Raw genomic sequence first — 72,089 nt, 5'->3', positions numbered from 1 at the left:
TCTTTCAATCAGTATAACTTCCTCTCATGAATAAAACAACATCTGTAGTGTTATGTATTGGTGGCTTTGTCCTCTCCTTCCAATAAAGAATAAAATATTTCCTGCCTTAAAGAAACTTGCTGGATAAGATGTCATAATATTTAATGAAAGTGAACAGTATTATGTCTTGATCCCTAACATGAAATATATCCCACTCAGTTTTCTTAGTTGTGCTGAGGATCATCATGGTCAGTGATTGAATGTTCACCATTGAACAGAATGAACTGCATACCATATAACTTTTTTTTTCCTGCAACTGGCTTAAGAACTGAGGATATAAGCATTGTCATTTAAGCCATGCCAGATTGAGCATGCAATAGTACTTTCACTATTTTAATTATAACAAAGACTTTTTTTCCAGATTGATTAATTTTAAAACAAACATCACAAAACATTTAACACGCTAAAAATCTCTCAGTCTTAGCAAGAAATAACGAAATGCAGCAGAAAATTGTAAGGAGAATATTTAAAGAAAATCCAAAACATCTTCCTGAAATTTTGTTACCCAGGTAAAGTGCTCATACTTGTATAGGAATTGTGCCACTGCAACTGACATTGTGGACAAGGATCACTTAAGAGGCAGCTCCTCCTATTTAAATAGCAACCTTCTGATTTAACTGTGAATAGGATGAAGTCCTTGATAGGTGGTCAGTCTAGATGTTTAGCAATCTCACTTTTATGCAAAAAACTTTTCTAGTTCAAAGATACTGTTTTTACATTTTTCCTATAGTACTTTGTTGCCTTTTTTTCAGTCAAGAAGAATGGTCTGTGATTAATAAAGTGATGGTTTTATGCTAATCATTCATCATTTGTTCATAAACCTTCAGATGTTAGATATCTAGAAGTATTTTCATTCTTCCTGAACAGTTGTAAAACTGCTACACATATTCCGTGAATATTACAAGGACATGTTCTTACTGATGCTTTGTTTAAAAGTCATACTGTTTTATCAGTAGCTGCCATTTGATGAGGTTATTTTCTTATATCATTCCTCTGGCACTAGTTTTATATTTTTTCTAATTTCATCCTGTGATGATGTATGACCTAATTATCCCTTATTTGTCTATTTCCATGTACTATCTCTTAAATGGCATTATGTGATACAAAAAAATCAGTCAAGCTATTTTTTCTTTGTATATAAGAAACCTCCAAGGCTAAAAGAAAACAATTCAGAGAAAACAAATAACTTAAATTCACATAAGTCAGTAGAAGCTCAAAACCATTTGCACCAGCTTTTGCAATATGCTTAATGGGTATTTTACTTCGATAAAACTTGCCAGCTCAGCAGCCAGGCATAGGGTCTCCAATGTCCCATCAGTCACAGTAAGAAAAGCAGGCCACGTCAGGACAAGAACCAGCCCACTGGAAAAAGGCTGGCAGGTGCAATTATTGGCAGGAGCTCCTGGAAACTTCCAGAGCTGGCAGCTGGCACCAGAGGTCCAGATTTAACAAACACAAACCCAAAACAAGTGAGAAAATTAATAAGCCCACAAAACAAACAACCAAACAAACAAACAAACCCACCCAACAACAAAAAAACACAAAAAAAAAACCCCTCATGTGAGAACTGTTAACTTCTCTTTCCTCCTCCCCCCAAATTCACCAATTATCCCTGTGTGAATACGTAAAATGAACCCACAGACTCATTCCCCAAAAACTTTCCCTATTTAAATTCTATGAAATTAAGAAAAACATATGGGTTTTTTGGTGCCTAAAACTATCATTACTCTTACAATGTGATGAAAGACAGCCTAGACCAAGCCTACAATGCGTTATTTATTAGTTATGTATTAATACATTGGAGTATTGGTGAGTTTAAAAGAACTGAATACTTGTATTTGTAACACTGGTGATACCTTTTGAAACATAACATGTTCAACATTTTTTATTAAGTTACTTTTTATTAAAGATGTACCAAATAGCTGAGGTACCTAGCTTGGAACTTCTGGAAGCTTTTCTGCCTGAAGAGAGGGAAAGGAAACTAAAAGTATTTTTGCTTTTCTTGTGTCATCATTCAAATGCATGCGGATTGGTTATTGTTATTTAAAATATGGTATACTGAAACAATATGAGTAAAGTAAAGAATATAGCATTAATGCACAGTAAGAATGCATTATGTCAACCTTGTGAAGGCAAACAAGAAACAAAAATAAAACCTTGAAGGCAGCTAGATATTGTCATAAAATTTACAGGAGTTTCCTCCTCTAGATTCAGCAGATTGCTTTGAGTTCTAGCACTGCTGTAAGGCTTTTTGCTCCACTGTTTATTTTAGATATGAACTGTAGTTTCACAGAAACAAGTCAGAGAATGCAAATTAAAAATATTACCCAGCTCACTTAATAACACTTTACACTGATGGTGTATCCTAAATGGGCTATAACCCTTACTCAATGTGAATGTATTTGTACTGGTATGTCATAATTACAGTATAGAAACTTCTTCCTTGAATTTCAAATTAATGCAATGAAAACATTTTAAAGAAACCTGAAGGTAAGAGGGGGAGAAAAAAAAAAAAAAAAAAGGCAATTTAATGAAGTGCTTTTTTTGGAAAATGACCAGTTTCATTCTAGGGGACACAAATTAGTGTTCACAAAGTCCTGTGATTGAAAGGTGTTTGTGTAACATCTTCAGGATTCACATGTACTTTATGTGCATATATTCATATATAGTGTATACACATGTAAGTTGTAGCCATGCGTATGAATCCAAAACATTCAGTGCAAATATTATCATTTTGTTCTCTTGAAAAAGTCACTGTCGTATGCTGAAATTTTCACTCTTGCTTTAAAATCTCAGTATTCTAAAGACTAAAATACTGAGAAAAATTCTCTAGAAAAAAAAAATTCCTCTTCAGAAATACTCTTAAGAAAGATATTCTTCAGTTGTTACAGCAATATATCTTAGAACTTGTGTTCCTATATGAGAATTTGTACAAACTGTGAAACATATATTAGTAACACCTGAAATGTTTCTACATCAATGCATACAGCATGAAGAACGAACAAGGGGAGCTTGAAGCTTTGGGCCAGTCCCAGAGATTTGAAATCACTAGCATAAGTGAAACCTGGTGGGATGAGTCCTGTGATTGGACTGCCCTTTAGGACTGTTACAGGCTCTTCAGGAGGGATAGACAGGGAAGAAGAAGCAAAGGGGTGGCTCTGTACATAGTAGAAGGGTTAGAATGTATGGAGCTCACAGTTGGCAATGGCACAGTTAATTAAGAGCCTCTGGATAAAAATAATCTCTGTTGACAGGAGGAAAAGTGCCAGCAAAATGTCAACTCTGGACATGAGGAGAGCAGACTTCAGGCTGCTCAGAGAATGAGTAAGTAAGGTTCCCTGGGAAGATGTTTTTGCAGGTGCTGGAGTCCGTCAGTGCTGGTCACTTTTCAAACATCACCTCCTAAGGACACAGGGGCAGGTAATTCCCAAATGCTGGAAGTCAAGCAGGCAAGGCAGAGGGCTGGCTTGGCTGAGCAGGGTTAGGCCCTTTGCAGATAATACAGGAGCTGTTGACTCGTTTGAAGGCAGCGCAATCACCAACCATATGAAGTTCAACAAGGGAAAGTGCTAAATTCTGCAACTGAGATGGGGCAACTCTGGATGTACGTACAGACTGGGGACTGAGATGCTGGAAAGCAGAGCCATGGAAAGGGACCTGGGGGTCCTGGTTGATGGCAAGTGGAATATGAGTCAGCAGTGCCCTGGCAGCCAGGAGAGCCAACTATGTCATGAGGGGCATCAGGCAAAGCATCAGCAGCTGGTCCAGGGAGGAGATTGTCCCAGTCTGCTCTGCACTGGTGTGGCCTCACCTCGAATATTAAGGGCAGTTTTGGGCACTGCAATATAAGAAAGATATTAAGCTGCAAGAGAACATCCAAAGGAGGACAATGAAGATGGTGAAGGACCTTGAGGGGAAGCCATATGAGGAGCAGCTGAGGTCACTTGGAGGGGCAGGCACTGATCTCTTCTCTGTGGTGACCAGTGACAGGACGTGAGAGAATGGCCTGAAGCTGTGTCAGAGGAGGTTTAGGTTGGGTATTAGAAAAAGGTTCTTCACCCATAGGGTGGTTGTACACTGGAACAGGCTCCTCAGGGCAGTGGTCACAGCACCAAGCCTGATAAAGTTCAAGAAGTGTTTGGACAACTCTCTCATGCACATGGTGTAACTCCTGGGGATGCTCCTGTTGGCCAGGAGTTGGACTCGATGATCCTTTTGGGTCCCTTCCAATTCAACATATTCTGTAATTCTGTGAATTTTTATTTTGACAAAGTTATTTCAAGGTTTAACAAAAAGCTTTTCCTCATTATTACTTTTATTTATAAATTCTTTCTAGTTTTTTTTTAATTGAGATGAATCTTAAAATTATGTCCTGCCTCAATGAACATTTAATTATACTATAAATTTAGAAAAACCTCAATGGAAGAGATGAATGAACTGCTTCCCTTTACCTTGCAGTTGAGTCTTATTTTTAAGAAATATCTGAGTTTGAATCTTACCTGGGAGATCCCAGATAGAGACTATGTTGTAACTAGTTTAGAAGAACAGTAATGCAAAGAGAACTTGTTAATTTTGATAGCACTAGGTAAAGCTTAGTAGGAATGAAATAGAGTCTGCCATTTATCAATGCCAAGTTCTATACAATAAATAAAATAGATAACTGCATAATTCATGTCAGTCTAACCAATATTCTGTGGTTTTAACATTTAAAAGTGAAATGATTTTTTCAAGCAGTCTTCTAGACATAAATGGAGCAGGGAGTATCATTATAAGTGAGTTTCCCAAATACCTACTATCTTGCTATTGGTTTGGTATGGCTAAGGATATCCCTCTATTCTCTGGTGAAATGCTTTCTTATTAAAACTACACAAGTGTTCCCTAAAAAAAAAAAAAAAAAAAACTCTTATTTTTCATTACTTACTTTAGTGAATTGTGTGCTACTTGCTATTCAAAGAAAAATAGCTTTCTATCCTCTATTTCTTAACACAGAACCACAAATGGATTAATCTGTTTCTCTTTTACTGGTTTGCCTAGTTTATTTGTTTGCCTATTCTACTGAAAAGAAATTGATCTGAAGACAGAATGTTTATACGTAGTCATCCTGTCCTTAAAAAAGATGACTTATACCACTACAGGACAATTCAGGACTTAACTAAATTTAGATTTCTATAATGTACACCCCTATATTCAGGCTAGGTCCCCTAGGCTCCTGTTGTCCTGACTGAAAAGAAATAGGCTCTTTTAAAATAAAATTCACCTCAACCTAAAAGTAGGTCAGATATATTGTTCCTTAGAAGTGCTCGTTTCCCTTCATTAATTATAAAGGAAGCCTTGGTGATTAATTCAGATGAAGACATTTAGGCTATAGATATCTGATGGCTGGTTCAGTTACCTAAACATAGATGTCTGGCAACATTTAAGATGCCCTAGGTTATCCAAGGGCACATGCACAAGATTGGAAATTATAACACAAGGCTCATGGGAGAAGCCAGATGTTCTAAAGATGGAGCTGGAAGCATGGCCAGGTTTGATAAAAAACCTCACATGAGCTACTTCAGAAAATTCATGAAGTCCTATGGGTGTTTTCAGCTCCAGATCAGTTGCCTCCATTTGAGTATCTATTGTATATTTTGAATAACTACTGCACTAAAACTGATCTGTTTAAGTATACTTTATCAGTTCTACAGTTTCCCAGTTTTCACAGACTGTATAAAACACGCAAATATTAACAGAGGTTTAAAATTCTGACTACTTACATTTAAACACGTAAATTCACATGTTGGCAATCCAGAAGTAAGTCTAGCCTCTGAAGTATGATAAAATTAATCAAACTTGCAAGACTGTTGATTGCAAATATCATAGAATTATACAATGGTTTGGGTTGGAAAAAGCCTTATAGATTATTTAGTTCCCACCTGTCTGCCTTAAGCAGTGACACCTTCCTCTAGACTGGGTTACCCAGAGCCCTATCCAGCCTGGTCTTGAACCCTTCCAGGGATGGGGCATCCACAACTTTTCTGGGCAACCTTTGCAGTGCTTCACTACCCTCCCAGCAAATAATTTATTCCTGGTAATACCTGATTTAAACCCACTTTCTTTTAGTTTAAAGCCATTCCCCCTCATCCTATCACTATATGCCCTTGTCATGAGACCCTCTCCAAATTTCTCTGAATATATCAAGTCTATTTAAATCCTTGTACACATTTCAAATTGAGATAAATAAACATTTTCCAAAATATCTCTGGAAAATTACAGGAAGTTTTAAGTAGATAGTTCATTATTCACACATTTTTGTGCTGGAACAGTAGACAAAAATTCTTACATTCCAATTCTGAATTAGAATCTCTGTAAAGAAAGTAGTGAAGATATGGCCCAATTGAGACATGAACTCTGAAAATCACCTGTATTAACCAGTGACAGCCAGGCAATTAAGAAAGGACAAATACAGGTGATGAGAAGAAGTAGGTAACTTGAGCGAGCACTGGAAACTATATCAAGAATTATTTAATTAACTAGGTAAACATACTTACCTAATCAGGCTATCCTTGCACAGTTTAAATCTTCCTACAACCTTCTGCCTTCTTTTCAGTCCTTGTACCAGTTCCTCCTTTGCTTTTGTAAATTAATTTTCTTCCTTTCCTCACTGTTTCTCCTTACTTTACTATTATTTTCTCTTCCCTTACCTTGCTGTTGGAAGCTCCCATATACCTCCACAAATCAGTTTTCACCTAGTTTATTTTTGCACTATGTTGCATTTCAGCCTCATCCTCATATGTCCTAATTTTCTTTTCATTCTAGCTTTACAATGAGGGCTTTCATTGTTCTTTCTCCTTTGCTTGTTGCTACTCCGACAAATTCACTTCCTTATTTCTTTCCAATGCTTTTCCTTTTATTCTTGAAATCTTCCTGAGTTAATTTCATTCTTTATTAACACTTCATTTTTAATAATCTGCACTTGATAATCCGACTTTTAAAATCTGATTTAAATTATCTGATTTTTACAGATTGTACTGTTTCATGTGACTAAGAAAGACCTTCTCAGAAAACCAAAGTGCCTAAGAATCTGCATCCAAATTATAATTCTATTATCAGAATTCATTACTTTCTTTGTTATACTGCTTTTGTCAAATTCTCTCTCTATTGATAAATGATAACACAGCTATATATACCTTTCTGGGGTTTCTTTTTGTAGGATTAAAATAGTTAGTCTTCAGTTGTCCTAATAAGGCAAGTTATAGTTTCTTTATTTGGTTTGTAATAAAGCAATATTTATTGTTTTTTTCCTTTTTGTTACACAGAGATATACATTTGAGTGAAAGAATTCATCCATTTAACTAAAATCATTTGTCAGTAGTAGGATAGAAGCCTAAAACAAATGAATTAGCATGTGATTTAAATATAAGCAGCATCTTCCCTGATGACAATACCATTCTTTATAACGTCTCTGAAATATTTTTTATATATACGAAGACAATAGTCTCAGAAGAATACTAAATGCTGGGGAAATGTTACAGTATGAAATAAATCTACTTTCACTGATAACAATGCAAGGAAAAAAACAGAAGAAAAAGCTTCTTAAATTACAATGAAATTCATAGACTTAAATTAATACCTAGACAACTTTGTTATCTTTTGTGGGCCAAATTGTGTTCAGACCTACTGCAACATCAATTTAAGTTAACCCCAAATGAGTTCAACAGAGGAACTGCATTAAAAAAATTGAACAAAACAAAATAAAAACATCATACTTCTTTGGATTGTTAATGCGTTTCTTTTTACCATAATATATTGTAATGAGTTTCTCCCCAAACTTCTCACAAATAACTTTGCTTTATTTTGTGGGGTTTTTTTGTGAAATACTAGGGAAGACTGGATTCCATGTTCTGACTTAAAATTTAAGACTCTTAGGAGTTCAGATATTGTCTCCATTGCAGACTTTTTGTTCTATTTCAGCTTCCCCCCAAAAAAACCCAAGTAGAGGTTTCATACATATAGAACAGTAGCTTATCAGGTTTTAAAAAGTGTCTTAAAATAAGCCAAATATTCATCATTAAAAACTAATTCTAAAGTATTTTTGTTCTTACCTTTTTCAGCCATTGTGTTGTTACTAAAAGTATATGACCAGGAATTATTAATTATAGAAAGTTTCATAGCAAATGCATTCTCTACAAAGAGTAGAGAGAGACCAAAGGAGGAATGACCCATTCATTGTCCAGTCTCAAGCACAGATCAGTTGACTTGAGTGTGCCTTAAGTCTTACAAAATATGTATCACAGTACTTCCCAGGAATAACTTCCCAATTTCAGTGGTATCTCAAGGACTTCCCTGAGTGGTAGTGATATATGTAAATATAATAGTCTCAGATAATTTTAGTTTTCTACATTACTAATATCTAAATCTAATCTAGTCACCCTAAGATTCCTTTAAAATCAGAGACAATTAAGAACTTTTTAATGTGATGCCTCCTAAGAATAATGCCCTAGGAAGAAGTGAATTCCACTCTAAAACTAGACACATGCAGTTGGCCAGATGAATCCCACATAAGAACATCTGATGAATTTCTTTTCAGTTAATATGTCTAAACCTTTTTATAATTGAAGTTTTTTCGGATTTTAGCATCCATGTTTCTGATATCTGAAAGTCCAGTAAATAGTATTCTTTGGATTATCTTTGGATCCATTTAGCAGATGTGTTTTAAAGACGAAGGATGAAAAATTACTGAGTTGAAGGATTATATATTATGGAGTTGCCTTGTGAGGAACATTTACACAGAAAATAATGAACCTTTAGAAAAATTTCTAAATATAACTGAGATCCCAGCATTGAACACAGAGATGGGGCATTATCAGTATAGGAATTCCAGTGTAAATCTTATTTGTCCTGTATATTAAAAAATGTTGAGCAAATACTTGCTTGGCATATTGTCAGATATCAGACTATTTCAATTACTCTGTGTCAGAGTCTAAACTCATAAGATTTAAAAAAAAAAATGAGTTTGTATTGGTAAACATATTTATTTAAGAATAAACTTTCCTGCAAACCAGTGATTAATAAAATTTGCAGACAATATGCTTACTGTAAGTCTGATACATAAATATGTATCTTAGAACTTCTTATTTGCAGTCTTCTTTGTATAAAAAAAAGTCTTTTATGCCTCTACTTCTCTCGATAACTTCTCCAATGCACATAGAATTTTATTTTTTAAATCTTTACAGTGTAGGTTTTTAATTATTAGCTTTTGGAGGTCTAGAGTGATCACAAATATGAACAGCATCTAACAGAAGAATATATTTCCACTTACACTTTATGCGTTTTACCCCAACCACTGTTGTGTTTGATACACTTGAGTTAGATGGAAAGTTGGTTGTTTCTATAGCTACAGTGATTTCTGAGTGATACTCTGTAAGAAATACTGTGTTCTTATTTTAAACCAAAAGTATTGTTTTAATGAAAATGTAGTCATGTAGGATAGTGTATTAGCATGAAATGCATTACAATGCATTACATAGGATCAATTTTACAAACAAACAAACAAAACAACCGAAAACCAAAGAGAAAAAAAAACCCCAAGCAATAAACTAAAAAAAAACCACATTGGCATTTATTTTTTTAATGAAGATGAGCATCCAGGATAGCAAATACCAATATATGAAACTGATTGGAAAAATAATCCAATGCATTGAAAAGAAGAATTATTAATTACAATATGTGTACAGTGAAAGGTCATTTTCAGTCTGCATACCAGGTTCTTCAGATATTCATTCATCATTTATTTGAAGAATTTTTAACAATATTAGAAAAGAAGTTTGTTTCCCCTGAAAAAAAAATCATTCAAAATGGAAAACAAGGATAAATCTTGGTACTTCATCTTATTTATGGTGCAAATTATTTTCATTTTACAAGTAAAAATTGAAATATGCAATCTGTCTATGGTGAATATGGGCACTGAAAGAAATAAGGCTGCTGCCACCACACAAAGTTTGATTTTGGGATTTTTCCACCGATCTTTCCAGCATTCCCCTTTTATTAGGGTTCCTTTGTAAACAGCACCTGGAGTTTGTCTTTTTGTTAACCAAAATACCCAGGATTGTCTTAAACAAATGCTTTGATCCCACACACTCACACTCGCATCATGTTTGACTGTTTTCAGCCACTGGAAAAACATGCAGACCACACAGACTGCTAAGTGGTGTCCTGCTTTGAGAACACAGCACTCTCTTTGTCAAAAACATCAGTCAAGGCCAAAACATCCCTTTTTGATCCTAATTAACTGAATGCAGGTGCTGCTGGCTCAACTTGTTCCCATATCTGTCTATCTATCTATTATCTATCTATCTATCTGCTTATCTATCTATCTACATATGTATATAAACTCAAAAATCCCAGGGAAACGTTTTGCTTGTTAATAAATGCCCATCTATCTCAGGTTTCTATAAATAAACGATATTATTGAAAATGTAAACTCTCCATTATAAATTGTAATATGACCTTTACAAGAAAAGGAGCCCTTTCAAATATTCCTGTACTGGTGCAGTTTTAGATAATGTGTCCAGTCATTGCTTTTTAGTCACAAGCTTAATTTTCATAGCTCTGCAGTAGAGTTAGTTTAAAGAAACAATGATTCTGACTTTAACCTTTGTACACAACTGCAATATAAATGCTAAGGATAGTAGCAGACATGAAGGAGAACAGGAAAAAATGGGATATCTACTTCCTTCCGATATCCAGAGGTTATGTACTTCAAAATTCACAGTGCACAGGTGAGTGAAAAACTCTGGTGCAAAGATATTCTTCTTTGAAGAAGAGTGAGGAAGTGGATTTGTATTGCTTGCAAAAGAAGAAAAGTTCTCTCCTTTGCAGGCTTGCAGAGAAAAGGAAAATTTTGCATGAAGATAGAGCTGCTATTACAGATAATTCTGAGATTATTCCTTTCTGCATGTGGGAAGCACACTGAAAGCACTTTGCTTCCAAAGTCTGACATTTGCTGATGTAACTCAGTATTCTGAGGACAAATCTCTCCATGATTTTGGCTGATCATGAAAGCACAACTTAGCCCTATACAGAAAGCTGAGTATCATTTTCATATATTATATTTTCTCTCCCTTTCCTCTTTCAGAACATCTTTTTTTAATATAAACAAAAATCACTGAGAGATCAAAAAATGTTGCCTCTTGTTTTCACATTCCCAAGCCTATTTTACTTTCACTCTATTTTTCTGCAAAAGTCCAAGTTAATGTTTACTGAAAAAAAAGTACTAGTATTTCAAATGTTTGAATTTGTGGTAGAAAAGTAAAAAATGTTGAGTTTGAGTGACTTGATTTTTCAAAGAAACAAGAGGTCATTACTTATTTCTTACTGTATACCTGAATAAGGACATTTTGTATGCAAATATACATATGAATAACAACAAAAATGATCCTCTATTTCTGAGAGAGGAAGAAAGAGATATTTATGCTATTAACCTGTTTCATTTTGATATTCTCTTTACCCTTGGTTAAAATAAATATGCAATAAATAATTTCTGTGAGTATGTTTGCCTTAAGTTATTTTTATCAAGTAGTCCTTGGAAAAAATTGTAGTGTAAAGAATGGATTTAAAAATCTCTGCACCTTGAGAATATACTTAAGCTGTCTGCTATGTTGACAGTTTATAAATGCAAAGGACTTTCAGATCCAGTAAAACTACTGCATTACTACTGTGCATAGTAATCTATACAGCATGATGTTACCATTTTTATCTGATGAGAAAATATATTCTATTGAATAACCAAGTGGTTTTACCTCTTGCTGCTCCTGATTTCTCTGAAGACATACATGGAAAAACCTCAGCAGATTAAGATGGAAAACAACACAGAGGTACCACTTTCCTAAATATCTCTTTACCCAGTTTTTATTTTACTTCCTGACATTTACTCTTGACTGCCAGGTAGAGCTGATTCAAATTTTGTAAGTGAACAAACTTTTCTTCACACATATTTCTTCTTTGGTATCATTGCCAATCAAAAGCAAATAAACAAATTCCAGGACATCAAAAATATTTGTGCGGTTATCCAAAATGTTTTGATGTTCAATTGATAAGAAATACTTTTTTAAATGGGTGTTTTGCTATTGACTTCTAGTAGGCATACTTTTATAATACCTTTTTTAAAGTTCTGCTGAGATGTAGAGTTTTTTCTTGTAATCATTTTTTAGATAAGACTCATTATTTCTTGGACTTACTGTCAGAATGTCATCTTCTTTAACATAAAAGAATTGCTTACCTCCAGGAATATATTTCTACGGTTTAGCCTCAATTCATCTCTCATGATTAAATAACTGATCTTATAGGGGTTTTGCAGATAGGGAATGTTAGGATTCAGATGCATCATCCCCATATGGAAGGAGACAGTATTCACCATATAAAAGTCTGTACTACTTTTAAGGATAATCCTAGAATCAACTTAATTTTACCATTATAAAGAGTTAGTAAAGGCTGTTGGTTTGAGGGGAAAGCTTTTGCATATTTGATATGATTGCATATTAATTAGAGGAATGTATTAATTCAGTCTGTACTACAGCTTAGCATCCAAAAAACACTGTTGTATGCAAATGAATTCTGGAAGCATGACTTTTTTTCTTTATTACCTTTCTCAGGAAATAGCTGAACTTCTTCTTATGTCTCTTGCCTATTGACAAGGTTTCTTTGACAAAAAGAAAAACATGGAAAAGGTCAGTTGAATTTAACATTCTCCCATTAAGGCTATTTTCCCCCTGATTTTACAAGCTGTAACAAAGAACTTTAACAAAGAGTTTGAATCCTTTGTGTCTGATGCTGTTCTTGAACTTAGACACACAGCAGCTTTCCCTTTTCTGATTCAGAAAGGAGTTGTCATTATCTTATTCAAGTACTGAAGAAAAGTTTCTTTTAGAAAACTGCTTCAAAAGTACATACATTTGTAGGACAAATAATACTGTCTTAATTAGGAGCTGCTGTTACCATAGCAACCCCTTACTACTTTTTGCACACACACATGCATACACACACACACACACACACACACACACATATTGTATCTCTCTCAATGCATATTTAATTACAAATAAAATCAGGAATTTTTACTCCTGCTTCCACATGGAAATTTGTCTTCTTGACACAAGAAATTTAGTTCTGAAATATTTTATAATATACCTTATCTTCTCAAGGAAAAAACCTTCTGTTTGAGAGGGTTTAAGGATAATAAAGGTAGTTTAGATGTCAATAAAGTAAAAATACTAGAATTTCACTCAGTTTTAGTTTTATTTACAATTCCAAAAGTGAAAAAAGATGTTGTTGCAACAGAGAATCAAACATTAAACATTGAGCAAAATAAGGTGAAATGTGTTGGTCTTGTTTTGTAACTGACTAATATTAAGATGATCATTCTTCTGTGGTTGAAAGCCAAACAAGGGAAATTAAGGATACACATAACCTGAAAGAAAAGAAAAAAAAAAAAAGGAAAAAGAAAAAAACCCCAAACACACACAGACCCACAAATTTTAGACTCATTAAAGATCATGCAAAAAAAGTTGTCATAACCTATTTTCCACCATGCAAAGAAACTCAGCAAAGAGATGCTTGAATGAATCTATGATTTCACCCAGTGAAGTACTAGAAGATATGTACTCCCTGCCTGTGTTCTGGCAGCCAGCCAAGGGCATTCTGAAATTCATCCTACAATCTAAGTACATTGTACCTCCCTTCTCTACATTTATACCAATCCTCAAAGAGGAGAGTGTACCTTGTGTAAATCCAACCTGATATTTTTTCAATAAAGTCAGTGAAATGTTAAGAAAAATGTCACGCCACTGTTGTTGAAACAAAATATACAATGTTTTTGTTCTTTTTTTTAAGAGATGATATATGACATATAAAGAACAAAATATAAATCAGTGTTCCTGTGATAAGGGAGACTAATTATTACTGAAGACACTTCACTGTGTATATATATATATATATTCCTATGAGGAAACAGGAAAATAAGTTGTGCATTTTACATTTAAAAATGTATATGAAAATCAGATTTGGTAAATCTTTTCAGTGAGTTTTGAATACAGAAATTTAGAACAAGAGCTGAGTTACTTTGGGTTCTCCAGTTTAGCTGTGGTTTAGTAAACTGGAGAGAAAGCTTGAAATGTATCAATGTAAACTTGATATTACTCTGTAATGGTTGCTTTTTTGCTTTTCACTCAGATATGTCAATTGCTACTTTTTTATTTTAATTATTTCTGTAGTATCACCTTGTACTGAGGAGAAACATTTTTCAATGTTGTTTTTCATTTAAGAAATACTCAAAGGTTAAAAAGTAGTTATCAAGTGGCCTGCAGAACTTAGAATTCAGAAAGAAAATATGTGACACTATATATTTATATATCTCAACCCAATGTTGTGATATCTCATCTGTTATCTCTTTTTGTTTTACTGACTTATCAGAACAAATGGCACAGATAAACTTCCAAATGGGTAACTCATCTAAATTTGGAAGCAATAGAAAGCACTATTTTGTGCAAGGATGTTGTTTCTTTACACAGACTCTAATGAACTAACTGTTAATGCATTTTGGACTTGGCTGGATGCCAAGGTCAAAGTATCATTATCAGCAGCAGCTGGAGAATGTATTAGGAGGGCTGTGTCAGTTTGACATTAAAGGAACATTTTCTTAAAGAGAAGTTCCTCAACTGGTAAAATACTCTCAAATTAGCACTTACTTAAATAGTGCCTTTTAAAGAAAAAAATAAGTCCAAAATAATAGGTCTGAGAACCATCCCTTCAACTCAATTGCCAGAAACCTAGGAAAGTGAAAGTACAGTCAATGGTACTAACAGAACTAAATAACTTTTCAAAGAAAGATGATTACGTATAAAATCCTGCATGTAGGGGCAACCACACTTGGATCAGGCAGGCAGTGTCATTCTTAGAAAAACTGAAGTTGCTGAGCCAAAAAAATTACAATTAAAAAAAAAGATAAAAAAATCACCTGTTTGTTATGTTCTACAAAAAGTAGAGAGTCTCCTAATCCAGTCCCTGTTCTCCCTCCACCCTGGTTACAGAGAAACCACCACCTCTCTGTGTTGCTTGAATTCCATTAATATATTCTGCTGCCAGATGCCCCAGAAAGCATAGAGGAGAACCTGGACATGAGTCTAGTTAGATAATACTGGGTCATAAAAGAAATGTAACTGCATACCTGTTTTCCTGTATTCAATAATAATTTTGGCAGTGTTTTCAGCGATGATATATTAGTTATTATTTGGTGCATGGGAGAGTGCAGAAAGGATTTTACAATCACTTTTTGTTTCTTCTCTACTTTATGAGGAGTGTACATGAGCCTATTTATCATTGTGTACATGATCCTGTTTCTACCTCTGACTGAGGAGTGCACTTTAGTCTCCAGGTTGAATAGTTAGCCACTTGAATACTGACAGATCTTCAGATGTCATGGCGATGAAGAAAACATAAAAGATGAATTGCTGTTACAAACCAAATACATTGATTAACAATTGTGATTGGTGCAGGAAATCAACACACCACTGTATATTCCCTTTTATTGAACTTTTTATTTTATGCTTGCATATACATATGCATATATATATATATACAATACATTATTTAGCCTTTTCAAAAGGTTTGCATTTGATCTCATGTAATTTCAGGAAGAACAGGTTTCTATTAATTTTTCAGGCGTTATTAGACAACAGATTTCTTCTGACTGTAGTGGCAGCTTAGTCATATTACTCAGGTAGGCACTCTTACCTAAACACAAAGTACACTCCCATCTGAAGCCCCCAGTTCAGTTTTAAATGTTAATATCTTCAGTCCATACCTGCAGTGACTCTAACATTATAGACATTCTCAGAACAGCGTGATAACTATAGATTGACTGAGACATTTGTCTGTGCTGTTAGCTGCCACTTGCTCACCAGAGTAATAGCATAATATGTAAAGGAAGCACCTGGTCCTCCTGGAGTTATAGATCAGTATTTCTTCTTTTATGTTCCCATACTTAATTCCTCTCCACCTTCCACCCTACTTCAGCCAGAGTGCTAAGTTCAGCTCCCTAACAATGTCTTGTTCAAGTTCTCCCTGCTCCTCCTCCGAAAACAGGAGGACTGACTGCCCCTTAGGTTCTCGTCAGGTCAGGAGTTTCACATGCACTTTTGTCTGCATGGCTGAAAAGTCAGAGACTTGTCTTGCAACTGAATAGTTGCTGTAACAAAATTGAATCTGAATAACATGGCAGAGAAACTGAGCTTTTTATAATGACTTCTGAAAGGCAAATTTTAGAGTTCACTTATTTCTTCTATAGCATATTGGTTCGAAAATTTATACTTTCATAAAGTTTGTCAAGTGCCATTTAAAAACAAAATCTCTTGAAATTAAAATTTAATTGATTTAAGGTCATGTGGTTAACCTCTCAAGAAGAATCAATTCCTTTTGTTTCTTTGGCAAAGTACAATAAGATATATTAGCAATAATTAATGAAAAGCAATGGTGCTTTACTGCATTTGTATAAGATATCCCAAATTAAAGGCATATTTTTAAATAAAAAGACAAAGAAAAGTTCAAGGTTTAAAGTTACAGTATAACTCTCTGTAGTTAAATATTTCTTAAGAAAAACAAACGGGCTTTTTATTTTTGTTTGTGTGTGTGCTTGTGTAAAAATTACTTAGTTTCCTGATCAGAGGAATAATTTCCTTTAATTATATTCACAGTAAATAGAATGACATTTTTACTCAGTCCAACAGAACAAAGTGTTCGTTTGAGATGTAAGTACTGCTCAGTGTTAATAAGACCCTGACCTTTAGTTTATACTTCACATATATGCAACAATAGTTTTGATGGAAAAAAAAAATCTGCATAGTAAAAGAACAGAATAAAATACCAAAGTTATAAAATTTCCTTTTATTTCATCATAATTACTGTGCAAAAATATGTTCTTTATAACAGAGACAAGTAGTATGCATTCTTTTATGTAATTAACCTTTTCTTAAAATACTATGTGTTAGATGTTGGTATTAATGAATTACATGTCTTCGGCAGTGATATTTAAAATGTTTAAATATTCAAATTGCACAATGGTAATAATATTGAGAATGTTCAAAAACAAAAATAGCCAAAGCTCATTTGTTGTTGTTGTTGTTGTTGTTGTTATTTTTGTTACTTTTAAGGGAGAAAATTAAGTATTCAGTTGTTTTAAAACTAAAATTATTATTTACTACTTTGAATTTATTTTGTAAAAAAATAGCAAGTGTCAAAAGCAAGTACAAAGATGATCAAATTTTTTGTCTTTTACTGTCATCATCCCTCTACAGTTTAGGGTAATTTCTGTTTGCATTGCTGTGAAACGAAAACAAAGGATTTGTGTGAAAAGATATCTGATGTCAACTTAAATCCCATGGAAAGACCATTTTATATCTTACAGTTAATGATAGCATGCAAAACACTGTGAATGAAAGGCAATTTTAGAAATATATTTCCACTCATGCTTTGAAAAACATCCCCATTTTGATTCTGAAAGAATTACAAGTGAATTCTCAAAGTGTAGAAGCATACTGCAAGCTAAACAGACTATGTTATCTGAAAAGGATTAATAGACCTGTCTTTCACTGCAGCATATTCTCTCATACTCTGTTGCAGAAAGGTAAATTTCACAATATTTGCCTCTGGCTCAGGGATATTGTTTTTTAGTTTGATTCAGCTTGATTATTTCTCTGAAGAATTTCACTGCAGTTACTGAAAATTAGGTTCTCTTGAAGTCTTTCATAGTTGTGTTCTCAAGAAAGAAAGCTGGAACATATAGGTATCCTGATAAAGTAATTATTTGAATAGTTGATGTAATAGTTGATATGTATCATTGGCATTATATTATTTACACTTCTAAATAGGTAATGATATTTAATTTGCAAATATGACACACAAACCTTCCTTATCTATATAAATTATACCTGGAAGTAAAGCAGAGCATATTGTAAAGAATTTATTGTAGTCTAAAGCCTTCAGATATTAGTATTCATTGGACAGATGAACACAAAGTCCTTGACTGTGAAATATTCAGAAAGCTTTATTACCATCCCCCGTTGAATACAGTAACTACCATCATGTCAACAGTATGAATCAAGACGTTAATAGCTCTTTTGTTTACCCTTCAACCATCTGGAATATATAGCTGATTCAGATACTCCATACAAGAAAGTAACATACTCAGGTGCTATATACTCAGGTCCCTTTCAGCTGGACAGCTTCACCGTGGAGACCCGTGTTCGATTCCCGGTCAGGGCCACTCCCGGGCAGGTGGGGCTCATTAGCCCTTAAAGGCAACCCACCTACGTCCTAAGGACCTCGCTGCCACCGTCCAAGCTCGCTTGGCCACAGCAGATGAACCTTAGGATTAAAGGGTGGGCTCAGTTCCACGCACACTGTGTCTCACCTAAAAAATCCAATGCGCAGGCTGGAAGGTGGAAAGATCTTCCCCGGATCTTCGCTCGCGAAGACTGGCCATTATTATTATTATTGGCATGGTCCACTTAGAACATATGAATTATTTAGAAAATGCATCCTTTTTTACTAGTTTTACATTAAAAAGTAGTTCATTTAGACAATTAAATTACACATGACATTAATGTTGTGAAGTATGTTGAAGATGACTGTATTAAATTAATCAGTCTAGTTTACCTGGAAGACCAAAAGGTAACACTAATAGCACATGCCCTTCTGTAGATATTGTAGCAAATTGTAAGTTGGAAATGAGGCAAATATTCAGGAAATAGAAGAAACATTTATGTAAGTCTTTGAGAACATCTTGGACATAATTTGTAATAATATTTGGGTTGATTTGTAGAAACACATATTAATATTAACTTCTTTGGACCAGTTGCAAAATTTAAAGGATTTTTTTTAATCCTAGATCAAAACACAAATGGAAATACAACTCTCTTACAACTGCTAAAACAAGTTTATAAGCAATATTCATTGAAGAAACCTAAATATAAAAGTCATATATCACTAGTAGTCATTTAGAACAAGCATTTTTTTAACTTCCTTAGTGTAATCTGGATGAGAACAAGTTTGGAAAGTGCAACTGTTGATTAATTAACACTATAGGGAAAATATTTCTATTGAATGTGTAACTATTTTTGTTATTACCCTTCTTCAAACAGGTTAATGAAAATGAACATATTATGGCACAAATGCAATGAATTAATTGATGACATCACTTGGACATTGCAATGTTAAGAAAACAGAAGGACAAATAGCAAAGTTTAATTAAATTGATTTAGGTAAGCATTATTTCTCTTTGACTTGACCAAAACAAGACAAAAATTGCAAGTCAATTCCATCTGCATATGTGCTGGGTAAATATGGGATGTCATTATTGTTTCCAACTCTTCTTTGCTTTTCATACTCTGAAAATTCTCTGTCAAATTGGTCTGTTCAAGGCTAAAAGTGCTCTTCAGCAAGGCTCATAGGACATTACAGTGTGGTAGAAAGAAAAAAAAGGAAAAAAAAAGGTTTGCATCAAATAACTGAGACTTCTTTAGGTAAACTAAAGAAAGATCAAGAGTTGAATGAATTTTTTAAAAAATCAGCTGCTTAGGTAACAGAACCACACCAAGGGCAAGATAAGCTGAGGTCTTGCTTAAAACAGAAGGCTGGGACAGAAGGTTCCTAGAGGTACCTTCTAAACTAGACTTTTCTCTAATTTTCTGAAAGCAAAATTTTGTTTTGTTTTGTTTTAAAATTATCTACAAATTTCCTACTATATTTATGCATAGGAACCAAAGCATTACCAGCTCTCCATGTATTGTTTTTTTCCTAGAGATTTTTGTTTCTAATACTACTTTGGATGTTATTTCTGAAAACTAAGAATGGCTCCCACTTCCATTTTTAATTTTGACTCATAGAGGAATGGTATATGAGTCTTCAAAAGATTTTGTGAGGAAGTCACCCTTTCCATCTAGTCCAAAAGGACAGCAAGGGCAGAACTGTGTTGCAATCCATTCTGTAATTTCTTTATGCAGATAGCCTACAATAATTTAGCCATCCCTGTTACATTTTTTATTTTTCAGTTATATTTTGTGGGGTTTTTTAGGGTTTTGAAAGCACGCAGAAAACCTAAAATACTATTTTAGGTAAAGAGCAAACTAAATTTGTACAGAATATACTATTTTTTCACTGTAGATGATTGAATTTGGAATATATTTTATTAAAATTTAAAACCAAAATGGACATATTTTGCTTACTGAAAGTAAAAAAAAAAAACAAAACCAAAACTATTTATTAAGTGATGGTGTATTTTACTCCATAATTAAGAAATTATTCCATAATTAAGAAATTTTTTCAAGACTTTGCAAAACTTTACAAAACTGTAATCAATAGAAAGATGAAGACAGTAATAGGTAATAGATAAATATATATTGCTGTTTTTGTAAAACATATATAACTTGCTCTGGAGTAAATGTTTGGGTTTTAGTCAGTCTTTGTCAAATAAAGCAGCAAGTTAACTGAATTTTTGCTTTCAAATTTATCTCTTCACAAATAAAATTTTCCAGTTCTGTTGCTGTACAGTAATCTCCAACACAACTCATGTCCTCATATATTCGCCATACAGAGTCCATATAAAATTAGGATAGATGCAGAGATTACTACATTTTCTTGCATCTCAGACAAGAGATATACAGCAAGCAGGAAGTTTAGGGATAAGGCCATTTTTTCTTCTTTTCATGTGGTACAAAAGCCACTGGTTGTTTCTGTTTTGCATTTTCTAATTCTTAAAAGACAAATTCTTTAAGTTTACATCAACATCTGAAAAGTTTCATTTATGAAGGTAGCTCTGTTTTTTTTAATTCTGATTCCCCCTCCTCCCCTTTATGTATGAATGAAGGAGGTGATTCTGGTATTTCAGCAAACAATGCATACTTTTCAGGAATAAGCAATATGCAACAGATGTTTACAGATACTCTCCTTTGAACTTTTGTTATATTTAAATAGATGCTTTAAGGGGGTTATTGTGTGTGTCTTGGTTTAAAGAGAAATATTGGAACAGGAGCCGCCTTTTTATGCCCTCCCCCACCACCTGGCTCCTCCCAATACAGAGGGACAAAAAAATGCAGGGAGGTTATAAGCAAAAAAAAAAACAGTTTACTAACAAGGAAAAATAATAACACCACAAAGATACAAGGGAAATGGCTTACCCACAAAAAAGAAGTTCACTGCATCTCGTGGTCCCTCAGGAACAAAGGGGAAAGATAATGGTGGAGGGTCCTTCCAGCCAACCACCCCCATCAGCCCAACCAAACAAAAGAAAACAGTGGGAGAACAGGGGCAAAAGCAAAAAAAAAAAAAAAAGACCAAGGAGAACAGCACTGCTCACAAGGAACCACATTTCCAAACTGGCCACTCCACGCCACCCAGTCAGGTTCTGGTCTTAACTGCAGTGCTGTTACCCATTTGGAGTCTCTGTTCCCTGCCACATGTTAGCCCTGGCATGGTGCATTGGCCTGCTTGGCTTGGCTGGGCTGTGGAGGGGTGGCAGGGGCTCCAACACAGGCAGTTGTTCCATGCAGCGATGTTCCCCACGTTCCCCAAACTCCCCTGCACTTGATAGATGATGTGCCCCCTTCAGATGATGCAATGGCATGGATATTCATCACTATAGCTCCTTTCCCTGTCTTATAGCCATAATATTATGTCAATTTCTTAGATCTTTCAGCAACTGTATCTGAAGTAAACAATTGCTTTCTGACTTATAATTTCTTGGTATGTATTATGCCAAACAAACCAGAATAATTATTCTGTCATAATGATTCCTAGAGGAGTATGGAAAATTTTAGTAATGCTATTCCCTCTATACACATCTAAGTAGCATTTGTTTTGTTTTGCAACAGGTTGAAATATAGCTGAGAAGCGAGTGATATTTTTATACCAATAATAATCTGGCACAATGTTCCTGTTCAAAATCTACTATCTTGATCAATAAAGCATAGATTCATTGTGCAAAACATGAAGATGCACTGAAAATATATTTTACCGTTCTATTTATGCTGCCAAATCAGAATCAAAACTTATTGTTTTTACTGGGTAGGTTATATTCTGTCAGCAGAATATTTAATAAACATAATCTCTACACAAATAAACATTCCTGATTTCCAGGCTTAGAGAGGGATTCATCTGATACTGTAGATATTTACATAATGATTTATTCCCTGGGTCACATCTATAATTCCTTGTCAGAAGAAAAAGTAATTTTCACTTGATAAAAAGTAAATGTATACTGTGCTAGTCAATCCACTTAATCCACTGACAGGAAAGTTTAGATAACAAAGGCAGCTGTTCATGCACATAATGAAAATCTCAAATTAAATGAATTGTCAGTTTTTGTTCCTATACTACTGAAACCATTTTTTAACCTTTTAAATCTTTACATAGTTTGCATATCCTAATGGAACCAATTAAACAGAGTAGAGAAATCTTACATTAACTAAGAACTGTATGGACGTGCATCCTTTATACATATTATTGGGACACTGATGTGTGTCTTTGCCAAAGTATAACTTTTTTTTCAGCATAATGTAGGGTATGACAAGGTAGTTCAGCCTTCAACCAGAAGTACTTAATAGGAAGAGACAACTGAACGTATGATATACTTTGCTGGCATACTCTGAAACTTACTGAATTTGAAATGATTCAAGACCCAAAAGAAGAAAAGTTGTCATGGGGAAGAGACAGTGTAAGAAAAGTTTGTGTGAATGTCTGTATATATCCACGTATGGAGAACATTCTGTAGGAAAACTAGACTGCATTTATATAACCATTTCTTACAGATGCTGTCTCATTTTATCTTTCTTTCTTTTTTTTTTTACTCCCTGGATGGTGATGCAATTTTTTATTTTCTAACACTAGTTTATCTCCCTTTTCACTGTTTTAAACTCTCCCTCATCTATTTTGACTTAATCAAGTTGCTAGTTTATGGATGATTGGGTTTTATGCTTTTTCTAAAGTATTGTTTATGTAAGACAGCTCTCTAAAAATTTTTTACCTTACGCTTAATTCCCATGTAATTTCTGTTGTTATTTCCTGAGTTTAGATATGACAGTGTCTTTAAGCTAAGTCTCAGTTGCTCTTATTGAATTTGCCTTCTGTTGTCAAATTCTGTATTAACTCATTCCTGTTAGCAAAAAAAAAGAGGATAGTTTATTTCTGTTGTGTTTTTATCCACCCCTATGTTTGTGTAAACTTTGCAACTCACAAGAGGTGCTCCTTACTATATCCTTAGTTCATGTTTGAAATATCTAGGTCAATTTACTTATATTTTCCTGCTGTTAAAACTGATAGAACTTCAAGTTCCTTGACCTCACTGTTTTAATTATCTTGAATATAAACCATTGTGACAACTAAATTGTTATTACCATGAAAAAGATCCAGCATTAGCAGTGATCTTGAACTTTGTACAGATATGTCCTCCTTGCTATGACTGGACAAAGCCTTAACTTTGTAATGTTTTTGGTCATTCATTTTGATATGTTTAGGTACGTTCAACTAACTTAATAAGAAACTTGAAAAACTCTCAGGATTCCATTCTGGAAATGAATGAATCTTGTCTGTAAGAGGTGTAACACCTCCGTGAAAACTACACATTTTGGGCAAGTTTGTATATTCTTCAGAACTGGGACTATGAAACTCAAGGGCTTATAGAAATGAAGCTTGTACAAAGAAGTAAATACCAGCCACGTGCAACACTTACGCAGGAACTGTATTTTTTCAATATGCATCCATGCATGTATCATTTATGAAGTCTAAACAACAATAACAACTCTTGTTTGACAATCATAACTGTTGTGGTGTAAGAGTCAGTTGTTAAATTTTGTTCCAGATTCAAGCATGTACTAAATGTCCAAGTTGTCTGTGCAGACTGAAAGTTCTTTGAAGTTAGCACTTTAAATGTTACATTCATTATAAACATAAATTAGGGATAATATTTCTATCTCACATAAGGAAAACTAATGCGCTATTTGCAGTCAGTTCCTTATTGTTTAGTCTTGTGTTATATTCCCTTGCATACTCCAATATTCATTTGTTTTACTTCACAGGCTTCCTTTCGCTTGTAACTTTGTGACCTTTCATTTACCTACTCCAAGGCTGTGGTGTAAACACTACTATCCTTGACTTTTCAAATGCTCTTATCCTCACTGCCTTGCAACTGCAATCAGCAACTCAGCTGGATCACTGCTGCATCTGTTTTGTCGGGTTTCTCTAGGGATACAATCATCACTGATGTGTGAATCACCCTTCCTTCCTTCCTCTTTCACATCTTGCTCTGCAGCTTTTAATTTATTAATTTATGTGGAGCTTAGTTGAAAACATTAGTAGATAATAGTTTATAAGACATCCAATAAATATTACCCAATGATGTACATGCAAAAATTTCACATTCAATTACTATGTTAAACAACGGCACCTGATCAAGTGTGCACCAGCCATTATCATAATGATGAGTGAAAGCATAATATTGAATGATACCAGAGTGGGCAAGGCCTGAAGAAATTATGAACTTACTGTGAACTGAGTATTTTGAGGAAAAACTCAAAAGATTCAAAAGATTATCAGGTAAATTTCCTAGGCATGGTGTGGAAACTATTATGTGCCAGAAACTGTTCCCAATAAGTACTCCAAATTTTTCTGAAAACTGAGAAAGAAGCCTTGTGCTCACGTAGCAATGACTGAAAATCTGAGAAAGATTCGAGGTGCCAGTCCTGCATTCCATCACTGTGTTATTTTGGTTTTCACTTCAAATCTATTTATAAAGTAACATAAAATGCTCCTCTGGAATATGGCCCATGTCCATCTATAATATTAGATGTAGGCTTCTCCCAGCGTTAGTACAATATGTGAACTTTTCTATTTATGTTAAGATGTCAGGTAAAACAAAAAGGAAAACAAAATAATTGCCAAAATTAACTGGATAAGCATCTGGAGGAAGTATGAATACATAAATTTTCCAAACAGATGTTTCCACTTCAAGTCTTGACTGGAGCTAAGAATCTCCATTGTCTGCATAGTTCCCCACTTGGATGGTTCAAGTCACCTGGACTATATTTCCACTCCCACTCTTCCCACCTATTTTAAGAATTTATATTTGATAGGTTATAGTCCACTAATTGACTTTATTTATTCTGTCCTTTATAAATTGATTCACCCCTAAAGCTCTTGTCCTAGTTTTCTCCCTTGAAAATTTCACTGTAATCAGTCCCTTGTATATTGTATTGAGTAAAATGTGAAACAATCTAAAGGCTTACTTTAATAAAAGTGTCTAGGATAGTTATGATTTTAAATTTGTCTATCCGTTTATCTATTTTTCCTAAAAAGGAAATAAACTTCCTTTTATGTACTTCAAATTTTAGAATTCAGTTGCTGGGTTTCTGTGGTCTGGTTTTGGTACCAGGCAGAGTTACAGGAGTGGCTTCTGTGAGCAGCTACCAGAAACTTCTCCAGTATCTGGTTGAGCCAGTGCCAGTTGGCTCTGGGATGGACCTGCTGCTGACCAAGGCTGAGGCCATCAGGAATCATAGCATCACCTCTGTGATAACATATTTAAGAAAAAAAAAAAAGTTATTGTTCAGCCAGAGAAGAGCAGAATGAGACCATGTGAACAACTCTGCCGCCACCAAGGTCAGTGGAGAAGAAGGGGCAGGAGGTGCTTCAGGTAACGGAGATGAGGTTCCACTGCAGCCCGTGGTGCAGACAATGGTGAGGTAGGATGTGCCTCCACAGCCCATGGAGGACCACAGAAGTGCAGAGATCCATCTGCAGCCTGGGCAGGGGACCCATGCCAAGATAGGTGGATGCCTGAAGGAGGCCGTGATCCCATGGGAGGCCCATGCTGGAGCAGGGTCCTGACAGGAACCTGTGGACATGCGGAGAAAGGACCCCACAATGGAGCATGTTTCCCTGCTAGGACTTATTACCCTGTGGGGGACCCATGCTGGAGCAGCTTGTTCCTGAAGGACTGAACCCCATGGAAAAGTGACCTATGTTGCAGCAGTTTGTGAAGAGCTGGTGCCATGTGATGGAATCACATTGGAGGAGTTCGTGAAGAACTGTCTCCTGTGGGAGGGACCCCATGGGAAGCAGGGGAAGGACTCCTCTCTCTGAGCAGCAGCAGAAACAACAACTGACAGGAATCCCCATTCTGCGTCCCCCTGCTCTGTTGGCAGAGAGGAGGAGATAGAACTCGGGAAGGAGGGAGGAGTCAGGGGAAGCTGTTTTTTTAAGATTTATTTTACTTCTCAGTCTCCTACTCTGATTCTGTTAGTAATAAATTCAATTAATATCCCCACTTTGAGTCTGTTTTGCCCGTGATGGTAAGTGATCTCTCCTAGTTCTTACCTCAACCTATGGACCCTTTGTTATATTTTCTTTCCACTCTCCAGTCGAACAGGTGAGTGATAGAGCACCTTTGGTGGGTACCTGGCATCTGCTACTACTTCTATCATTACATAGAACCACTTACTCTCCAGGTGATCCTTCCTTTATTTATTTATTTTTCTACCCAAATAATAAAATATGTAGGACTTAACTTCAATCAAAGGGCATATCCATCAATGTTTACCAGGACACTTATCCCTGCAAACATCTTTTTTTCTTTGCAACAGTCTAAACAAGATACTCCATGTACCTCCTTACAGAAAGTACACTCTGCTCCACCTCTGAGATCTGAGAATGCAGCTTATGACATTTGACCTTTTATTTTTGGCACAGCCTGATAATGTGAAACAAGTCAGAGGATTCTCAGATATGATGCGTATCTCAAGTGCATCTGCACATGTGTGCAAGGAAAAGAAAGTTTCTCTCTGTCTGCCTTGCATGTCTGTAAGCTGAAAAAAAATGCTAAACAAACAAAAAGTGCATGTGCTGTGTCTTTAAATTGCTGAAGGATTAATTCCGAGGGGTCAGCCACAAATAACTGAGGTTTTCAGCGTAGCAAGGAACTGACATCTTAAATCTCTTCTTATGTAAAGACAGTTATGAGAAAAACATATTAAATTGCTGAGGTGTCCTTCCTCTTACCATGTCTTAATTTTGTGGTTATTTTGGGGTTTATACCTCTTTTATTCTTTTTCATTGAGACATTCACATCTTTAAATTATCACTATGCCCATCTATTTATTTCTGGAAAAAAATCAATTAAAGTCATACACATTTTGGTCAAACAAGTGAATAGAGTTATATTAAGTTGAATCAATAACATAACCAAATATCTTCATGGTTTCCCATATTGAAACCTGTAGTATAATCTATTTTTATTAAGATCTGAATCAATTTATTTTGGTAAAACCTGCTTAAATATAACAATCTGCACATAAAGAAGTCTAATATTCCTGTTCCTGACATCTGGTACTTACACCTTGTCTTTTAAACTCTTTTGCCTGTAGTTATAAAAGTGCCTCTGAGAAAAAAATAAACAATCCTAAATTAGACATCTAAATAGACATGTAAGGTTGATATAGTCACAAGAGGCTTCATTTATAATTGATAAAGACACATGAGTTTTTATTAGAAGTTGGTATCTAAGATAGGTCAGATGAATCATTCCTTACCACTGAAATGGGACATGACTTTGGTATGAAGTCATCATCATCATCATGGCTAGTATCAATACTAAATAGTTCACATAAAGTAACTCCAATGTCTATTGAAATTTTCAGTCTCACTAGCATGAAACCTCACTGCTGGACTTAATTAAAAATATACAAGATGATAAGCCAAACTCACATATTTCTATGTGACTACATGCTACATATATTACCTGTAGAGAATTTAGATTGCAAAGAGTTTTCACCTGAGTTGGGCAGAGAGTAAAGTTTTCTATATATAAAAAATAAAAGTAGAATTAAGTCCCTGTTATTGCATTCCTTGTTACTTACTGCATTGTGGAAAGACATAATAAAGTACAGAAAATTCTTGTTATTTCCAGGTATTTTTATATAACATAGATTTCAAGTGTGTAACAGAAAAAAGAGGAAAGAAGAGATAAGGAGAGGACAGGATAGGACAGGAAGTGAAAGGGGGAAGGAGGAAGGAGAAGGGAGGCAAAGCAAAGCAAGACAAGGCAAAAATGGTGTATATAAACACATTTACCTCTATGTGTATGAGAAAATGGGTATGTACTTAAACTTTCTATTATATTCCCTTTCAAATTAATGTTAGGAGTAGAATATTGTAATTAAATAATAATAGACTAATTTTTCTCTGTTTGACAGAAATATTCACTGAGAACTTCAAATTGATGGAATTACAGCTACTCTAGAAGAAAGATAGTCCTATATATACATTTAGAGTTTATTACTTGCATTTCACCGTGAAAGTAAAGTACAGCGCTAATAAGATCCATGGAGAATCATGTCAATAACTGTCTGCTTGTGCTGGACATTTGTAATGCTCTAAGAATCATAGTTGTCCTTTACTTGTAATATGCTGATCAAACTAATTGCCATTCTTTAAAGTATAGAGTTGTGTACTGACTGTTTAACCCAGAAATACAATATATCTTCATAGTTGTGAAACCCTACAGAATACGTTGATTTCCTCAAATAGCAAACAAATCTACAAGTGGCAAATCCTTTTCAAAGAAAATAAACTTGAAAAATCTTATTTTACATTCTGGATCTTAATTGCATGTTCATCAGTTTATTATTCACGTGGATATTTCATTGAGCAAGAACATGAACAACTAGTCTAAAAAAGCAGTGAAAGACATCATAAACCCTGAGAGAATTACTATATTACTGTCATCAGGAAATGGTGATCAAGCTACTTCAGATATAGTAGTATTAAATCCTGAATTATTTAGAATATTACCATTACCAACAAGTAAATGATATGTCAATTAATTTGGGAAACATATGGCAATATGTGAAGAATTTTTTTTTTTTTAAGTAAAGTAAAAGAAAATATAAAAATACCCTCAGTAGGAATATATAATATTACATTTTAGTGAATTAGAGAGTTTTGACAAAGGGACATTCTGGAATGATTTAACAGAAATTGTGACTTATATAATTAATCTCTAAATTATATAACCTATATCATCATTATAGAAAGATGGATAAAGATATACTATTGCATTTTTTGAGTAATACTTGCTATATAGAGTTAGAAAATGCCTTTCATTTAAATAATTTACATGTAGACCAAAACTCTTTGACACCATCCAATCTAAGCAACTATTTACATTGATTTCTAAGTGGATCTTATTCCTTTCAAAGTAGCATGAAATCTATACAAACTGAGAAGATAACACCTACATTCATTTTTGAAGGAGAAAAGTCAACACCAAAAGGATCTGGAAGTTGTGATTTAGCCTTTGCTTCTACTTTTCTGTGATTGGGAAAAAAGGGAGCTGGTTACCACAGTAAGCTCTAGGATACTTTCTGGCACCATGTGGAACTGGCTAAAAGACTCTCAATAGAGAAACCTTCCTTTTGAGAAGTGAGTTTTAAAAATGTAGGCATATCTCAGAAGAACTCATTTAGCTTCAAAATTGACAGAGAACAATACCCACAAGCTCACCTTGTTAATGGATTATTTTAAATTTTACATAATATTGTTGCTACTATTCTACATGTGGTTTTTTGCCCTAGCAGTAAAATATTTGTAACATGGAACAAAAATTTGTAATCCTTTATCTTTTTTTTTTCTGCAGAAAATGGTTTCTGGGTGCTTCTCAGCACAGAATTAAACTACCAGCATTGTCCATGTAACAAAAATTACCTTTTAACTCTATGTGACACATGGACCCTCCTGTAATTACTGGTAAAACAGTTTTTTGTCTCTCAATGGGGAAAATTTCAGTATCCTGAAATGCTAATTGACTATATCTACAGAAAGAAGAGTCATGCATTTTAACATTCATATCACAACATTAGGAAATTGTGATATGCAGAAATTTCTGGTATCTTTTTAGCATAGCTAATTTACAGTCAGGTTTAAGTTTTTGCTTTACCTTTAGTTTAGTTTATTGCTTTATTAAAAAAAAAGTGTATGTGGATCAAACGGTACATGCTTTTTTTGTCTTTTCAATAATTGACCAAAGCAAAAAATGGCCTATGTGTAAATATTGTTATTATTAATGAATGCAAAATATCCAGGAAATGTCTGACTGTCTTAAATTAGAAGGGATTAAATTAATAGGATGCAACAGATTAGGCTAAAAGTATTCTGGAGACCTGTCAGTGTACTGAAAAACTCATTTTTATTAGTACAGTTCAAGACTAGTATTCTACTAAGCATTTAAACAGGGTGAAGTCTATTTCCAAAATGAAGGAAGTGTGTTGGGCAAAATGCTAGAGTTGCTATGATACCAACTCTTCTGCATACTTTTAATTTGAAGACATGTTGAAGACAGTTTCATTTCAGAAGGAAAAAAAAAGTTTAGATAGGTGAAATATTTTCTAAGAATCGTGACAAAAAAACCCACTTGAATTTGCCATCTGTTTTTTGTTTTATTCTGTTTACTTTTCTTTCTTCATATAAACTTGTCGGCTCTGCAGATCACTGCTCACAGGTAATCAGCAGAGAGACAGCTTCATGTGTCACAACATAACTGTTATCCTAATGATTCCTGCAAAGCCCAGCTGCAAGACATCTGGAGACACAAAAATTTGAATTGATACAAAGTTTTGAAAATTTTGAACTTCAGTTTTTGGCAATTTTAACAAAAAATAAATAAAGGTTATTCTTTATATACATATCCATCTGGAGCTAATTATGGTAATTGCTATTGATTGCCTGACAAACTTACAAACTTTACAATTTTTCTCTTTCTTCCAGTCAGAGATAAAACACAAGTGAAAAATACTCTACTGGTATAAAGGGATGTAATTCTCTACAGCAGTTACTAAGTTGTTTCATTTCTGTAATTATGATTTGACTTTATTGGCTTTGTTATTACAATAATAATATTGTAATTATTATTTGACTTCATTACTTTATTAGTAATGAAGGTTACTTCATTATTTTGTACTAATTCAGTTTAAAAATATTATATGCAGACATGCAGAGTTGCATAGAATGAATCAAAACTTCTTTCTTTGTTTCTTCCTTTTTCTTTCTCTCCCTCCCCTTTTTCCTTCTGGGACTGCTTTACTGCCCGTGAAATACAAGCTTAGCATGTGTGACATTTCTGGTATCTAAGCTGATGTCACATGAAAGGGTGGGTGCAGTTTGCTTATCCTTGGAGAGGGGAGATTTTCTTGACCTTCAGTAACTTGTCTGTCAGTGCCCCAGGGAAGCTGAGACCCCTACGTCTAATCAGTTTTTCAGCATCCTGTAAGGAGGGGGGACACATTTCATTAATAGATTCACAGGATCCAAACGTGATCCAGCTGCCCTTTTCTGGGGGGACATTGAGCCAACAGCTTGGAGACCCCTCAGCGGATCCTGCCAAAGTGTTATCTGCTGCTGGCAATTGCTAGTACCTATAAAGGACTCACTCTCACAGTTTATGGAATAACAGTCTTTATTAATACAAATTATGACAGGTTAATAATGTTCATGGGTTGTCTGTGATAGTGTCTGACTGGAAAAACATATTTAAAGCAATCTAATAATACTACAAAGTAAGCGCAAATGCAGGCTCCAGTACAAATCAGTCTACTAATGTATTATAGAGCAAAGCACAAGCTCTAATCCTAAAAACAGCAATCAGCATGCACACAATAAGTTTCTTAAACAAAAGGTGTCCCTAATGGCAGGGACAAGACAGGTTCAGCCCGTCAACTGGTCCCTGCAGTTTCGGTGAAGTCTTCCTCCAGTTTCTCCCTATTTCCAACTTATTTTTATAGTATTTCTTTAGGTTTAGGTGGAGCTCGAGTGACTTTAGTCATAAATAATTAATTGGGTAGTCTCCCTTGGTATCGATCTCCCTTGGTGAACAGATACTATACGGTCTTTGAACCAGTGTCATCATGTTCCCCTTCCGGTGGGATGTTTATGGAGGGAGGCCACAGTGCCTTCATGTTACTCTCCTCCTCCATTCCATCCCCCATAGCATGTGCTTAACACTGTTTAGGGAATCTTTATGAGGCAAGTGTTCCATCCCAGCAGCTGCATTTTACCCTCTAATTCTTGGTGTCCTCTAATTTTTAATCCTATCCATTATTCCACAGCCAGAAAGGTTATTAGTCTTCTACACAAGCTCATAGAAGTTGCAAACAGTAGGGCTATTAGGATTGTAATATTTTGATAATCATATGTGGAAAGTTGTTACTCAGATATTTAAAATTTAGGTATATGGCTGCATGGTCTTCTGAGTGAAAATGGCAAAAGCTGGACACACGGAGACAGCAGTTTTCCTCTAATACTAAAATAGTTGTTTAAAAGAAAATGCTTTCCTTTCCCTCCAGAGCAACCTTTCTTTGGCTGTTGGCCAGGTAAAGAGATGAGACCCCTAGGTTAGTTTACATGCCTAGTTTTTTAGTGCTAAATATGGGTATGATAACTCCTACCCCTCTATAAAGCAGCTGATGTAATTTTAGCAAGCAAATTCCTGAATGAAAATAAATACTATAATGCAGGGACAACATTGGTTATATACTCAGATATCTCCTTAATGTACTATGCTAAATGAAGTGATCTGTTTAAAGCAAAGCATGATTTAAAGCTTGTCAAGGCTTACAAATTTACCATAGTACTTAGAATAATTATTCACATAAAACATTCACTGAATTAATATAAAATATTATCTATGAACAAAGAAGTGTTTACTTTAATTGTGAACACTGTTTTCCAGTCAATATCTGTAGCAAAAGTATGATGCATTTACAGTATTTTTATTATCGAATACTATTTTATGCTTGATAATTCTATATTTTCATCCAGAATACTTTCTAAAATACATTGTCATTACATTATGGTCAACTTTTATTTTGAATTCTTACGAAATCACAGCAAAATGTAATTTAAAAAAACAGGTTTAGTTGTGAGACCAAGACAACCCAATTTCACAAACTTCAATAAACTGTTTCACATATTTCACAGAACAAGTTAAATTGTTATCAGATTTCTTCTTTTTATTGTTGAAAACACAGTCATGCTTTTTAGAACCTTAAAAAAAAACAAACAGAAATGAGCAACAAAACCCAACAATAACAACAAAATCCCTAATTTTTCTGCCTTTATATTTTTGTCATTCAGTCACTAAATTAACATTACTACTAGGAATAAGCAGTAACACTATAAATTTATATGCTTTTTAAGGGGAATAGCATTATGTTTTTAGAGGTGAAATATAAATTAATAAATTAAAAGAAGATTAACAGGAAGGACAGACAGGGAGCAAAATTTTTCTGGTATTCTTTAAATATAACAAATATAATAATTTTTCAATCTCCATTTTATTTTTACTAAATAAATATTATTTGATAATTAAAATGTAAATTCAAGGAATTAATAGATAATTTTAAAGAGTTTACATGAATGATTTTGAAAGATATCAAAAAACTGCCCACAGACCCTGACTATACTTTTTATTCTTTAGGGAGATAAATCTTGTTTGGTGTCCTACTGGAAAGTATTTCTTGTGAGAACTACTGTCTGGTGTGCATAATGTGATCAGGTACAAGAATAACGTTTAGTTATCTGTGTAACTTACTAGGCTATCCCATCCTCACTGAGTTGTTCAAAGAACTCTGCTCTCTGTGTGAGCACAGTCTCTGATAATATATGGTATTTAGACTCCCTTGTTTCTAATTGCACCTTGTCTGCTCAGAAAAGGAAATTCTAGAAGCACATGACATTATACCTGTTTTTATTTAAATTATGCACCAATATTTACATAATGGGAACCAGGCTGAGTTCTCTAAAATACTTTCACTAAACACTTTCCATAAAAGAATGAGAGAAGATTCGATGATGACAAATGATGGCAAAAAACTGCAAAAAAATGGAAAGCACTTTTAAGTGATGGGATCATAACTCAAAAAAGGGACAAAAATAAAATCAATAATGACAAAGGAAAGGTATTATATCTGATAAGACGTTTCATAAATAATAGGAAACATGGTGGGCAAAGGAATTTACATTTCTGGATGCTAGTAGACCTCAAATTGAAAGAGTCAAAATGCCATGTCAATGCAAAATGCAAAAAATTATCTTATTTTAACATTAATAATAATTTCAATTAGAGAGTTTAATAGTAAAATATTTACATGATAACTATATATACTTAGTTGTAATATTACATGAAGTTTCAGCTGTACATTATAAAGAGATCCTAGCAAATTACTGAGTCCTAAGCAGTGATACCTTGGAGTTTTGACTTTTAATTTTTGTAGATCTTAGAAGTAGTTATGTAGTAAAGGTAGATTTTAGAGTGGCAGCATATTATCCCTTTACCCTTTAACACACCAGCTACACATAGTAAACCCTGTTACCCATTCCCATATCAATTACCCTAAATTCCACTAACCTGTTTAGTCTCTTTTTCAAGGTAGAATTGTAGAGAACATCCTAACCCTACGGAAGAAGATATAGCCATAGACCCAACAACCTTCAGGCCTAGGACTCTGGAAGGCCTCCAAGAACATTACATGCTCTGAGGAAGATGAAGATGAAGAAGAGGGGGTCCTGAAACACCCCCAGACCCAATTCCCAAGAGGCGTGGTGGGGGCAGAACCTGAGTGGTGGTCGGATGGGGATTGGGTGAAAATCATTATAAAAACTGTGGACATCTGTATTCAGGGGCGCGCGTTGGAGGTATTCCGGAAAGCCTGGGGGCTCATTAAAGCCTTTGCATCCTTATCTTATCTCCTACCTAATTTGGCTTGGAGTCTTTTTTTCCCCACAGCCATTTAGGCAACAGCAAAAGCAAAAGAATTATCAGGATTTTAGAAAGCCACATTCATGATGAATAATTGATGGACTATAATTTGTTGGACAGGAATTATAAATGGAGGAAAGTAGCAAAAAAAGGCAAAAAATAATGCAGTAAAAACATGGGATTTTTTAAAAAAATAAATGGAAAGTTCTTTTGAGCTGAGACAACAAAATATTTTACTTATACACAGATTAAAGTTTGATATTAAAGAAAATCAAAGCTTCTGAATGAAAATTTAACTAGGACTATGGAGTAGCTAGGAAATTAGTAAAATCTCACTCTTCAAAGATTTTCAAGAATAAGTTAAGCAACCAGATACATGGGCCATTACATATGTCCCTTTATATCTTCTCACAAGTATACTCTTCAGTTTCCTTCTCTACATTCTACCACTGTATTTTGTAATGTTATTAAAAAATGAACTTGATAACAGATACACTCCAACTCTAGGCTATAAATAATTTGAGAGCACAAGAAAGAGGAAAATCTGTTCTTTCCTTTCCCCTTGGAAGACTCCTCTAGGAAAAAAAAAAACAAACTATAAAATACTGATTTGGAGAAGACTTCTTACTGCTATGTGACTGTAATTGCCTGACTACAGTCACATTTTTGCTTTCCTTGTTTTGGGTGGAATAAACTTATGACATTGTTTTGGTAGTGAAACATAACTTGTGTAGGGAATTAACCTACATACTGGTTTGGTAGGTCAAACATCCTTTGATTAAGAAGGCTTTGTATTTGTGTATTTCCTCAACATGGAAAGGTCATGGTATTACATCAGGAGTGCCCTTAGATTTCCAAAGCCTGAGTGAGTCCTTGACAGAAAGAGAGGCTAATATATATGAGATTCTTCTGACTACTTTTAGAAGACAGGTACTGTCACTTCACATTTGTGAAGCCTAGGTGCTAAGATGTGCTGTAAAGATGTCTACTGAAATGAGCTTCTGATGATTAATGTGTAGAGGAACAATGTATCTGTAGTTCATATTTGAGTTTGGTCTATTCATCTAAGAGTTGTATTTGATGATTCATGTGGGTTCCTTCCAACTCAGAATATTCAGTAACTGATGGAAAAACAATTTTCTACTTCTACTGAAGGTATCGTGAATAGGTGAGATGTACTGTGCTCTGTAAAAGGTCCTTTTCAAAAAATAAAAATAAAAAGACAGATTTGTTGATTTACTCCAAATTACACCTCATAAATATAGGGGGCAATTTTGTTGACCAAGGACTGACATCCATCCACTTTTATGCACTCGAGGGCTTTCCAGAATATGGAGCTAACAAATGTTACCTAGGAACTACTCTTCCAGAAGGGTCTTTTTTGTGACAGATGCCTAGCACTCACCTGGGTAAGTAATGCTACTGTAACCTGCCAGAGTGTGTAAATATTTCTCCGAGTCTGGAAGTTATGGTACAATACCTCTGAGACACCTTCAGTCTTCCTGAAGTAGCAAGTTGAAGCCAGCTGGGTTCCAGCCAGGAAATCTCAAGTTGATTGAGACATCTATGTTTTAACAAGTGAATTGAGTCGTAGGGTTTTAAACCTACCTCTTCTCTCACCTAATGCTTTGTGATTTAGAACGTTCTTATCACATGAAGGACAGTTTGTCCTTACTTCTCAGCAGTTCCAAATCTTCACCTAAAATAAACAACTGGATTCAATACAAACAATGTTTTATTTTAATGAATTTACTGGAAACTAATAAACAGTTTTCAGATGTATTACTGTTTAACTTATTATTTCTGTCTTCTACTAGCACTAATAATACACAACATCTATATTGTCAAGGTGTTCTTGGCATTGCAAATGTACTTTTACTTTTTATTATTATTACCATAATTTTAAAGATAACATCTGAGAGTTACAGGAGCCCAAGATATTGCAAAAGTTTAATAAAAAAGACTACATTTAAAGGCACATATTTAAATCATAACCATCCGTGCTGAGTTTGTAAACTATACTAACAGTGAAAAATATATTTAATTGTTTTAAAAATGGTAAGAAGTTTACTTTCTTGTGGTGGACAGCCAGCACAGCCATTTTATTATCTGCTTTGATGTAGTCTAGTACCCTTTATAACAATTTAGCTCTGCTGATTCAATTCCTTTTTTTATTTGGATATAACAACTACAGTTAGGATTATGGTTTGATCCTAAGAATTTTGATAGGATAATTCTGAGGTCATTTTGACTTTAATGATGTTCAGAGTCTGCATGTGATTTAATCTTATCTGACAAGTAGTAGGATCAAACAAAGTTACTGATTTTCCTTTTGCTTTTGAAAAATAAAATAAATCAGTAGATCAAAATTTTTGGACAGGAATGTAAAAGATTCAGACATACAAAAAGACCTAAGTTCTTGCACGTATTTTAAATTGAGATTAGTGTAAAATTACAAATAGAAAAATCACTCCTACTCCTTCCTTAAAAAAAAAAAAACCAAACAAACCAACAAAACCACAATGTACCAAATGTGCAATGATTACATTAAAATGTTGAGAACAGAAATAAAAGGAATGAGCTCATTGACATCTTTGTGTGTAATCTTCAATGTATGTCAAAGATGCGTTATATTTATCTCACCTAAATTCAGGAACATACACAGCTGAGGCTCCTAAGATTCCTGTTATGACTCCTGTTAGAGCCACTTTTCATTTCTCTGCATGATAACTACAATACAAATAATATGGCAAATCCGATAGGAATTCAAAGAAAACAGGGTATTTTAACAACACACTGTTCTGCATGAAATTAACAATTTGCTTCTCCTTTGTTTCTGGACTTAGGTTTAACTCCACCTTTCAGAATCCGACTTGCACAGGTAGATCATTTAGTCATACTGAGTCAATGAAAGAGGCATTTACGATCTCTAATTCTGATGAAAATTTTCAAGATATTTATATATTTGGTTCTAGAGATGTTTGTGATAACATGTTTCCTCACAGAGCATGTTAACTTTGCCCTAACACCTCACTGATCTGGCTTTCTGGCTTCTGTGCTATTGCTGGCCTGTAGTACTCAGCTTCAACCACAAATATCAATGTGTTTCTCTCCCTGCAATGTCTTTGGTATTTTTAACGAAGTTTTTATTTCTCTTTGCTTTGGCAAAGAAGGTAGGGAACGGGGAAAGGAAAAGGCTTTTGTCAAATTACACGTGTTCTTTTCAAAAGCTGGTAAGAACAAAGGATATTTAGTACCTGGATAGCAATTATTTCATGTTAAATAAAATGCTTTTGATTGAAGTAATTAATGGATATTTATTATGAGGTGCAAAATCATTGTGATAGAGTGATGCTTTGCTACCTCTTTGGGGAACCAAGCTTGGTCAATATTTACCATGTTTAAGTAGATTAAACACAAGGCAGTATCTACTGGACAAACCTACATAATAGACAGCCAAGACTAACAACTTGTAAAGATGGACTTTAATATTGTCATCACCTACAATAAGATGCCTTAGGATTTGACCACATACTTGCGTATAAGTTGATTGCACACTGTTGCTATTTCAAGTGGCCTGATCTTCAATGTCTCTGAGCTGCAGACTGTTTTGTTTCCTTTTTTTTTTAGATAATTTTATATCTTCTTATGTCCATGTTTTTGTTTTTGAATCCTTTACTTTTACCAACTATGCACAACTCAATGTCCTTAGTTCTGTCTGAAAATTTGGGTTTGCAATTCTCTCTTGAACAGCTCTATTTGATGTACTTTCTCCTATAGCTTTCTCAGAATTTAGTATTCTTCTCAAAAGTCAGAGCCCAGGGTGCACAACTGTGCAATACTAAAACTAGACATAAAATAGCAAATTGGAGACTCTGGGAAAGGCACTTATAGAGTTATCAAGCCAGGAGGTAAAAGCATGTTGCTACCTGAGTCTTCATTTTTTAAATGATTTTCTTCTAAAATAATTCAGAAAACCAATGTTTTACTATTTCTTTGTGTATATGTATGTGCGTTTGGTGGGCAAAAACAGCTCTGGCCCTTTGCTCAACACTTGTTACAGGTGTTTTGGACACTTGATCAAGACATTATAGCTCCTATGATATCCTTTTGAATTCACCTTTTCCTCCATTTTTTGCAAAACAGACTTAGGGATGTAACATGGGTCTGTGGAGTCATATGCTTTAGTAGGATTTGCTTTGTCTACATCTATCACTGTAAAATTAGGCATTTAGTGTAAGTTTTACAGTTCATCTCTCAGAAGTTTGATTTATTCTCTATATTTTATATATTCAAAGTGTGGGTGAGCTTTGATCTGTAGGTACCACTGTTTGTTCATTTGTAACAGACATTGGCCAAGTATTTTAAACGAGACAACTAATTTAAATAATTAAAGCTTAATGGTATGATTAAAACCATGTGAATCAACCTCATGTCAGCTGTGAAGATTTCTCTGAAATCTTAGACATGTGTTTGAATTCTCTAATAAGAAACAACCATTTCCTGGTATAAGATTTCTTTGGTGCTTAGAGAAGATAAGATTAATGAAAAGTCTTGTCAGAGAACTTAAAGACTGACCTTTGTGTTTTTAGTTTTTTTCCCTTGGCACTAGGACACTGGTTTGCTTCTTAGTTTACAAATGAAAGCAGTATCTTCACATGGTTTATATCTTAATTAGTAAGTGATTTTTCAGAGTTGTGTCTAAAGTTTTTGACATTTTACTTAGTACTATCCTTCATAGGTAAATAAATTTGACCTGAAGATTCCTGTCAATGGCGTTCAATATTTCTTAAAATAAGCACACAATGACTTGTGATACTTTCTGTCATGACACTTGCATTACATTCCTTCTTTTCTTGACTGCAGTACTTTTGCAGTTTATTCAAAATCTTTGTGACATCTTAGTCTTTGGGATTCCTGTCTTTGATTAAGAACATTAAAAATTCTGTTCCAAGAATTGGATTGAAAGTAAAGTTTGTGAGGTTTAAAAAGCAATTGGAAAAGATACCCTTGCAGGGAGAGGATGTTCAGAAGGGCTTTGATTTTCCTTAAGCCTTTTGAGTTCATGGTGAAGAGGAAAGCAAATACTGTCTGGCTTCACTTGTCTTATGTAGGTTTATTCAGACAGACAAGATCTTGGAGTATACTGTGAAGTAAATGCATGTTCATCTTTCACTTTAAGGAATGCAATTGGCTAATATATTAATCATAAGTGTAATATTTTAAAATAATAATGAAAGTGAAAAAAAGTGTAGTGGAATTGATGTTTATATTATGTGATTTTATATGCTTTTCCTTGCTGTTTAAGTACATTGTAGTAAATATCTCAAAGTGCTCTTAGTACCATAGCACCCATGAGTGAATCTCCTGTCCAAGAAGAAGGAAGCACAGATAATTTTATGTCAGTGAACCTTAATAATGGAAATTACTTTTTGTAATATAGACAAAAAATTATGATAAAAACTAAAATTTTGGAGAATTTAACCTTATTGTTTAAGTGGGAACCTGTTTTTTGTTTAGATGCAAATTACTGTAAAACAACTTAAGTATTTGCATCAATACAGTTAGCTTAGTTTTTTAGGCTACTTGTAGGTTTTGTAATAAATTCAACCCAAAAAGTTTGTTGGGGTACTTCTACTTATATTTTCACCTTATCACTGTTGTCTCTTTATTAAACACTTTTCTATTGCATTCACTTTTAATGAAAGACTTAAAATGTATTTAGTACTCAAATATATGAAATGAGATATGATGAGTGCTGCATCCAGCTCTGAGGTCACCAGCACAAGGTATGGTCCTGTTGGAGAGGGTCCAGAGGACAACCACGAAAATGGTCAGACAGCTGGAGCACCTCTCCCATGAAGACAGGCTGGAAGGAGTTTGGGTTGTTCAGTATGGAGTAGAAGGCTCTGGATGGACCTCATTGAAGACTTCCAGTAGCTAAAGGGGGCATACAAGAAAGCTAAAGAGGAACTTCTTCAAAGAGTAGGCAAGGAGGAATGTCTTTAAACTGAAAGTGGGTATATTTAGATTGAATACTAGGAAGAATTTCTTCATTATGAAGGGGGTGATACCCTGGAACAAGTTGCCCAGAGGAGCTGTGGATATGTCATCACTGGAAATGTTCAAGGTCAAGTTGGATGGGGCTTTGAACAACCTGTTCTAGTGAAAGGTGTCCCTGCCCACAGCAGAGACACTGGACTACAAGTTCCTTCCAACCCAAACCATTCAGGTTCTTTCTCTTTTTAGAATGCTTTAAACCAGGTCTGCTTCTAGATAAAACCCTTCATTTTGTCTGAGCCAAGACTTTGATATAAGGTTTTGCTTTTCTTGAGAAGTCAGTCAGATTGATATGGAGTTTTTTATAATCCATGCTGAACAGAAGAAATTTAACTGAAATTCTTCTATTTACAGCTGAAAGTACACTATCATCTAGGACCAAATTAAGGTAATAAGCTTAATTCAAGGTCAGAAATGTGCACTATCTAAAATGCCAGCTGCCATAAGAAGGAATGTAAGAACAATATTTCTCCTCCCACACTGTATCAACAAGCTTAAATTATGTGACATAGCTGACAATTAGCACAATAAACATTTAAATTGCAGGGGAGGTTAAAGAGATGCAAATATTACATCAAGATAATATAACAACACAATTCTCAGTTATTTTGACCAAATGCCAAGATATAAAAAGGCAAAAAAAGGAAATTCATTTGGATTTTGACTGTTTGGAGGGTTTGTTTGTTTGGTTGTTTTTCTTTGTTGTTGTTTGTTTGGGTTTTTTGTTGGTGTTTTTTTTGGTAACAAAAAGAGATTTGTTCTTAGATGTTATGATTTCTGTATTAGAGGGTCACAAATGATCGAAGCTAATATTTCACATACCCCTTTAAATTAGTCTGGATGCTTGTACTATAACACAGCCTTTAACTATTTCATATGTAATTCTATTCTGCAGTTTAAAATCTTGAAAACAGTGCACAGTACTTCTGACACAGAAAAGATATAATAGAAGTAAAAATATTAAAAAAAGGGAATGTCAGAGATGTTTGAGAACCGACTCATGCATACTGAGAAATTAAACTAACTAAAACACTTGAATTTGGAAAAGAAATGATTGGCAGGAAAAACAAACAAACATGAGAAAAAGGAAAAATTGTTCATTGTTTCAACAGAAGATCTGCTTTAAGGAACTAGAATTGAACAAATTCCAGGTGAAAAAGAAAGCAGATTATTCACAAAATACACAATTAAAATATGAGAGTCCTTAAAGAAAGAAAATTACATCAGTTCAAACCCACTAGAAAGGATGCATTAAAATAAAATGCACCTAGAGTTATGCCCCACAGAGCATGCCATCCATTTCTTAAAAGGTTTCTGAGTTCTTAATAGCTAGAAGCCAAGAAGAGATATTCTGTTGAAGTATCATTACTTGTAATTATTTTATTTTTACAATTTACTCATTCATTTGTATTGCCATGTTGTTACCTGTTGTTGTGGGTTTTCTTAATATTTTTTTTTTTTTAGTGCAGAATTTACTACTCGGCAAAAGTTATTAATTTGTTAAATCTAACTGTGTAAACACATGAAAAGTGCTTCAGAATGCAGAGATATCACAGTTCACCTGAACTAATCTTGTGTTTAGCTATGTATGGGCTATTAACAGGAATCATAATTACTAAAGATAGTATAATTTTCAAAATAACATGGTCAATACAAATCAGTGTGGTCTACCACTGCATCATTACCTCTATGCTATATTTGTTGTACTATCAATATAGCACATTCTACAATGTATTGCAGCCAAATCACTGCTAATATTTCTACTTTTCCCATCCTCTCTATGTTGCTTTCTTAGCCATATAGAGTTAGTGTTAAGGAAAAGAAGCTGAATTGGAATCAGTCATTTTCAAATCTTTGATTACTAAATTGTCATCAGCAATAGTGTTATTTATTATATTCCATTATTATTTTACATACATCAACATTATTGCTGAGCTTCTTGGATTTCAAAGCTTTAATTGTGTCATCCTTACATTATTCTTCATTTGATCTTTGGAGCATACTGCATTGTCTGCAAAAGAGAAAAGAAGAAATGAATAATAAATTACAATTTTAATGTGACACAGTAGAAGAGATAAATTATTTTGGCATGTCATAGAAGCTAAATGAGTTTCGAAGATAAACATGTGTTGGAATTTACAGGATATAAACTTCATTTTGTATAGCTGTTATAAATCAATGGACAAGAAACTGTAATGTACTTAGAATCATACTTTTTTCTACTCTTCCACTGAGCATTTATACTCATCAAACAAATTACAGCTCAGATAGGATTTAAGGTGTCATTTATTTACAGGTGATGATAATGACAAACAAGTCCTTACCTACTGCACTGCGCAAGCTTAGCAACAAAGCTGAAAGGCACAGTAAAACATGATATCAACTCAATAAATGTAACTATTTTACAGTGCTTTGTCATAATATGAGTCCAACAGGATGTAGCAAAAATCTTGCTTCATATTATCAGCAATTTATTTTTTAACTTAGGAGAATTAAATATCTCATATGGGGTGGCTGATTCTGTGGAGTTAAAAGATGATGAACACATTCGGAGTAAATGACTAAAATGCCTAGTCTGTTGTGTGGCGATGGTCGCAGTTGGATCATAGAACATCAGCTGTTTCTAATGAGAAATTATTCCAGCAGTCACTTATAAAAACTTTTAAAGTCTCTTTCCTCCAAAGCTGTGTGACCTTCTTTAGCCTGCTTTTAGGGGTTATCCTACAGATGTTCTGAAGTTCTATGAGAACTGTTTGAGTGCCCAACGTGTGGAACAAAAAGATGCCAGAATCTTGTGATTCTAGTAGAATTTAAATAATTAGTACAGATAATTTAAAGTAACTGCATTTCTCCACTGAGCGTAAAGGAATTCTTCTGCACATGAGATGTAGCTGTGTTTATTATACACATTTGGCAGAAAAATTCTGGTTCTGCAGTGCATGATAGAAAGGCTGTCTTTGTGAATTCATATATCATTACATAAATGGTTTTGTCCTCAATGACTGTTAAAAGCCTATGCTAGTTTTTATGGAGTAATTTTTTTGTTATTGTTTTGGTTGCATTGTTTGGGTTTTTTTAGTGGTTTTCTGTCTTTTTTTCTATTTTTGGGGTATGTGTGTGGTTTTTTTTTTTTAATTTTTTTGGAATCTTGAAATTCTTATATTTTCATCTATATCTTAAGGAATAGCCTGCAATATTTAATTCCATACATTATTTATTTTTTTCCACAGGTGTTTCTCTTTGTAATATTTCTTAGTTTATTTTATTATTATTTCTAGAAAAGAACAACTCTTTATTCTTGACTGATCAGGTAATGAAAATTTTAATTAATTTTTACAATCAGTTATCAAAGTCATCATTTACACAGACTTGATACTTACATGTATATACAATTATACATGTAAACACAAACACATACACTTAGGTTAGTATTTTGGTTTTTAAATGTTATAAAATATTTTAAGATTACCTAAAACTAAAAAGTTACTCCAAATAGTTAAGTTTCTGTACACTTTTCTGACAACATATATTTCATATTACTAGGAAACGTTTCAGCAATAACGGACTGGGAGCACTTCAGCAACTTATCTCTTTTTTTCACTCTGTAATGTCTGCCTTCATGGAATCATAGAATCATAGAATCAACCTGGTTGGAAAAGACCTCCAAGATCATCAAGTCCAACCCTTGATCCAACATCACTGTGGTTACTAGATCATGGCACTAAGTGCCACATTCAGTCTCATCTTAAAAACCTCCAGGAATGGTGAATCCACCACCTCTCTGGGCAGCCCATCTCAGTGTTTGATTACTCGCTCTGTAAAAATTTTTCTCCCAATATTCAACCTAAACCTCCCCTGGTACAGCTTAAGACTGTGCCCTCTTGTCCTATTGCTGATTGCCTGGGAGAAGAGACCAACCCCTACCTGGCTACAACCTCCCTTCAGGGAGTTGTAGAGAGTCATGAGGTCACCTCTGAGCCTCCTCTTCTCCAGGCTAAACAACCCCAACTCCCTCAGCCTCTCCTCATAGGTCTTGTGTTCAGCTCCCTTCACCAGCCTGGTTGCTCTTCTCTAGACCTGCTCCAGCACCTCAATATCCTTCCTGAACTGAGGGGCCCAGAACTGGACACAGCACTCCAGGTGCGGCCTCACCAGCGCTGAGTACAGGGGAAGGATCACTTCCCTGCTCCTGCTGGACACACTGTTCCTGATCCAGGCCAGGATGCCATTGGCCTTCTTGGCCACCTGGGCACACTGCTGGCTCATGTTCAGCTTCCTGTCAATCAGCACCCCCAGGTCCCTTTCCACCTGGCTGCTCTCCAGCCACTCTGTCCCCAGCCTGTAGCGCTGCAGGGGTTGTTGTGGCCAGAGTGCAGGACCCGGCACTTGGCCTTGTTGAACCTCACCCCATTGGAATTAAACCATCTCTCCAGCTTGTCCAGGTCCCTCTCCAGAACCCTCTTGCCTTCCAGCAGATCAACACTCCCCCCCAGCTTGGTGTCATCTGCATTTTGAAGTGTACTAATCTATTGAGTTAATGGACAAGATAAGAGGAAACATTACATAAAAGAGTCAATTCAAAAAATTCAGAGCAATTAAATTTAACACACAAAAAGAATAGTTTCCCCTTTCCTGCCTCCTCTCATCTAAATTTCCATTGTTCATAAAATGAGGAAATAAAATGTTCACTAAAATTGTGTTTTGAAGACAAATTTAAATGGATTGCCAGAGATGTCAAGGGAGGCAACGTTTGTACACCAAGGCAACGAAAACTCTTTTAACATCACAACTTGCAGTGTAAATTTACAGTTCATTAACTGGGATAATTGTAACAGATAGTAAAGTTGTGGGATTAGAGGATATCATACCAAGCACTCCGAGTTCCCAGGTACCTAATTCCAGTCTACTGCTATCAGAGCTTTAGATAATGAACTTCATTCCTTAAGAAACTAAATTCTAGTCTACCATGTATTTATAGTTTTGGTCTTTTCCTTCTGACTAGAAGCAAAAATTAGTGTAAATGTTAAGAGAAAACATTTAATGAGAGGTTTAGAAACTTCTGAATCTATCCGCACAGTAATTTAAATTGTATGTTCTGCAAAATTCAGGAAAGCAGGAATAGATTAACTGGTAGAAAATGAATATGTTGAGGTACATAGGACAAAAGGAGGAAGTAGAGGTAGAAAGACCAAGAGGGAAGAACAAATTATAGATGACAAAAAACTTGGTGGGTAGGTCTTAGGATTTTCGACTGAATTTTACTTTTTATAGCCACTTACTGGATCAACTACAGGGATTAGTGATAAAAAGAAGAAGTAAACTTTTGGGCTTTGGAGGGAGGGATCAGATCTGCAATTCTATACTCTTAAAGGCAGCCAGGCAAAAAAACATAAGCCTGGAATATTGCTAACAGAAAGGAAGGTCAGTGAAACATGACATCAGAACTGACAAGTATTCATTAAAAGTAGACAGTAGTTACTAGTACCGCTGAATGGAAATACAAATTATTTTAAAACTCTGTGTCCCTGTTCAATGCAAAATCTTTTTCTTCTGTGTTTTTGAGTTGCAACAGTAAAGATCTCTTTCCTTCTTCATTATAGTTTAATGAAAATCACAATAATTATTCAAATTGGGATATTTAAATACATGAATATGTAGGATCCACTCTAACACACAGGGAGTTATAGGTGAAAGGACAATGAATTTTCACAAAAATTGCAGTACAGAGAGAAGTAACTAGAAAAATTTTCACTTACAAAACCTGTAATTAGGAGTTGCTTGTAATTGCAAAACCAAATCCTCAGAGGTATCAAAGATATCCCTGCACACATATTTGAAATTATCCTTGTAAAATTGTTTATCCATTCAAATTTCTCTTGCCTATTAAATTGTCACATTATAATAAAAAAGCTAGGAGGAGAACATCTTAATTAATAGCCATTGAAATTAGAACTGTTAATCCATTTCTTTGGAAGGGCATTTCTAAATGTTCATGCCAGGGTGGTGGATAAAGAGAAAATAAAGAGATATTGTATATCTCTGTTCAGTCTATGTCAAATATTTCTATGTTTTGAATGGAGGAACTGAACCTGATCTTACAAAAAAATATATTGAATAAAGATTTCAGAATTGGAAATCACAGACTTTCATTAGAAAATTTGCATCCTATGCAGTCCCAGAATAATATTTAGGAAGTTGGATCTGAAAGCTATATGAGTATAGTGCTAAAATGGCAAGCCACTCCTCAGGCATGAGTGTCCAAGCTGTAAATTGTTAGTGTGACCTGTAACATAGATTTGTTATCTCCAGGGATCACTTATTCCCTGTTAATTCCTGGTCATTGTTTCACAGATATCAAGAGTAAGAGGTCACTTGAAACAGATGGCATGGACAAGTCTTTTTTTTCTTTTGAGGAGATGAAAGTTTGTTAATATGGGTATGAACAGTGCTACGTTGCTTTTCCAAGGTCCGGAGAATGGGCCTTGGCCCTATTAAATTCGCTATTGTAGACGTAGTATCCACACAGTCAAACTGATATCACTCTGTATGTTTAATTGAGGTATACTGTGTACCTTGTTAATAAAATTAATTTTCAGCACAGATTAAGATAACCTAAATTAGGTTAATAAGCCCCTGAGCCCCTGTACTGTTCAATCAGGAGAAAAAAAATAGACCAAGAATTTGATTGCTCTTTTAAGATAATTCACTACCTTCATTGACTACAGAAGCAGAGTGGGGACTCTTTATAAACTTCACTAATTTTCAATTTAATCATCTCAAATAATAGTTTTCTATTACATGGAATAAATCACATCCTTGACAACCGCTTATGCAATGTTCAACTATTAAAAAAACCTCAGGTTTTCCTATTTTTTAAATGGTTCCGTTGCTGCCAAAGACATTTCTGAGTTTATTCTTGTGGATGTTAAATGAGTAAAGTATATATTTTTGCTGTATTAGCTAATGCAGTTGGTGCTAATAAACAAAGTCTTTGCACCTGGAGAATATTAGACTACAAATCTGGAAAAGAGAGGTGGTAACATGTCGGGGGTGGACCAGAAGAGGCCTACAGAGAGTGGAGAGAGATGCAAAAAAACTACAAAGAAGGCTCAGAAGAAGAGATCTCTATCGAAGTCTCCTAGTAACTGCAGCTGCGCAGAACTGCTTGGGACCCAGCTACAAGGCCGCAGCCTTGCAGCTTTTGCAGATTCCCATGTCTCTGCCCCCAGGACAATCCTTCCATTCTTCCCTAAGCTCTCCCTTCCCCTGGCGTGACCAGACATATTCTATGCAGCCTATCCCTCCAAGTTCACTTATCACTAGCTCACGGGATTCGAGGTTCCCCAGCAAGAAACCCACCTCTATTCCTGAACCTTCTGTATGCCCCTGTATATAAACTGTCTTCTTGTTTTGATAAACGCCATTCTGTGGGTCACATACACTTGTGTGTGTGTGTGTCCTGTCTCCCATACAAGATGTGCCGCTGGGTCTGTCGCGGGACCGAACCCCACCCGCGATAGTAACATACAAAGTTTGTATATATATCAAAACTTCAACTATTTAACAGTTGAAGAAAGCAAAAAAAATTATCCTTCCCTTTTGTCTGAAATACATAGCAGAACTATTGTTCTAGTCTCATAAAGATTTCACTTTGTGCCAAAACATTTGAAAATATTTACTTCATCAAATGAGAAAAAAAAAACAAACAAACCATTTTACATTGAGAAGAAAGGAAGTGTATCCTATGAAGTTTTGTGGATGTTTCTTCCTTTTGTCTTTTCTGAACCTAGTCCAGGACAAATAACTCTAGGTGACCCTGTTTGAACAGGGGGTTGAACCAGATGGCCTCCAGAAGTCCTCTAAACCTCAACCATTCTGTGATTCTCTATCTTGTTTCAAATTATTATGTGACTTTATCTGTAGTTTTATATGAACAGTAGGATGCACTTTTGTTGTCTGATGATCATTTAATTAAATGCTTTCATAACACAATAAAATGGTTACAATTTTGAGGGCAAAAGAAAGTTGATATACTTTTAAAAGCCCCTATATTAATATACAAAAGTTTATATGTGACCATTATTTAGTTAAAATATTTACTTCATCAGTGCCCAAAAAAACATAAAGTGACTGCTTATGCCCAATATTTATAAAAAATACTTTGAAAATATTGACCATTCAAACCTATATGGAATTAAAAAAAAACCCACAATAGAACTGAAAACCAAGTTAATAATTTTGGCATTGCTTAAATCTATTTGCTCAATTAATTTTTTTTTCCAGAATAATTCATTTCATGGAGACAAATTATTTTGCCAAGAAACATTTTGACATAGAGTGTTTAATTTTAGAGAACAGTAGTCGTTCTATCAGTTAAAATACAGGGGATACACAGGAATCCTTGCCAAATCAAGTCAGAGCACTCTGAGAAGAAAAGCAGTGTTCTGCATTTTTCAAGAGCTTCAGCACATTGCTCTATATTCATAGTTAGTGTCCTATTCTCCATACTAACCAAAGTGTCCCATTTTATACAAACACCTTCAACCATCCAAAAGTGGTGTCAAGTTCTTATGCAAAAACCAGAAATGGTAGAAAGTTAATTTTCACTTAAACATGCAACAAAACAAAGCAAAAACTGAAACCTGTTCTGGGTGTGGGGTTTTTTTGTTTTGTTTTGGTTTTGGTTTTGGTTTGTTTTTTCTATTGTGCCCATATCAGACAAAAGAAATATCAAACATCAAATTTGGCTTAAACAAATCAGAAATTTTACTACCAGCACCTGTAAATATATTTAGTATTAAATTAGCATTGTTTTCTTATTAATATTTAAAATATTGCCACAGGAAGATTTCCAGCTGGAAAATTCCAAAATAATATGAAACTATACTAATATTTATCTGGTACTTACGTAAGTTTCAAAGATTTTTCTTATATTGCATAGTTTAGTTAAAACTGGGAAAGACATTCACAGTTTCCTGGATTTAGACTCAGCTTCTATGCAGTCCACACAGAGTTACTTTCATGGAATTCCATTGGAATTTGTAAACCTGCCTTCTTTTATAACCAAAACATATCTTTATGTACTATATAGATCCTATCGTGGGTATGCAATTATTGTCTTCCTACTTGGTAAGAACAGTCAATTTGCAGTTCTCTTAGTGCTTGGCTGAGTCCTAAACAACATGTAAGGCAGCTGAAATTCCTGTAGTAGGTTTTCACACTATGGCCTTTACATTCTATATAAAAACAACTTAATATTTTCTAATATTTTACAAGTGGGAATAAAGCACAGCATAGAACTCCTTCTTTGTGAGCAAATAAAATAAACCATGATTCTTCTGGGGCAATAATAAATGTAGACATATCTACCCCAAATTCTGTTTCTCAGGATCATGGTGACAGGAGTAAGGATAAATAAACATATTAAGTAAATTAGAAAACCAAATACTTTACAATGTTGTATACTAAACAATAAGCTTAAGACAGTAATTATAACAACTAAAATTGAATAAAGACCAATTAGGAATAATCTTTTCTAATTCAAAAAAGATTAAAAGTGGGTTATGATAAAAACAGAAACTGGAGGAAAACCTCAGTATATTTGCTCCAGTCTTTTAATTTCACAATCCTAAATGCACTTCCACAAGGTCTATAGGTTTGATTTAAAAAAATAGAATCTCTCCACTTTTGCTAATAATATAATTGTTCTCATCTACTATGATTTAGCTGAATGTCCTTATTACTTTAGATGAAATGAAAATGAATTCTTGAATTTTAAAGGAATGAACATATTGATCAAGTATTATATATAAAATCTGTTATTCGGAAGAGTCTGAGTTAAAATGGGGGTACCTATTTATCCATTTCATTAGTTCAGTGCAATAAAGTAACGCAGACATTTTATGATGAAGGCATCGTATGTCAATGAAACAGAATGTGTAAATACCTTAAACACTTGTCTTGAGACTATATCACTCTCAGGGCAAGTCATGTACTGGTGATCACAAACACCAGCATAACAAGAATATAAGGCCATAATAACAGGAAAATAAAAAAAAAATAAAAAGAGGATAAATGTTGAGAAGCAACAATTTTTTTATTCTGGAGAGCAGTGCAGGTTGACTAAGACATTTGGTTTTCCACCAAAAGGTCTATAGCACAAGACTCTTCCCAGGTGCTTTTACAATGTGATGATGCTTCTTGACACAATGACTAAAGTTATAACATGTTATATTACATGTAAGTGTGCCTTTCAAAAAATTTAGAAGCCAATTTTTTAGTTTTTTTATGTAACATTGGAGAACACCCACAACCTTCAACTAAGAAATGGATAGATATTTTTAAACTGAAACTTGACCTACCAAAAGAAGCAATAAAAGAATAGGAAAATTCCACAAACAGTATCTAAATGAGAAATATGAATTTAGTTTTGAGCTCACTACGGTACATAGAAATATTGTGTACCCTTGCAGTAATGTTTCTAAGAAAATTATATTCCATAAGAGTGTTGCCAGACTAGACACAGGACTTCAAATAAGTTCTTTGGGGTGCAAGGAAAGAGCAAAATGTGGGAACTAACATATAAACAGTGCTTGTTAACATATTGAAATTTACATTTCTATGTCTTTACTTTACTGGACTATTTAGCTCAATGGTCACATTTTGTAAAGAAGATAAAAACTTCTTTTTTTTTTTTCTTTTCATCTAAGAGATTGTATTTAGCAGTAAGAGTAGATTTCTAGTTTTACGAGAAATGGAATGGTACCAGACTATATGTATGAAAACAATAATAACAGGAAAATAAATCACCCCCACAAAAACAAACATAAAATCACTCTCAAACTTATAAATATTTTAGGAATGTTTCTTATTATAAAAGAAACCCTACAAGAGTTTTCCTAAATCCTGCATCATAAAAAAAACCCATTGCTTGCATATGCAAGTCTTCTATATTCATAAACACTTCCAAACAGAAGAATAAAATATTAATTGCAAATTGTTTTCATTGTTAATGGAACTCTGACTACATAAAGAACATAATACAAGAATGAAGTATTAGCCATTAAAATTAATTTGATATGTATCAAAGTATCGTATTAACATAAATACCTTGTGCTTTAATTGAGCCCATGAAAGCCAGTACAAGATAAAGATGAAATGAACAAACAACATAATCTAATAGCATGCCTGTTGAAAATCTAATAGCATTTTCTTTTGACCATTTAGGAACATGCTTTTCTGTAGTAGTCATTCTAATTGCTCCAGAAAACTGAGAAGCTAGTTACAAAAATTTCTTTGGTAAGGCCTTGAAACCTGTGCAAAATTTTGTGCCTCAAAAGAAACGGAAATCTTGTATTTATATCAAATCTCATGGTATTTAGGACTCCAACACATAGTTTTCAGCATTTCACTGTCAAGAGTAATTGAAGTGAATTTTACAGTACTTGATTCTAAACATTTTTATGCACTTTTTTATGTTGTTTGGAACATATTTTTGTTAGGAATTGAAAAACAGATAGGTAAATGAGCACCCACATCATCACGACATTTTCCTAACAAGCAGTTTTACCATTAGGTTTCTTTCAAGCACACAGCTTTCCAACCGTAGCTGTAAAGGCATTCAACTGAAGATGAAGCTAAAAGAGCAGAAAATGGTGAAGACAGATGGCCAAGGTACTGCACATATACACAGCAAAATTGTTAAAAAAAAAAATCTCACTTTAGAAATTTAAACAGCAGTAGGAAAGCTAGTCACTTTGCTGTCACTTTGCTGTCTGGCATATATACATACAGACACACATACTTGCACACATAAATATTCTTCTATAAAACTTTTGGTTGTCTAGTCTCTTTGCTGCTTTGAAAATCTAGCTATATAAAAACATCTTCTTCTAACTGATCCAGAGAGAGTAAATTCAATGTTACTTTTTTCTTTCTGTTTTTTTTTCAGTTTCCAAAAATGCATTTCAATATGAAGCTTGTAGATTTTGGACAGAAATGACTTTATTCAAATTGGTACAGTGAAGCCTTACTTATTGATTATAGTCATGGCATATACTGATATTTTATCAATAACAGAGTTAAGTGCAGCAGATGACAATACTCAAAATTCATTATAAATTACCTAGAGGTTAAATAAAGTTTGGTGTCGAGGACCTTTCTGATTCTTTACTAAATAAATCTGGGCTTCATTTCAGTGAGAGGCTACAAAAGAAAATTCCTAAAAAAAAAACCTAGCAGACTAGTATTGCTTGGGTATGGCTTAAGGCTACAAAGTGATCTGTTGAGCACAGGTAGGCTGGAAATACATGAGCACATCTAACTTTTGGGAGTTAAATGTTTCATAACTTGAGAACACAAATCTTATTACAATCCACCCAAGATGAACCAGTATTTGACCAATGGATCATTAAAGGAATTTTTTTGAAGGCTTCCTGAGGAGTCGTAGTATACTGGGCCAAGTGATTCACAAAGTTTCCTGTCACTACCAGAACCACCTCTCTGTGTGTCAGTGAGAGGGATAGGAAGTATTTTTGATCTTCAGAAAAGCAGGAAAGAAGAAGAAATCTTTCTAAGCACTTTGAAGTGTTACAGTTTAAAGCACTTAGAAGTTAACAAATGTACATTAAGCAGAAAGTTCACTTGGATACCTCTCATTATTCTCAAGTCAAAGTATTTCTGTAGTGGAAGCAGTGTGGTTTACCTCCATTGTATGTTTAGAAATTTCTTTTCTTCTATGGGGCCTTCTTTACTCCAATGAATCAGTCATTGAGGACTCCAATTAATATTTCCTTTAAATCTCTCTCTCTTTTTTCAATGCTTTTTAAGCAGCTCAAATTTAACAAATTGTATTTAATCTAAATGGATGAAAACAGAACTTTAATTCTATTCTTACATAAGAGCTGTTTTGTACCAAATCTTTGATTCTACTGGCAACAAATTCATTCATAATACTTGAGGTGTAGGATCTGTCTTTCTCTCTTTATTGTCCCATGTCCTCTAGTGAGAGGTATTAATAATAAGAGCTGTCACTACTTTTTCATATTATTTCACTTTTACTAGCAAGTAATTTCTTTGTAATTGTGGGCTAGATTATTTTTATAGTTTCTTATGTCTTCATTAATAATTATAATTTCACCTGTTGTATTTTTCTCTGTTATGTCAACCTGTATAATGAAAATTATTCAAGATTTTTTATAAGAAATGAAATTTGATTTCTTAATTTTTGTTTTTAATCTGAAGGTGCAGTTTCCTGCACATACATATGTAAATACTTCAGGCAACAAACTATTGGTATACATTTTCAATAAGACTAGAAGAAGACTGACGTTCTTGCAAAAGAAAGGTAGTTTTAGAACAATCAGCCCAATACTTATTTCTAGCAAAATAAGACAAATTTTAACTCAGAACTCAAAGAGAAAATGCAATAAATCATCCAGAACTTGTACCTGTATGAAATAGCTCTAACCAAAATAAATATATTTTTCATTAAATTGCAAGTTTAATTTAAATAGATGGAATTTTACTGTGCAAGCTTTTTAACATATGATATGTATTTATTGCTACATATTTATATATGTGTATATATATGTGTATATATATATGTACATATTGCTACATATATATCACTATATATATAGCTATATATATTACCATGTATATGTTTTATACAGGAAATATTTTTATTGTCTGGACAAAATGAAACAATTTCCATTGTAAAGTCCCTAGACCACTGTGGTGGATTGACCTTGGCTGGTTGCCAGGTGCCCATTCAACCTCTCTATCACACCCTTTCCCAGATGGACAAAGGAGAGAGTAAGATGGAAACAACTCGTGGGTTGGGATAAGGCAGGTTACTTAAAGCAAAAGAAAAGTGGAATCTTGCATGAGCAAAAGCAAAGTGAAGCAAAAAATAACATGGTTTAAAATAAAATAACATGGTTCTCTACTTCCCAGTAGCAGCCATGGCTGATGACTCCCGAGAAGCAGGGCTTCAGCATGCATAGCTGTTCCTCAGCAGGCAGCCATTGGAGACAATGAATGCCTGCCTTCCTGCTCCTTGCCTTATATCTGAGCTAACGTCATATGGTCTGGAATATCCCTTTGGTCAGTCTGGGTCAACTGGTCTACTTGGGTCCCCTCCCAGGATCTTGCCCTCAGATGAGGAAGGAATGTTACAGTGCTGATGCTCAGCAGTAGCCAAAACACTGGTATGTTATCAACACCTTTCTAGCTACACAGCACTGTGAGGGCTACTATGGGGAAATGAACACCATCCCATTCAGACTCATTCCATCTGTCCAGAATCATAATTTTGTTTCTTTCTTCTTGAAAAGGTTATTAATTTATTCATGGTCATTGATGGCTTATCAAAGTTTACAACATTTAGGTATTAAAAAAGGGAATAAAACAAATAAAAAACAAATCAGAAATTTGAAATTATTGTATCTCTATGAATGGTGACAGGGAAATCTGAAAAAATATATTTTTAGTTTAATTTAAAAGAAAAATAAGGTTACAGGCTCCGATGACTCTAAATTAGAAGTAACCTAATTCAGACTCAGTATATACTCTTACTAGTGAAATTAATCAACCCAAATTAATGAACTTATTATGGAGAATCCCTCTTCAAATGAGATTTTGAAATTGACTATTTTTCCCCCCAAAGTATTCTAATGAACTTTCATAATTTGTTGTGTACAGTAAAAGATGATTGAGTTGTCCTTTCAAATAGTCCTCCCAAATCAGATGGATGATGCACAGTCTTGAAAAATGCATTCTTAATTGAGTTGTTTTTGTGTTCAAGTGTAGATTTTAGTAAAAATCTTAAAGGCAAACCTTATTAGCTAAAGAACAAAACAAAACAAAACAAACAAACAAACAACAAAAAAACCCCAACCAAACCAACAAAAAACCCCAAACCACAGACAAAAAACCACAACAACAAAAGAAAAAAGCAAACCACCATATATCATTACCTTTTCTACTGTGTATTAAACAGCCTGTAGGAACCAAAAGCAGACTGAAACATAAACTATGAAATGAGCTAATTAAGTTATATGTAACCCTGAAAAATAATGATACAGTGGTTGTCAATGTCGATGTGATCATGGGAAATGTGAGACAGATTGAGAAGTTTCTAGTTAATTTGAAATTTCCTTAGCCAGAAAGTGCTCTTCTTTTACTTCTGTTTCAGGAGCAGAGAACAGAATTCAACTGAAATACAATTGCTGTAAACACATGGCAACTTCATTAAACATTTTATTATGTAAGATTTAATCTCGAAATTTCCTGAAGGAATGTTTTCCATTGAATTCTTTTTCCTCATCAATTATAAGAGCAGAGTACACAAAAGGACATGAGCCTGAGAACACTCCATGTCTCATACCTATTTCAGTGGCCTGAACTTGGGACTGAAATCACAGCTTTAATTCATCCTGTGGTCTAGTCATTATGAATTCAAACAAGATTGGATTTACAACTATCAGCACACTGAAAACAGGAGAGGTCTAAACTAGATAATAGCAGACACTTCAAGAGGTTGTTTCTGAAGTCCTAGCCCTCCAAGCATTTTTCAATTCCTACTTCATTGTTTTTGCTTAGACACCCTTAACGCTGATGTCTGTATTTGTCAGACATAAATCAGAAAATCTATATTTCCTCATTGATAATAAAAGGTATTCATTCAGATGTGAACACCCACACAGGCAACAACCTAGAATTAGGTGATGTGAAATCCATCCCTAATTTCCAAATAACATGATTTAGACAACTGCAATCCAATCTCAAGTATGTGAATCCCAGTTGGGTGTACGTTTCATTGATTCTGTCAAACTGCTGGCAACTGTTGATAAACTGAATAGAGGAAAAAAACCCCACCATTTTATGTGGGGTCCAGAGAAAGGTCACAAAGATGATCTGAGTACTGGGAAGCCACAGTGGAAAGGCTGAGAGAACTGATTTTGTTCAGTCTTGAGAAAAGAAGGTTTAGGGGAGATCTTGTCACCCTGTCCCAGAATTTAAAAGGTGGCTACAAAGAAATTTACAGGGAGTCACATGAAGAAGATGAGGTGTAATGAGTACAAGTTAATTCTGGGAAGCCTCTGACTGGACACAGAAGAGGAAAATTTTTCACAATGAGAACAATCAGCCATTGGAATAATCTGCTCAGGGAAGTAGTGAATTCCCCAGTGTTGGAAACCTTCAAGACTCAGCTGAACAGGGTGCTGGGCCATCTTGTCTAGATTATGCTTCTGCCAAGAAAAGTTGGACTAGATGATCCTTGAGGTCACTTCCAACCTGATATTCTATCATTCTATCATTCTATGATTTGTACCTACTATCTGTAACTTGGTTTTATACAAGAAAAACCTGACACTTTGAATCATGAGTCATCTGGTTTTTTTCTGGTCAGAGAGAGTGCTCTTGCCATAGAATCACATAATTTCACTGTGCTGAATCTGTAAAGTGTGGATGCCAGCTTTATAGAGGGAAAAATAACTCCATTCTTTCAACATTCTTATAGAGCTTAGCTGAGTTTCCTTTCCAACAACAATAAAATGATATCTAATGAAAATACAGTACTATCTGTCCTTTGTTATAAACTATGCCTTTATCTCTTTCTTTTATTCCTGAATTAGACAAGTTCAGAGAATCTGAACAGAAATTATACAGTCTTATCCATAACCAATTCTAAAGTCATGGTAGTAAAACAAAATTATTGTTCAATACCTCTTCATGTGCTTCTCGAGAAAATTCTGGCAGGTTGAATCCTAAATATATTATAAAATAGGCTTAAAATTCACTGTTAAAAAAGAGGATGAGATTCATCTCTCTTTTATTTCCCCTTCTTCCTTTTCCCACTTCATACCTTAATTATATCTACCAGTCTTTTGCACAGACGTACTAACTCTAACTGTAAGTTCCCTAGTCCCCTTTTTTGACCTTTTTTGCATTGTGGCATGTGCCTGAGAATGCTGTCTCATCAGGAAAAGACAGCTTTCTTACAAGACCAAGCAGTTAGCTGGGGAAAAGCGTATTAGTAAAATGGCTTCAGCATGCCAAGCAGGAGAAAGCAAAAAAGAGAATGAGGAAAGCTTTGCTTGCTCTGCGATTCTTGAAAAGATGCTGAATGCTGTCAACCCCTCTCTGAGGGGCTAAAACAACTTCATTATGGCTAAGGAGGTAGTTCCAGTTAATTAGGCCCTGAAGATCAGAAAGTAAGTTCTTAATAAAAACCTACTTTCAAGAAAACCTTACTTTCAAAAACACTCTTTCAAAAAAACCCTTAGCCTCTCCCTAGATGTAACAAAAACTTCTGTCATCTTTCCATTTTCTTTCCTTTACAGTTCCAGTGAGAAATGATTGATTTGTTATGTGACTCAGCTTCTGGCTGAAGTGTACTATGAAGAGAAGACCATGCTTTTCTAGCTTCTAATAGCTCCCATGTTCTACTCCAAAGAAAAGAATTCCTACCTCCCAGACAAGAAAAATATGCACCTGGCATAAGTGAAACCTCATGGGAAGAGTCATGTGACTGCAGTGACCTGTTGGACAGTTGCAGGCTCTTCAGTAGGGATAGGCAGGGCAGAAGGGAAACTCTGAAGAGAAGGCCCTATTAGTTACTATGAATAGTAGAAATGACCAGGTTACCAGTGGGCTGCTGTACTTTCTCTTTTGTGAACCTTCCAACAATATCAAGTGAAGGCAGAATACCGTAGGTAGGTGTTCAACTGACATGTGTTTTGGCTAAAAACTGGTGTCAAAGTGAGATGGAAACCAGAAACTGTGTGCTCAAATATTAATGTTATTTCTTTGTTTCTGTAATATTTCCTGAATGGAGACACTACGAAGAATTTTCTACTCTTTCAACAGCTCAAGTGTACTGAATGAGATCTCGATTATAGCAGAGCTATTTTGTCAATATTTGTCATGATTCTCCCTCATGATATGCTACTCATGGCATTCATCAGATAATTGTTGAATAATTTAGGTTGTAAGGGAACTCCAGAGGTCATATAGGCATCATCTTCCTGCAGTACCAAGGAAATAACTCTGTTCAAATTATCTTCAAAAATCCCCTGGCACTGCAGACTGAAACACTAGCACTCAGAGTCTTCTGGTATTAATATGCTTATTTGAGAAGATCAGTTTCTATAATTTTGTAGGAAGCTGCAATAATGTTTCAAAGCTGAAGTGTATCTGTTTGTTTTACTGCCTGACCCTTGCACTGATGCTATTGAGCTATTGACAGTATGCCAGAATTCTCAGAGACCGTATGTGTACTTTTTCTGATTAATGCTCTTACTGGCATTCTTCAGTCTTGCACAGCAATATATTAAAAGGAAAGAATTTTTTTTTTTCCCTAAAACAAAATATAGAGAGCAATGTTGTTGTGGGTTGACCCTGGTTGGATGCTGGGTACCCACCAAAACCACTCTGTCACTCCTATGGACAGAGGAAAGAAAATATGACAAAAGGTTCATGAGTTGAGATGAGGATCAGGAATTAGCGTACCCAGTTTTTAATCATAATGATCTTCAGGAGAGATGTTCTCCTCTTGTATTCTTAACATCAGTGTAATGTTGCTATTCTCTTCTGCATTACTGAGAATAAGTGGCATGGAACTAATCACCTGTGTGCTGATTACAAAACATTCTATTCATTCCTCATTAACCTTTATGAACCACTGTGAAATATTGAGCTGACCTGACATATTTTCATTATCCCTTTTGTGGCTTGCCAGGCATTTAATCACTATAGTTCCATAGAAACTACTTGTAACTTTGTCAGTGTGCATTTTTATTTTCACATTGTTGCACCAAAGCCATGAATATTTGGAATGCTCAGATGCAGATCAAATAGAATAGAACAATTTTTTTCAGAAAAAAATATTTGCAATATGGAGCAAACTACAATGACATTAAATTGAAACAACACAGAAACAGAAGGTTCAGAAAGAAGCTCGTCTTTACTTAGATAAGGAAAATATTGCCCATGACAGTATTAACAATATTCCAAGGGTTATATGTGTTACTTGGGTATATTTAAATAAATCATAGTTAATGATTTATTAATCTCTAATCTTAGAGATCTAACCCTAAAGACTTAATAAGTCTCAATTCACAGTGTTTGATTTACTCTCCTGAGTGTGCTCTTGTTTTCATACCTTCTGGTTAGAGTGCATTTTGCCAAGATTTATTGTCCACATCTGAAACAGACACTTTGTTCATAGTCAGTTGTGATGTGTTGACCCTGGCTAGATACCAGGTACCCAACAAAGCTGCTCTATCACTCCCCTCTGCAACTGGACATGAGAGAAAAAATATATAACAAAAGGCTCATGAGTTGAGATAAGGGCCAGAAGAGATCACTTGCTGAATACTACCACAGGCAAGACAGACTCAGCTTGGGGATAGCTGAATTTCTTGCTAACAAAATCAGAGTAGGACAATGATAAGTAAAATAAACCTTTAAAACATCTTCCCCTCACCCCCTCACCCCTCCCTGCTTCCTGAGTGCATCCTGAGTCCCCCTCAGTGGCAGAGCGAGACTGGGAATGGGAGTTGCAGTCAGTTCATCACACATTGTTTCTGCCACTACTCAGGCAGAGTCCTTTCCCTGCTTCAACATGGGGTCCCTGCCATGGGAGACAGTCCTCTCCAAACTTCTCACCCATAAGTCCATCTCAGGAGCAAGAGTTCTCCACAGACTGCTACAGGCTGGGTCACTTTTCTACAGGGTGCAATCCTTCAGGCACAATCCTGCTCCAGTATGAGTCCCCCACAGGGTCACAAGTCCTACCAGAAAACCTGCTCCAGCGTGGGCTCCTCTCTTCATGGGGCAGCAGGTCCCTGCCAGGAACCTGCTGTAACACTTCGGTCCTAGAGCTGCAGGCTCATGGACTCAGTTAGTTTTACTTTAAGATATATATATATGGGGTTCTTTAATACCTAGTGATAACATCAAGAGAATGAGCCACAGACTTGTTCCCAAGAGGTCCTGTTATTGATAATTCAGGGGAGAAAATAAGGGAACTTGGCAAAAGTTCAAAAGCTAGACATATGTTCCACCACAATACTGACCCAGCATATAGTAATCCACAGCACTTTAGTCAAAATCCAGTCCCTTCAGCTTCAAGCTACCCACAGCATCAAGAGAGGAGCAAAGAAAGAGAAACAGAGGGAGCAAGAAGAGAGAAGGAGAAAGAGGGAGAGACATGAAGTACCACTGGAACCTTGTGGAAGACCAGCTCTCACATGTCCACATGATAGGGCCGTGACTTATGACAAACATATGCACTTGATTTCATCTTCTCTGGTCCCTGTGGCCAACCACCCTAGATGGGGTTTCTGACCCACTGGCCATTCTGGAGACTCTTGATGCTGTGTAAAGACTACTCAGCAACAGTTAAAACATTGGTGTGTTATTGACACTGTTGTCACCACAAACCCAAAACACACAGCACTGTACAAGTTGCTAAGACAAAAATTAACTCTTCCAGCTAAAACAAATACACTACTCTCAAATATGCATCTGTCTACACTCAGTGAAAAATCTGGCTTGTGTCTGAATGCTTTTCCACTGAAAATCTTTTTTTACTTTTACCATTTCTTCCTAGCTTTAAACTTTTTAAAAATTTTATTTTCTTATTTAATATGCTTTAAGAGTGACATCCCTGCATGTATCCAACTGTATCTATTATAGTACAAAGTATACATAATATCATCTGTAAGATTGTTATCTGTATCTCCTTTTTTTCATGTTGCCTTAGCTTCTCCAAAAAAAAAAAAAAAAAAAACTTTCTGGAAATAATTGAGTTGTGGTGAAGGATGCTGGTTTTTGCCTCAAGATATACCACTGCACTCCTACAGACTGTTTATATTCAGCTATCTTGATTTAGTTGAGAGCACGACACAGAAATAAACTGAGTAGCAGTGATGAATGATTAAAGACAAGAAATATGTGAGGTTCTCTCCTTGCATATCAGCTGTACATGACATTGCTGATCATGAGACATCATTATCCTGACATGCAAGAAGGCATACCAGAAGAATTTACCAGTCTCCATTTTCCTGGATTGTTTATGGCTGAAGACATAGTCGACATTTCTACCACAAAACCTTCCTTCTGGGACTCATTAAAAATCTGTTTTTTTCTCTATACAATGCAAATTCTTATTTTTCTTTGAGAAGTAAAATGCCTAGGTAGTTGCATCATTATTATATTTGAAAAAATTAAAAGGAATAAGTTTATAGGTTTCCATACTTAATTCAACAGAATATGAATTGCACTAGGCAACAGTAAAAATAACTTACAGCTCTAGTACAGTTTCCTCTAGCAGAAAGCCTCACACAATAAATTTTATCTGCAATTTGAGTATATTTCTGAATTCCATACTACTACATAAAATGAGCTAACATAGCAACAGCCTGATAAATGTTTTATATAATCTGACTGGATAAACAGATTCAGATGCATCCCAGTGCATGATGACTACCATTAGTCATAGTCACCTCTTTATGGCCTTAGCCTTCTGGAAAATTTAATTCATTTGTTATGCTCTGTGCATAACCTGACAACCATGAATATAATAAGCATTTGTTCTTTGCCTGCAACAGTCAGGTCACAATGTCCAAGTGTTCACAATGCACATTCAGTGTTACTGAGCAGAGAGCGCTGCAGTCATGCTGATGTTAGATAGGAGGTTGAGGTCATACAAGACAGATAACTGGCAGCAGTGCACAATGGACATCCATTTCCACAGAAGCTAAGGATCAGCACAGTCTACAACACTTCTGAGTGTTGTATATGAGCAGTTTGACCTTGCTTTCTTTAAGAGGGCAAAACACAGCAGATAGGTCACAAAGACTAAAGCCAAATGTACAAATAGGTCAACCCTACACTTGATTGCTATGTAAACATACCCATAGCAAAAGAGTAAGAAAGAAAAAAGGAAAAATCCCCGAATTCACTGACTGCACTTGCAAATCATTAGGGGTTTAAATATTTTACTAATGCAAAACCTACACAGATATTCTTGAATTTTGGAAAGAACAAACAACCACCAGTAAGAGCAAAACTTTATTCAGTTAGAATGGGCAAAAGTTGAAGTGAGTATTTTCTTCACAAGAAAAATCAAAAGAAGAGACAGATCGAAGAGAACAGACGGGAGAAAGAACCTATCCTAGGCATACTGAGAGCATTCACCAAGTTCCAGGACTAGAATAAGGCCCTATATTCTCAAGGAGCTTCCACAATTTTAAAATCTTATTGATTCCCTTCCTTAAGAAAGAAAAAAATTAGAACATACCAGGGATACAGGCACATATATTTTCCTTTCTTTTACATACTTAAATACAATTTAGACTAAGGAATACCCAAACTGTTTAAGTATAATCCTATTGTAAAAATTTCCACTCTTTCTGTAGTCAGAACAAATCCTCAATGCAGATTGCACTTATTCAAAAACAGTTTATGATCTTGCCTTAATGTGGACCCATGATCATATAATTTCTAATGTGAATTGTAGTTTTGTCTGTAAATAATCTCGTGTAACTCCAAATGTCCTCAGCTGGAATACAAGTGGAGGAACCATGTCTTTTTTCTTTGAAAGTGACAGAACTGATAACATGTGTTTTCTAATTAGGATGTATGCTACCCACTGCTCTCACCTCAGAAAATTTCTATTTAGGTGTCTCTTAACCAACAACAGGTTAAAATTCCATTGGGATGCTGTGTCAGGTACGGGTGCTGTGGTTTTGGTATGTGGGGAGAGTTGTAAGGACGGCCTCTGAGCTACTGAGGCTACCCCACTCCAAGCACAGACATTTCCAGCTAGCTCCAACAGACCCACCACAGGGCACAGATGAGCCCACCAGCCACAACTGTGGCACCTCTGGGAAAGTGTATTTGAGAAAGGGTAAAAATTCCACAAAAAAGAAAGAGAATATTTTCTGTCCTTTTTACACTTTATGGGGAATACTAATATTTCCAGGCACCAAAACACAGATACAGTATAAACATGGATTTGAGGTAATGATAACATTATAGCACTTAGGAGACAGCCAATATGCTTCTGCTTCAAGAATGAAGAAACAGTTACATATTTAGTCACTCAGTATAAGAAGAATAAGCCTTGAAATCCCTTAAAATCTGCTTTACCAGTTGAACTGACCTCTTATTTCCACTCTGTATAGTAGGTAACTGGATACCTAACTCACAGTTCGTTGTCCACTCTGCTCACACTTAACTTAAGGTCTCTAAATCTGGAAATGAAACCAAGTAACACTTGCCAGATATAAGCTTATTCCAAGGTTTTAAAATCGACTTAATTACAGGACACATAAGATTTCTCTATACAAGAACTGCAGTAGCAGATGCATACCCTACTGAATTTATGCGTGAGAGTGAAAAAATGAACAAATAGACATACATAGAATGACACAAAAATATCTGTGCAAACACACATATTTTCAGGAAAAGTGGAAAAGACATGTCAGATAACCTCTTAATACTCAGTAAAAATCACACATTTTATCAACTATTTAAAAACTAGTGGTTTGACTTTATCTTTTTTTATCTTTATCTTTATCTTTATATTTATATAAAGCTGATAACTGAGTAGTTCCAAAGTCTGGGTACTTCCTCAAAATGAGAACAAACAATACTTTCATCAGTAGCAGGAGAATATCTTTCTTTTTATTTTGCATCTCAAGTTGATACGTTTTAGCATATTATTTCTCAAGACTGATCTTTTATATTCAGAATAGATTTCAACTTGTAATGAATTTTTAGAGCAAGAGATCAGCCAGTTTTATTAACCCAGTATACTGCAGCCTGAATACAAAAAGAAGAGGGAATTATGGAAGATTCTACAATATTTTAATTACTTATAAAATTGTAGTTGTAGACTGACACATCTATAATCATGAAAACTCTTCGTATTCAATGCAGACATTACAGGAAAACTCCATCAGCAACTTACAAAATAATGCAATAGTTCACACACAAAGGAAGAAAACAATTTGACCATTTGTATTTGCATTTTGGTTTGTGTCCTTTTCTCAGAATGAAATACAGGTCATAAAGAAGAAAATCCCAAACTAAGTACTGTCTTGAATCACTTTCTGTTTTGTCTTGTTTGTTTCTTGTTCAGGTAAGCCACAAATAATTATTTTGAAATTATGACTTTTTTTTGCAATGCCTAGGTTAGTACTGCCCACTTTAACTTCTGAACCTTCTTAAAACCAAGCTAAAAAGTTTACCTTTTTCAAACTATTTCTATAATGAAGACCACAATCTCTCTCTTTCCCAAAAACTGTTCATCCTCTCTTCTGCCCCTTCTCCCTTCCATCAAGGTGAGGGAATGAGGGTGGGAAAACACTAAAGTATCAAATTCCCTTTCAGTATGCAAGGCTCATAAAATTTAACTCTCACCATCTCAGGCTTTGAACTTGTGATTTTATTTTCCTCATATAATCAGTACGGAGAAATAGGTACCTAGAAGGTTGATCAATGTGTCAACTGTTAAAAGCATCTCTTGTAAAGCCAGATGAACAATTTTTGGAGGTGTTAGTGTTCCTACAATGACCTCAAAAGATGTTTAAAATGTTGTAGCATTAGATGTCTGATTCAGCATGTAAGATTTGCATGAGGTAATTTGGATGTGCTAAGTCATGCTCTTGATTTTAACTATTAGATCAGTAGAAAGCCAGTAGGAAGATGCTAAAATAGACTAAGAAAGAGGCATGGAATTTAAAAGAAATGTAAATGCTTATTGGCACATCAAAAGAATCAGTTCAGACTACGGACTAGGTTTCTATTGTATTGTATATTCATATCATCAAGTTTAAAAGTAATAGAATCATTAACTACGGAAAATATCTGAGCCTGTGGGTTTTTTTTGAATTTGTGGGTTTTAGTCTTGTTGTATTGCCAGTTGTTTGTCTGGGGTTTTTTGTTTGTTTTGTTCTGTTTTAATTTGAAAAAAAATCCTTTTCTTATCGTACTCTACATTTCTTACCAACTTCAGCTCCATCTGAGATTTGACCATATGAATTTTTTCCCTACAATGGCAAGCAGCAAGGTCACTTAACCTTTCTTCCAATGGGCATACACTTTCCTTTTTGCCTTATTTCCAAGAGAAGATCCCTGCTCAACCAAGCTGGCCTTCTGCCTCTTCTTCTTGACTTAGGAATTGCCTCCTTCTGTGCCCTTAGGAGATGATGTTTAAAAAGTGACCATCACTGATGAACCCCAGTACCTGCAAAAACATTTTCCCAGGGAACCTTACTACTTCCCTGAGGTTGGTTTTATATCTGTAAAGGACATAATTATGGTGGTTAAAACAACATGTATTATAAGTGATTTTTGGGTGTGATATTAACGTCGAGCTGCAGCTGCAAATATCACCATGTAGCAAGTGGTTGCCATGGACGTCGAGCCCAAGAGCAAGTGTCAGCTACTATTGGACAATTCGTGGAGCCACAGCAGCTCGACCAATCCCTGTTATTCCCTGTTGTCATGTTATCCCTGCATACATATGTATGTTCTCTCTATGTTTATGTATTACCCTATACCCAATCAAAGTTGGAGGATTAGCATGCTCCTCCCATTCTCCTCCCACATTCCTGAACCTTCCTTCCCCAACCCTATATAAACCCTCCATTTTCTGTTAATAAAGATTCAGCCTCGTTGTTACCCTTACACTGAGCTAGCAGGTTGTCGTTCATTTTCTCCTATAATTCCAACAAGTGGCGCCGCAACCTGGGGCTACAACGAACCCTACGGCTGGATCGCTCCTTTTCCATTCTTCAAAGCCGTGCTTAATGGAGCCCAAACCTGGGGCTGGCTTGTAGATTTTACGTTTTAGTACAAATCTACACCGCTCAAAGAGGGCAAATAACTGCAGGGGTGTAGAAGAGACCCTGCAGCTCCGGCGGCTTCTCAGGGCGAGACTGACCTTCGTGTCCCCTCACCGCCTTCGCTGGACGTCGGACGGGAGAGGTGAGCGCCCTGGGCATTCCCTACCTTCCTACCCCATCTCCAAACCCCCTACTAAAATAGAAAAATACATAAAAATAGAAAAATTCTTACAAAAACTAAAAATATAAAAATAGAAAGGGCAACTATGGGAGCCTCCCTTTCACGGGAAGAATACAAAACATATTACCATCTGAAAACTTTGCTTAAAAGATCTGATTATTCGGTGGATAAAAGCTCCCTGAAATTTCTAGTTAAATGGATCCACAAAAACATCGATCCTATCCCAGAACTGTTAACGTACCTGGAATGGGCAAAAATAGGATCTGCGATTACCAGCGCTATATTTAATGGGGACAGTCAAGTGGTCAAAGCCCTTAAAGCGTGGAGTACAATCTTTATGATATTCAAAGACACGCTGAAACAAAATCCTTTAGAAAAAGAAATTTCTGGACTAATGACAACAACACTCCAGAATCAAAAGGATAAAAATGACTGTTTTCCAAGTATTAACATCGATACTAACAGTAGTTTGCGAATTTACAGCGATAATTCAGGCTACAAGTAATCCACCTCAAAATGGCGACAAATTCGTTCTTTCTATCTGCGTCACCATCTCCTTCCTTACCACCTAATATGGGGGGGGATGACTCCTCAAGGGTAGAGGGACAAAATGGCGACAATGAAGGCAGCGCGCGAAACTTTCGCGGGCAAAAGGAGGGAGGAAAGGGCGGTGTTAATCAACACCCGCGAGAAGCAGTATCTCCGCCCAGCATTACATCACCTACCACGTCACCTTCACCCTCCTCCGTGCCTGAGGTCACCTGTACCGCCCCGGAACTTTGTCAACCTCAAGATGGCGGTACCATTACTTCCGCCTCTCGGGACAACAACATCCGGGAAGATGGCGCTGCCCATCTCCCGGTAACCGAGCGGGTCCGGATCCTCTTGCCCCATGGACGCATCGCCTATGTGCCGTTTAACCACTACCCTATTCGCAGACGAAGACACCTTCGCAGACCTTTACCACAAAATCCTTGCCCAGTTACACGCTAGAATGGAAACAACAAAGGAGACTTTTATCTTTTTCGTATGTTTTCTCTTATAATTTGACTTTACCTTTTCAATATGTTTTCTTTTGTAATTTAACTTTTAAAGTATGCTAATATTTATGTAATTTATAATGTTATTTCACATTTATTATTGGTTTAACAATCTTTATAGTATAATAAAGACTTCTTTCCCTATTTCCCCATTCCTAAACTGGGAATAATAAGCTACCCTGCTTAAAACTCCTTACCCCGTCAATAATAAGCTGCTCTGGAGGCAATGAGTTGCCCCAGAGTAATGAACCTCCTTTATGGAGTACCCCTTCCTTATTTTCTCTGCAGGGTAAAGTAAGCCTCCGTGCAGAGGTTCCCCATCTACCTGACTGACGGTGCCATCGATGGGCTGCCGCGGGGTAGAGAAAGCCTCTACATGGTGGTTCCCCTTTCCTACTCCCTCTTCCCTATATCCCTCCAACTCTTAGAAGAAGCCTCTATTATTACCTCACTTATTAATGCCTTTTTAAGCTTTTTAATTCTTACAATTGTTTTTACATTTACCTGTGCTTATACTTGTATTTTATTAATGTTGTCTCCATTGAGCCATTTTTATACAGGGAGTAAAACAACATCAGCATTTAAGAACAAACAAAAATCCACATTTTGATGATGGTAATCTACACAACTCATATTATTCTTTATTCATGTGTATTCAATTACTTACTTCTTGTGTATTATTTTCATCATTTTCTATGAGATTTCATCTCCAATTTTATTCTTTATGTTTACATTTAAAACACGTCATTTCTTTTCTATTTCATACTTTATACCTACTTCAATTTGTTAATTTACTAATCTTTTCATTTCACACTTCACTCCCTCTTGTGGATAGGAGAGAGGAGAGTGCAAAATATGGACGTGTCCATATTGCCTTTGTTACCCAAGTTTCTGTTTACCCCAGTTACTAAAAGTTTCATGTTAAACACCAAAAATCACGATAAATACACTCCACCATACAAACATCATCATTATTACTTATCCTCCCTTATAAATCAACATCAATTAAGGCAAATTGTAATACCTCTGATATCAACCCTGTCATAACACCATTTAAAAATTTTAGTTTAATTCCTGCTTATTCCTTAATTTCTATTACTGTCATTATCCCATATAGTTTTCCCTCTTATTTACTAATTAATTCCTCTTATGTGTTATCATCATTTAATCGTAAAAATCTTTAATTACAAAATTGTAGATACATATATGTCCTATACCTTTCTAATCTAATTTCCAAATATATTATTTTGTAAAGTCCCTGTATTTTCCTTTTAGGTTTAACTAATGTATTTCTTCTAATGTGAATTATAATTATTTCTTGTTCCATTTCCTATTACCATTAATTGTCATTTATATGAAACATTTCTTTTAATTTAAGTTATAAAACAAAAAAGGGTGAGATGTTGGAGTTGGTTTTATATCTGTAAAGGACATAATTATGGTGGTTAAAACAACATGTATTATAAGTGATTTTTAGGTGGCATTGCCTTCGAGCTGCAGCTGCAAGTATCACCATGTAGCAAGTGGTTGCCATGGACGTCGAGCCCAAGAGCAGGTGTCAGCTACTATTGGACAATTCGTGGAGCCACAGCAGCTCGACCAATCCCTGTTACTCCCTGTTGTTATGTTATCCCTTCATACATATGTATGTTCTCCCTATGTTTATGCATTACCCTGTACCCAATCCCAGTTGGAGGATTAGCATGCTCCTCCCATTCTCCTCCCACATTCCTGAACCTTCCTTCCCCAACCCTATATAAACCCTCCATTTTCTGTTAATAAAGATTCAGCCTCGTTGTTGCCCTTACACTGAGCTAGCAGGTTGTCGTTCCAGCTCTCTGAATTCCCTGAATTCTGCTCTCTGCATGTCCACAGTTGAGGTTTTGTTGACACTTTTCCTCCTGTCAACAGAGATTTTAAACCTGGTCGCTTCATGGTTGCTGTAGCCAAGACAGCCACCAATCTCCACATCACTCATGAGATCTGCTCTGTTGACAAACAGTAGATCGAGAAGGGTATCTGTCTGAGTCAGGTCCTTTAGGACCAGTTCCATAAACAGATTGGCTGGGAATTTTCTGGCTCAGATATATTAGCTCTGTGATACTCTCAGTTAATTTCTGGCAAGTTGAAGTCCCCTGTAAGGATAAAGGCAGTTGATTTGGAAGTGTCCCTTAGTTCCTCAAAGCGTAATTCATCAGTGTCATCATCCTGTCTGTGAGGTCTATTGTAGATTCCCAAGATGACATCTACAACAGCTCTGCCATTGCCAACTTGAACCCCATACATAACTTCTATGCTGCTATAAAATAAGCAAGGATACTCAGCTAATATTAATGAGTGATGAAACAAAAGAAGAAATAATGATGATGTGTATTTGCTCCTATAGGACAATAAGGAAGGCCGTAAATAAAAGTAATGTTTCGTTCATCTAAGAATTGTTTGTCGTAATTAATTGTTATGCTGGTCTTATAGAGGAGTTCAGCATTAGACTACTTCAGTCACTTAAAAATCCTCAAATTTTGCCATGAGACTTGCTATGAACAAAAAGACACAGGAATAAAGCAGATGCATTTCAGGCGTATTTTGCCCTAGTTTGTATATGGGGGTAGGATTCATCTTACTAAATGTTCATGTCTTTGTTGCAGGCATGTGAACTTGTTAATCTGAGATAGATTTATAGTAAGGGGAGAAATTCACTTGTCAAAATACCCTGGAGATATTTAAAAAGAGACTGGATGTGGGACTTAGTGACATAGTGTAGAAACTGTGGTGGTAGTGCATCAAGGGTTGGACTTGATGATCTCAGAGGTCCTTTCCAACACATCTGTTTCTGTGATTCTATGGGTCTATGAAAATGTGAACCACTTCATCCTGATAAGATTACCACATCATAGCAATCTTTCTTTAAGCAAATGGACATCCTGAGCAAATATTCTCATAAGCTGTATGATGGCTATCTTACTTTTAGACTCTATTAAATTCCTTGGAGTTATTCCATATGTAGTTACTGACTTTTTTCAATGTTCAAAATCTCTAATATGCATCACAGACATGTTTACAGAGAGTGACTGAACATTTATGGAAAAAGAAAACATAAACTTATAAACATAAATTTGCTTTGTTTTAAAGGTGACTCCTATAATCCAAACCAATGTAAATTTATGCTTTCCATGCATCTATGTGAAGGGCTAAATTGTAAATTGAACCTTCAGAAACCCTATACTTGTACTTTTCAAGACTGTTATCAGCTGTATTATGGTAATACACTTAGCAAGTAAAAGAAACTGTAAGTATTTATATAATGCTCTCATTTTACACTTCGTATTATAAAACATAGAGAAGGTCAAATTATTGTTGGCTACATGCATTGATCTCTATTTGGAGGTCTATTTTTTTCTCTCTAGCAATGCATTTTATGAGGTAAAGTGTTTGGAAAAAGCTTTTCAGACATAAGAACTTGGATAAATATCCTGGTTAAGTACATCCTAACATTTATTTAAATCACCTTACTGTTTTTCTGAAGATGGAGATTTACAAGACCTCTAATAAATCTTAAACAATATTTTAAAATAAAGTCAGCTCTCCAGACACAATGAGGCTATTATGCCATGTTGTCATCTGGCTGTAATGATTGCCCAAACTTAGTGTCATCAGTCTTCTTTATTAATTCTTTTAATAGCTTAGACATTTGCCTTTACAGTTTTGCTTTATGGGTCTTGGTTACATAGGCATAAAACTGCCTTTTCTCAGTCTCTATAACAATTAATCATCTCTCCTGGTTCTGACCAGGACAGGGCTAATAGATTGCAGTAGCTGAGAGGAAGCATGGCTAGGACCCAGGTTCTATACCACCTCATGTCATTGTCAGGGATGTGGAAAAAGGAATCTCTTCCAGGGAGGCGTGGTTCCATCTAGTCAAGAAAACATGGCAGAGGGAGCTGACCGGTATTGTCTATTATCAGGGTCTTTTTTTCTGTGTGAATCATTTATTTTCTTATAATTTTTTCTATTAATATTTTTGCTGTTACTGTTTGTTTTCTGACCTCATTTCTATTTCCAATAAATTGCTCTTATCT

Source organism: Myiozetetes cayanensis, unplaced genomic scaffold, assembly GCF_022539395.1.
Source record: "Myiozetetes cayanensis isolate MyiCay16 unplaced genomic scaffold, myiCay2020 scf5-8, whole genome shotgun sequence".
Classification (NCBI taxonomy): domain Eukaryota; kingdom Metazoa; phylum Chordata; class Aves; order Passeriformes; family Tyrannidae; genus Myiozetetes; species Myiozetetes cayanensis.
The sequence above is the reverse complement of the archived record's forward strand: the minus strand, read 5'-3'. Positions refer to the sequence as shown.